The 70,877-nt window shown below is 40.1% G+C and overlaps 8 protein-coding genes across 9 annotated transcripts; 7 read left to right on the top strand and 1 right to left on the bottom strand.

Moving 5' to 3' along the window:
• Positions 1–1,309: 1,309 nt before the first annotated feature.
• LOC141585889 (7-deoxyloganetin glucosyltransferase-like) lies at positions 1,310–3,355 on the top strand. The gene is made up of 2 exons (XM_074406959.1): positions 1,310–1,820; positions 2,367–3,355. The coding sequence occupies exons 1-2, from the start codon at positions 1,310–1,312 to the stop codon at positions 3,302–3,304; spliced, it is 1,449 nt and encodes a 482-aa protein (XP_074263060.1). The 3' UTR covers positions 3,305–3,355.
• Positions 3,356–30,031: 26,676 nt separating this feature from the next.
• Positions 30,032–32,153, top strand: LOC141658448 (7-deoxyloganetin glucosyltransferase-like). The gene is made up of 2 exons (XM_074465395.1): positions 30,032–30,542; positions 31,154–32,153. The coding sequence occupies exons 1-2, from the start codon at positions 30,032–30,034 to the stop codon at positions 32,089–32,091; spliced, it is 1,449 nt and encodes a 482-aa protein (XP_074321496.1). The 3' UTR covers positions 32,092–32,153.
• Positions 32,154–34,514: 2,361 nt separating this feature from the next.
• Positions 34,515–37,171, top strand: LOC141585888 (7-deoxyloganetin glucosyltransferase-like). The gene is made up of 2 exons (XM_074406958.1): positions 34,515–35,153; positions 36,211–37,171. Exons 1-2 carry the CDS (start codon positions 34,634–34,636, stop codon positions 37,146–37,148), a joined length of 1,458 nt encoding a protein of 485 aa, XP_074263059.1. The 5' UTR covers positions 34,515–34,633; the 3' UTR covers positions 37,149–37,171.
• A 6,998-nt stretch (positions 37,172–44,169) lies between these two features.
• On the top strand, positions 44,170–52,397 carry LOC141585885 (7-deoxyloganetin glucosyltransferase-like). Its single transcript, XM_074406955.1, has 2 exons — positions 44,170–44,795; positions 51,257–52,397. The coding sequence occupies exons 1-2, from the start codon at positions 44,276–44,278 to the stop codon at positions 52,192–52,194; spliced, it is 1,458 nt and encodes a 485-aa protein (XP_074263056.1). The 5' UTR covers positions 44,170–44,275; the 3' UTR covers positions 52,195–52,397.
• A 2,677-nt stretch (positions 52,398–55,074) lies between these two features.
• LOC141585884 (7-deoxyloganetin glucosyltransferase-like) lies at positions 55,075–57,505 on the top strand. The gene is made up of 2 exons (XM_074406954.1): positions 55,075–55,620; positions 56,567–57,505. The coding sequence occupies exons 1-2, from the start codon at positions 55,101–55,103 to the stop codon at positions 57,502–57,504; spliced, it is 1,458 nt and encodes a 485-aa protein (XP_074263055.1). The 5' UTR covers positions 55,075–55,100; the 3' UTR covers position 57,505.
• A 1,440-nt stretch (positions 57,506–58,945) lies between these two features.
• Positions 58,946–61,625, top strand: LOC141658447 (7-deoxyloganetin glucosyltransferase-like). Its single transcript, XM_074465394.1, has 2 exons — positions 58,946–59,572; positions 60,400–61,625. Exons 1-2 carry the CDS (start codon positions 59,044–59,046, stop codon positions 61,356–61,358), a joined length of 1,488 nt encoding a protein of 495 aa, XP_074321495.1. The 5' UTR covers positions 58,946–59,043; the 3' UTR covers positions 61,359–61,625.
• A 1,739-nt stretch (positions 61,626–63,364) lies between these two features.
• Positions 63,365–69,116, top strand: LOC141585882 (7-deoxyloganetin glucosyltransferase-like). 2 transcript variants are annotated; one of them, XM_074406952.1, is made up of 2 exons: positions 63,365–63,979; positions 67,839–69,116. In XM_074406952.1, exons 1-2 carry the CDS (start codon positions 63,466–63,468, stop codon positions 68,795–68,797), a joined length of 1,473 nt encoding a protein of 490 aa, XP_074263053.1. In that variant the 5' UTR covers positions 63,365–63,465; the 3' UTR covers positions 68,798–69,116. The 2 variants fall into 2 exon arrangements, with proteins under 2 accessions (XP_074263053.1, XP_074263052.1); XM_074406951.1 differs by lacking the exon at positions 63,365–63,979 and adding an exon at positions 65,216–65,929.
• Positions 69,117–69,345: 229 nt separating this feature from the next.
• LOC141658445 (protein TRANSPARENT TESTA 1) lies at positions 69,346–70,536 on the bottom strand. Its single transcript, XM_074465393.1, has 2 exons — positions 70,244–70,536; positions 69,346–69,732 (listed from the first exon to the last, which is right to left on the bottom strand). The coding sequence occupies exons 1-2, from the start codon at positions 70,529–70,531 to the stop codon at positions 69,352–69,354; spliced, it is 669 nt and encodes a 222-aa protein (XP_074321494.1). The 5' UTR covers positions 70,532–70,536; the 3' UTR covers positions 69,346–69,351.
• Between the last annotated feature and the right edge of the window lie 341 nt (positions 70,537–70,877).

The following is a 70,877-nucleotide window of genomic DNA, read 5'->3' as shown; positions in this document are numbered from 1 at the left end:
TCAATAATACTTCAAATTATCTTCATGCTTTCCTCCTTCTCGAATTCTAAGAGCATCTTCAATGGTTACTAAGAAGAACCTGCTTGCAATTTTAAAGACATTTCAAGCGGATTGCTCACCATTGAAATAGAAAAAATATTACCCGCTTAAAAGCTACCCATGCTCAACCAAGCTACATTCTTAATTTCAAGTAGCTCTCTTTTTATTGGTCAAGTATTCTTAAGTGGGTCGATTTAAGCTACAATTGTATGTAGCTGACAATTGGGGCGGCATGTAACTTACAAGCAATATTATTGCTGAAAGTTACGTGGCAAAACAAACTATAATAAGTTGTAGCTTACCATTAAAGATGCTCTAATATGCTACTATCTCCGTTAGTCCGGTGTATGACTGTATACCATTGAATCACTATTGTTTATGCATGAAAGACCTACTCAAACTTTTTATATTTTGAAAAGATACTCCATTAGTTTCTAATTATTTGTTTATTTTTGATTAAAATACTCCTCATAAAACATATAATTAGTAAACAAATGAGCGAGCCAAAATCGTTTAGATGTCGGGTCAATTCTAATGTACTCTCTCCTAGTCGCTCATTTCTTCCATCTTTCCTTTTTCATGGTAGTCGAATTTTCTTCCCTCTTTCCTTTTTTGGAAAGGTTTGTAAATTGTGTGGTTCAAATTCATTTACATGTAGGGTAGAGTGTTTTGTGTGGTCTAAAATCAATTCCTTATTTCTTGTGCAAAATGAAAGGTGAAGAAATGAGGGACTAGGAGGGAGTAATTGTATTAAGGTCTTTTATTACGGGTTCTTAAAGACATACTTCATCCGTTTAGTATGATAGTTTACGTTTGCTTTATGCACGTATGTCAATGCTTGTTTTCTTTTGTTCATATCTTTAGTTACATATTATTAAAAATTATAAAAATTTGATATTCATAATGTACTCGGTAAGACAATTTAAACAAGATCTCACTAAACTATATTTTATGTTATACATTAGAAGTTGTATTAAAGATTCTTCTCACTTATAAATATTGCCCAAAAAGCAAACGTAAACAATTCAATGGAACGGAGGGAGTAATATTTTCACGTCTAACAAGATTTGATTATGAAAAACGTCCTGTTGGAAAGCTGTGAGGTCACTGCCTACTATAGTGCTAGTGTGCTACGCCACTGCTTAGACAATCGTATTCTAAAAAGGTTAACGGGTCAAATACCAAGACTTTGCCATGCTATAAAAGCTGGTCATTTGAGAAATGCAAAACCAAATACACCAACTAATTAATTAACATCACATTTCTTAAAATGGAAACATTGTCTAACGATCAAAAACCCCATGCAATATGCATACCATGTCCAGGACAAGGTCACATAATTCCCATGCTAAAACTTGCCAAAATCCTACACTCTAGGGGGTTTCACATAACCTTCGTCAATAGCGAGTACAATCGCAACCGTTTCTTACGTTCCAACGGCCCGAACGCTCTCGACGGTCTCCCGTCCTTTCGGTTTGAGGCAATTCCCGACGGATTGCCTCTAACCGAGTCTGACTCGACACAGGACGTCCCGTCTTTGTGTGATTCGATGGAGCGTCTAATGCTCGGACCGTTTAAGGAATTGGTGGCTAGGCTTAATGAGGATTCAAGTGTGCCACGTGTCAGCTGTATAGTCGCTGACGTGGTTATGTTTTTTACGCTTGACGTGGCTGAGGAGTTTGGTGTTCCCGAGGTTATGTTTTGGACTGCTAGTGTTTGTGGTTTGCTTGGTTACGCTCAATATGACAAGCTTGTTGAGTTGAATATTGTTCCCTTTAAAGGTTAGCTTTTAGCTTCATATGAAACTTACTTCCTCCGTTTAATATGATAGTTTACGTTTGCTTTATCCACGTATGACAATGCTTGTTTTCTTTTGTTCATATCTTTAGTTACATATCATTGAAAATTATAAAAATTTGATATTCATAATGCACTCGGTAAGACAATTTAAACAAGATCTCACATGACTATCTTTTATGTTATACATTAGAAGTTATATTGAAGATTATTCTCACTTATGAATAGTGCCCAAAAAGCAAACGTAAACAATTTAATGGAACGGATGAAGTATTAGCGAAAAAGTATTCGCTTTAGTTCTGAAGCTAGGTCTGAATTCGCTTACTCCTTAATTCCTCATCAACTAATATTATTTCTATTTTCTAGTATTAGAAAATTAACAAAAGGAAAGAAAATAAAATTAGAAATAAATACTTCATCCTATTCAATTCAACGTACCCATTTACTTTTAAAAGTCACACATTTACTCCATCTTACAAGAATACAAGATTCAAATTAGCAATATATGATGAATAATTGTGTCAATGCAGATGAAAATTTCCACACAAACGGTGATCTGGACAAGGTCCTAGACTGGATTCCAAGCATGGAAAACATTCGACTTCGCGACCTGCCGAGTTTTATAAGAACAACAAATCCTGATGATTACTTACTTAACTACGTTCGAAGACTAATCCACCACTCAAAACGCGCATCCGCCATTGTTTTCAACTCATGCGACGCCTTAGAACATGACGCTCTTGACGCTCTCTCGCCCGATTTCCCCCAATTATACACCTTAGGCCCATTGGAGTTCCTCCTAGGACCAATTGAAGCTAACAACGAAGAAACAAAATCATTAACTTCGAGTCTATGGAAGGAGGACCCACATTGCCTAGACTGGCTCGATTCTTACGACCCTAATTCCGTTGTTTACGTGAATTTTGGGAGTATTACAGTCATGACGAATGATCAGTTAGTGGAATTTGCATGGGGGCTCGCAAACAGCCACCAACCATTCTTGTGGATCACACGACCGGATATAATTTCAGGGGATTCGGCCGTGCTTCCACCTGAGTTTTTGGAGGAGGTGAAAGGGAGAGGGCTAATAGCTAGTTGGTGTAACCAAGAGAGAGTCTTGGGTCACCCTGCCATAGGAGGGTTCTTAACGCATTGTGGTTGGAACTCGTTAACAGAGAGTATAAATCAAGGTGTGCCTGTGATATGTTGGCCTTTTTTCGCGGAACAACAGACTAATTGTTGGTACTGTTGTACCAAATGGGGCATCGGGATGGAAATCGACGCGAATGTGAAGAGGGAGATAGTTGAGAAGCAGGTTAGAGAGCTGATGACGGGCGAGAAAGGAAAGGAGATGAAGAAAAAGGTCATGGAATTGAAAATTTTGGCACAAGAGGCATGTGCATCTCCATATGGTTCTTCCTATGCTAATATTGACAATCTTATCAAAGTACTTCAATCATCCAAATGAACAACTATGATCATGTTTAATTACTTGTGCTTACAACACGTATGGTTCCCATGTCGTGAACACCGGAAGGACGTTTATTTTTTCTTTCCTTTTAAAGAAATAAAATCTCTGTTTTTTTAAATGCAAAATAGCTTTAATATATTTCATCGATACTTGTAAGAAAAATATATGGAACAAAGGAAGTATGAGTTTGCAAAAATAAAAGATGATGCGATCTTAAAACGTACTCTGTATGTATTACAAATATATAAAATATTGTTTTCTTAAGAAATTAGACGAAATTTAATTGTGCATCAATAAGAATTGTATTTTTTGATTAGTACTCCCTCCTATTCACAATAAACTTCCCTTTTATTTTGACACAAAAATTAAGGAAACACACTACCCCACCATATAAATAAACTTGGATCACACAAATACACTACCTCACCATACAAAAAAGAAATAAGTAAGTTATTTTGAATAGACGGAAAATGAAATAGGGAAGTTTATATAGTGAATAGGAGAGACTATTTTATAGTGTAAACTAGGGAATAAAATAGATGATGAGAAATAACTAATGGAATCACTGTACGAGGTTCTTTTATGGTATGGCAACTTGACGGCCGCACTACTACAAATCCAGGCAACTACAACGGCCCTTTAACAACGATTATTCACGAAAATCACAATAGACGTTGTAGAATGTATGGCGCGAATTTTACTAAAATCAATTACAACGGGTATGGTTATAAAAACCGTTGTTATTAGTTTTAACAACGGGTCACACATGCACAACCGTTGTTAATAATTTGGCGCAAAATTGGCGCAAAGTTAGTGAAAAGTAATCACAACGGTTATTTTTGAAACCCGTTGTTAAAACTTATTTAACAACGGGTGTTTTTTACAACCGTTGTTAAAACATATTTCACAACGGTTGTTGTTTAATAACCGTTGTCAATACCTTCCATACTATAAACCACACAAAATGTAAGTCTGCTAGACCACAAAAACACAACCCTTAATACACAAACACAAACACAGGAGACAAACAAACACAAAACACACACTCTCTTTCTCTCTTTCTCACTTTCTCATCGTCGCTTTATCTTCTCGCCGTCACTTTGTTGATTTCATCGTCTATTACGTTCGTATTTATCGGGTAAATCTCTCGCCAATCCTTTGTTAGTTTCATCGTCATTATTTTCTTTTTCTATTTATTTCAACACCAAGTACCTTGCTGCGATCCTCTTTATCTTCTGCGAGAGACTGCGATCCTCCGGTAACTCACTTGTCAGTTTGTACTTCATTATCGGAGTCATCCACGTCGTCTCGGCCTCTATGTTACCTACCATGCAGAGTGTGTCAGTGATGCTTTTAGTATTCCTGATATCCACTAGTACGGTTCGGCTGACATTCTTGATGGTTGAACTGGCAAGTTTTGAGAGAGCGTCGGCTCGGTTGTTCTCATATCTGGGAACGCATTGGATTTGGAAAGATTTCAATTTTGCTGTGTCAGCTTTTACCCTTTCCAGGTATCTTACCATCCCGTCGTCCCGAGCTTCACACTCTCCTCTGATTTGGTTAGTAACCAACGGTGAGTCCTGTCTTCAACACAATGTGTTCTCGCTCCCCGACTCTAGCTAGCTCAACTCCAGTTATCACCGCCTCGTATTCGGATTCGTTGTTTGAGGCCGAGAAGGTAAATTTCAAGGCGTACTCAAACTCGTCCCCGTTTGGGCTGATGATAAGGATGCCGGCGCCTGCGCTGTTCGTCGTGGAGGACCCGTCGGTGAATACTTCCCATACTCCGGGGTTTGGCTCTTCTTGATATGTGCACTCGGCCAGGAAGTCTGCAAGTGCCTGTCCCTTTATCGAGGGCCTCGGCTTGTATTGAATGCCGAAGCCGGATAGCTCTACCGCCCATTTGATGAGCCTGCCGGATTGCTCAAATTTTTCCAATGCTTTCTCCAATGGTTGGTCGGTTAAGACCGTCACGGGATGTGCGTCGAAGTAAGGTTTTAGTTTTCTTGCGGCAACGACGACAGCAAAGGCTACTTTCTCAATCAGCGGGTAATTTCTTTCGGCGGACAACAATGTATGGCTGACAAAGTAGATTGGGTGTTGCTGTTTGTCTTCTTCTCTGACGATCACGACACTGACCGTGGCCGAGGTAACTGCTATGTATAGATATAGCGTCTCCCCCAGCACCGGCCTGGACAGGGTTGGGAGAGTCTGAAGATGAGCTTTCAATTGCATGAAAGCTGTGCTCTGTTCCTCCCCCCAACTGAAGTCTTTATTCCCCTTTAACACTGTAAAGAATGGAGTGCTCTTGTCGGCTGACCGAGAGATGAAACGGGCAAGAGCTGCCATCCTCCCGGTCAGCGTCATTACTTCTTTTCGGTTCCTCGGCTCTGGCAGGTCCAGTATTACTTGGACTTTCTCTGGATTGGCATCAATTCCCCTGGCACTGACAAGTACGCCGAGGAACTTGCCGGCCCGGACACCGAAATTGCACTTCTTTGGGTTTAGCTTCATCTTGTATTTCCTTAGTGAACAAAATGTCTCGTGTAAATCGGCTAGGTGCTCACTGTCAGACTTGCTTTTTACAATAGCATCGTCAACATAAGCCTCAACGTTTCGCCCTTTCTGATTTTGGAACACTTTTTTCACCAGTCTTGTGTAAGTTGCGCCAGCGTTCTTCAACCCGAACGGCATCATTTTATACATGAATGTGCCGTCTCTGGTGATGAATGCGCACTTAGGCATGTCTTCTTCGGCCATGAATACCTGATGATACCCTGAGAAGGTGTCCAGCAGGCTCAGCATAGTGTAGCCTGCCGTGGCGTCAATTAAACTATCTATTCGAGGCAAAGGATAACAATCTTTGGGGCATGCTTTATTAAGATTGGTAAAATCTACACACATTCTCCATGCCCCCGATGATTTCCTCACCATTACAACATTAGCTAACCACTCAGGATAAGTACAAGGCATGATAAAGCCCGCCGCTAGTAATTTATCTACCTCGGCTTTGATGGCCTCATCCTTCTCGGCTGAGGAGTTCCTCATTCTCTGCTTGACAGGGCGAGCGGTGGAGAGTACGTTCAGCTTATGAACAATTACCTCCCGGCTCACGCCCGACATCTCGGCTGCTGAGTAGGCGAAGACATCTTTATTCTTCCTCAGCAGGTCCAGGAGGTCGGCTCTGAATTTTGGTTCCAGGTTGACAGCGACAGTTACGGTGCGGCCTGGGTCAATCTCTACCTCTTCGGTCTCCGCTCCTTCGACCATGCCGACGGTGATATCCATGCGTTCGCCCTCCTGTTGCAAGGATGGGCTCTTCCCCTTCTCTGATTTCTTCGCCACTTTGAAGGATTGCATGTTGCACCCTCTGGCAGATACTTGGACATTGACTACTTCGTCCTTCTCGTTCTTTGAGACGAGCTTATGCGCTTCCCCCCGGTCCGAGACATACATCAATGTCAGGGCCCGGATGGACATCACAGCGTCGGCCTCACTCAAAGTGACCCGGCCTATGAGAATGTTGTAGGCGGACGAGCCGTTAATGACCACGAACTCAGACATAACATTCTTGGCCGCACTCCCCTCGCCGAACCTCACCGGCTGACCGACCCAGGGGGTACAGTAGGCCGGCCCCCCGTAAAAGCTGTACAACGGGTTGGTGCAGGGGCTCAAGTCTTCAACCTTCAGACCGAGGTTGAGAAAGCATTCTCTTTACATGATGTTCGTGTAGGCGCCTGTGTCAATCAGGCACCTCTTCACCAGGTGATTGGCTATGTCCAAGTGGACTACGAGTGGAGTCGTTTTGTGCGGGCGATGACTCCCTCGTAGTCCTTCTTCCCAATAGTTATATCGGGGATCTTTGCCGAAGCGGGGTTCTTTGTTTTGGGCACAAAGTTGATGGCCCGATATAGTTCGTTCAGTCCGTTTGTGCCCATGAGCGGACCCACCGTTCTCGTTGCCCCCGATGACAACATGGATTACTCCTATCCGTTCAAAGACGGATTTCTTATTTGACCCGCCGGCATTCGGTTTTTGGCCTCCGGCAACATATTTGCCGAGGCTCCCCTTCCGGATCGCTCTTGAATGACATTTTTCGAGATGCCGGCGATTGTCGGTTAAGTGACCGGTGTGGCCGTGGTACTCACGATCTTGGCTCGTGTCACCGTCCCCCTCGCCTTGGGAGGCCTTTCCCACTTCGACCCTCGTTCTTGCTCGGGCGAAGACCTCGCAGTGATACGACCCGGGGGTGTGATTATTGTATCGCTTTTGGTAGTACGGTCCGAACTCCCCCCGGCGCCCGCCGAGTTCTGTTTCCTGGCGGACTTGTCAGACCATGACCTATTATTGTCACGGCGTCCTTCATCCGGGTTGTCCTCCCGGTGGCTCTTCTTCTCCGAGTGCCCGGCCTCGCTGTGGCCTACCAAGGTTTTGTGATATTCCTCCACCTTTATGGCTTGGTCGGCCACTTCCCCTGCGGAGTCTAGGCTCGAGCCTCCGCACTTGATGAGCTCGTTTTTAAGTCCCCTCTTGGGAGGCCTTTCATCGGTCTGAAAGCCGCTTGGTTCATTGCTCGGATCACGAATCGATGAACCTTGGCGTCGAACCTCTTTCGTAGCCGGAGAGACTCGCCCCCCCGTCTGTCGATAGTCGGAGATCCGATGTCTCGACGGCCCTCCTCTTATTGCAAGAATATTGGGCCAAAAATATGTCCCTTAGGTCGGGCGTAACGATATCGACCCATTGGGCGACCCCTTGTACCAACTTTGTGCCATCCCATGCAGGGTCGTTGGGAAGACTCGGCACCAAACCTCATCAGGTTGCTCCCATACCGACATGTAAGACTCGAAAGCCTCGGCGTGGTCGGTTGGGTCGCTTTCTCCTTTGTATGATATGGGCGGCAACTTTAGCTTAGTCGGCACCGGGACATCTAGGACATAGGCACTGAGGGGCTGTCTGACCACGTGTCGAATGACACGCGGCGATCGGCTCCTCGCGTCCTTAGTCCGGCTCCTCTCCCCGTGGCGGGAAGGGCTTCTTCTCCGACTCTGGTGAGTCGGGCTTCTTCTCCGACTCTGGTGAGTCGGACTTCTTTCACTCCTCTGGGGCAGGCCTCGTTGGTGCCGCGGCGACGCTGTCCTCCCGCGAGTGCGGGAAGGGCTCAGGTCTACCACTGGCACTCTGGGTTCCCCCGGCGTCTTGACATGGTCAGCTTCCTCCAAGGCTCCGTTCAAGTTTCTCGGAGTTACATTTGGGCCCTGGTCTCCGGTGGGGGTGTCGCCGCTCTTGTCGTTGTGACAGTGTGAGTCGGCGTGCCACCCAGTAGGTCCAGGAGTAGCTTCAGTTTAGCTTCATCAACCACATGTCCCATGATGGTGACTTGGTCGGCGGGCAGCGGTGTATCTTGTTCCTTTGGCATCCCGTTAAATCGTATCGGTGATACGGCGGTGGGGATCGCCGATTTGAGTTGTGGAAAGTGTCATCTTGGTAGAATTCATTTTCCACAAGCACCCTCTCTGGTTGTTTCGACATCTTCTTAGCTTGTTGGGTGGGTTTTGTTTTTGTGTTTTTTTTTTTGTTTGGGAATGAATGTGACTAGCTTCTAGTATCTTCCCCACAGACGGCGCCAATTGTTCCGGGTGTAATTCCGAAGCAGATGTTTGTTACCACTCGTGGCTTGTAGAATGACGTCTTTGATTGAATCCTCCTTTGGCCTCTCCTGAAACGATGAACAAACTGAGGGCTCGGCTTTGGCCGAGCGTACTCACTCCGACGCTCAAGTCAGTGAACTTAAAGAGATAAGTTATGCGTTACTTGGCGAAGTATATATTGTAGAGAGATAAGGAAGATATTACCAGATTATGAGGTATTTAGGTTATCTTTTGGATCCTTTCCTCAATGAGGGTTGAGGAGTATTTATAGACTTTCACCTTTTGTCACGTAGTGGCCAAGTGGCTAGCAGGTGGAAAGACTGATCTACCCTCGGCCGAGGGACCCATGGCAGGCCGGCGGGCCCTGTTGACTCGCCGCCGAGGGGTCTTGGATATGAGTACGCGGATATGTGCCCCGGCTGGCTAGTTGTCCCAGCCGAGACCCAAGTGACAGGCCGACAGGCTGCGTCGGCTAGGCTGTCCAAGTCGTTGACTTGTTGTGGATATCTTTGACCTTGCTCAATATGTTGACTCGGTCAGCGGGTGCAGAATATGCCCCATCACCTTGTATTCTTGTAATACGGAGTAAATGTTTGACTTTTATAAGTAAATGGATACGTTGAATTGAATAGGATGAAGTATTGATTTTCTCATTTTATTTTCTTTTCTCATTATTTTTATAGGATGAAATTAAACTTGGATTATCACGATTCACGTCGTCATCATTAAAAGAAATCTAGACCATTCAAACAAATAATTGTATGTCTTTTTAAGAAATGGAGAGAATTATAATCGGACTTAGTTCATATGGAATGAACGACTTCAATACAAACCTAGCTCCGGAACTAAAGCGAATACTTTTTCGCTAATAAGTTTAATCTGAAGCTAAAAGCGTACCTTTAAAGGGAACAATATTCATGTCAACAAGCTTCTCATATTGAGCGTAACCCAACAAACCACAGACACTAGCAGTCCAAAACATAACCTCGGGAACACCAAACTCCTCAGCCGCGTCAAGCGTAAAAGGCATGCCTAAATCGGACACTATACAGCTGACATGTGGCACTCTTGGGTCCTCATTAAGCCTAGCCACCAATTCCTTAAACGGTCCGAGCATTAGACGCTCGATCGAATCACACAGAGACAGGACATCCTATGTCGAGTCGGCCTCGGTTAGAGGCAATCCGTCAGGAATTGCCTCAGACCGAAACGACGGGAGACCGTCGAGAGCGTTTGGGCCGTTGGAACGTAAGAAACGGTTGCGGTTGTACTCGGTATGGACGAAGGTTATGTGAAAACCCTTAGAATATAGGATTTTTGCAAGTTTTAGCATGGGAGTTATGTGACCTTGTCCTGGACATGGTATGCATATTGCATGGGGTTTTTTCATTATACTCTCTCCGTTCGAGTCATTTGTTACGTTGTCCTTTGGTTTTGGCACAAAAACCAAGGAAAGGAGGGGGGTCAATTACTAAATGACAAGTGGAATAAATTGAGTGTCAATGATCAAATTATAGAGAATAGGGTTTTAATGATGATTAGTATTGATAATTAGCATGTTTACAGGAGAGATATATATACACTATTATGAGCAACTATCTCCTAAAGATAAGCTAACAGAAGCTATTAACAAGGGGTGGTTTTAACTATACATTTGTCTAAACTAAGATACATCAAATAACTAATTAATTAACATGTGCTAATTGACTGGGTTGTTGCGTAGCTAACTTCGAATTACCGAGTACGTCGACTTTACCATTTATATTATTAACATTCCCGCTCAAGATGGACAGTCGTAGACGAAGACCAATCTTGGAAGACAACTCGAGAAATCAAGGCTTATGAAGTGGCTTCGTTAAGGTGTCAGCTAGTTGGTCCGTACCGTTGATGTGTTGTACCCGAATTGTACCTTGACGGACATGTTCTTTGACGAAATGAAAGGCAATGGCTAGATGCTTCATCCTGGGGTGAAACACCGAGTTGGTAGAGTAACTTGTGGCACTCAAATTGTCACAATAAATAGACGGAGCAGTGAGTGTCGTGACAACGAGCTTAGAGAGGAAGCAAATTGAGCCATAATAACTCAGTAGTCGTAGCAGCAATAGCTCGGAAGTCTGCCTCCGTGGATGAGCAAGAAAGGGCGCGCTGCTTTTTAGACGACCAAGAAATAGGATTGCAACCTAAGTAAACCAGATAACCCGTGGTCGACACATAATCAGAGGTGTCACCACCCCAATCAGCGTCACAATACGCGTGAAGACGGAGAGGGGATGAGTGATCGAGATGGATGCCGAGGTGGAGAGTGCCATGGAGATAACGCAATAAACATTTTAGTGCGAGCCAGTGAGTAGAGGTTGGGTGTGTTAAAAATTGGGCGAGTTTATTGACTGGGAATACAATATCCGGACGGGTTAAGGAAAGATATTGGAGGCTTCCAATGATAGCACGATAATCAGTTTCATTGTCAATGGGTTGGTCGGGTTCGGCTGTAAGAGTAGGGTGAGAGAGCATGGGAGTGGAAGCGGGTTTGCAGTCTTGAAGGTTGTATTTGTGGAGGATATCAGACAAGTATTTGGTTTGGTTTAAGTGTAAACCATATTTAGTGCAGGTTGGAAACGAAATCGAGGGGAGGGGTTTGTTGGGTTCGTCGGGGTTTGGGACGAGGTTGTTGGAGGTCGACATGGGTGAGGGTGTGTCAAGTACAACAGTGATAAGAAGAAGAAGAAAGGTTAGGATCGTAAGTGGGATTGATACCATATAGAGAATAGGGTTTTAATGATGATTAGTATTGATAATTAGCATGTTTACAGGAGAGATATATATACACTATTATGAGCACCTATCTCCTAAAGATAAGCTAACAGAAGCTATTAACAAGGGGGGTTAGAAGTTACAACTATACATTTGACTAAACTAAGATACATCAAATAACTAATTATTTTTTTATTTTTTTTTGGTACATAATCTGTTCCGGGTGTAATTCTAGAGCAAGTATAGTTACCACCCGTGGCTTGTTGAATGATGTCTTGAGTTGGATTCTCCTTTGGTCTTAATCGTTCCTCTCGGCCTCTCCTGCAACAATGAACGAACTGAGGGCTTGGCTTTATGCCAAGCGTACTCACTCCGACGCCCAAGTCAGTAAACTTAGATGTATAAGTTGTATGCTAATTGGCTAGGAATATATTGTAGAGAGATAAGGAAGATTATACCAGATGAATAGTGTATTTAGGTCAAGTTATGTATTTCTGGATTGGATTCTTTCCTCAATGAAGGTTGAGGAGTATTTATAGACTTCACCTTTTGTCACGTAGTGGCCAAGTGGCCAAGTGGCTAGCAGGTGGAAAGACTGATCTACCCCTCGGCCGAGGGACCTATGGCTGGCCGGCGGGCTCTGATGACCCACCGCCGAGGGGTCTTGGATATGAGTACGCGGATATGTGTCCCGGCTGGCGGGTTGTCATGCCGGGACCCAGGATGACAGGCCGATGGGCTGCATCGGCTAGGTCGTCCAAGTCGTTGACTTGCTGTGGATATCTTTGACCTTGTCTAATGTGTTGACTTGGTCAGCGGTGCAGAATATGCCCCATCAATTTGCCCCCAGCGTAGTCTATGCCGTGGTATGGGCTTCGATGTACGTCTGAGCGTATATTCTGCGCAAGTGATTTGTGAAAAATTTCCTGCATCGGCTTCTAGGCCGGCGGCTTCTTCGCTTTCTGCTGGTCTTTCTTAGGCCGTACCATATCCCCCTCCACATGGATGTGTATTGGGCATCCGATGTGGATAAGAAAGGACGCTTGGCCGAGACCGGTTGAGGCTGCTTATTTTTGATTGCCCCGGCCGGCGGTGTATGCGCTTGTCGATCATGTGGCGGCGGAGAAGCGGATGCATGGGAATTTGTTGAGGAAGGTGAATAGGCGGAGAGATTTGAATAGGCGTGTTGAAGACATTTGGTCACTGTTGCATTGATTGACACAACTGTTGCAACGATTGACATCCCGTGGTTGCATGTCCGACACGTGTCTGCATGCTGATTGGTTGACACTTCATGGGCTGTTCTCTGGATTGGTCTGCTTCATGGGCTTTTCCCTATAAATAGGGCAGTTGCTCCGTGAAATTGGTCACTAATTTCATTCTCCAAAATTTTTCTTCTCTAAACTTTCAAGGGCTTCGTCTTCTAACATTCGAGTTGTTATTCCGTGAGTGTTTTTCTTCAAGGTAAACAAACAAACTTCTTCTTTTTATTTTGTTAAATAATTGTTGCTATTATGTCTCTCACTCTCGGCGCCGGGACTAGTACTTCTGCGCCGGAGGATTCCCCGTTGCGTCTTGATGGGGAGGAGATACTAGACGCCATTCCGATAAGGTTTGGGGGCCCTAGGTCTCCTTCTCCCGTAGTCGATCCACCAATTCTGGAGGGACGGGAGGACGAGGGTGAGGATGCTGATGAGGATGAGGGGACCCCTTCCGGTGGTGGGAGGCTGTCTGTCCCGGATCATGGCGAGCCCTGTACGACTGGTCTTGAACGTGGTTGGTTCCATAAGTTCGGCGGTTGTTCCGTGAGACATTTTTCGGAGGCCATTTCTCGTTCGGTGAGGGGTATAAGATCGTTATTCCTAAAGAGGGTCGAGCGGTCTGTTGCCCTCCACCGGTCACACCGCGTGTACATCGGGCATCTGGAGTATGGGCTGCGGTTTCCTCTGAATAGATACGTCGTTGCCATCATCAAAGCTATGAACGTCGCGGTGGCCCAACTACATCCGCTGGCCATGAGGACGATAGTTGGCTTTGTGTGGCTTTGTCTCTTTAGGGGAGATCCCGACGATCAACTTATTCCGCCGACTTCACTTCAGGTCTTGACCAATCAATTCTTTGGTAAGGTGGTGGGTGGTACAGCGTCTGACGGACGGAGCCGAGCTATGTCTCCGTGAACAAGCTTACTTCCTGCAAAGACGCGGCAACGGCGGTGGGTTTATGTCCAAGTGCGGGAGGATTACCCATTGCCCCGGTCTTTCCAGAGCCACGTTTACTTGCGGTGTGAGAACCGGAAGAGTATGAGGAGTGTACCTCCGGGGTAAGGTGAAAATGGACGCTTGAAGGTTCCTCTTGCGAGGATGAGGAGCGGGCGTCTGCACTGTTCGATCTTTGAGAAGGGATGGCTGCCCCAGACTCGGATTATTCTTCAAGATGAGCCGCTCTGTCACGTCGGCCTCATCCGGCCCTCGGCCGAGGTGTGAGTGGGGTCGGTGTGAGGCCTATTTTTGCCTGTTATGCTCCTGTTTTTTAGAGCTATGTTCTATTCCTGTCGTGTAATTCTTGTTCGGTTTTCTTTTTGCAGACCGGTTTGGCCAGGATCTGTCCGAGAGCACCTTGAAGCGGTTAGGCCTTGATAAGGACGGGAAGGTAGTTGTGCGGCATCCTACTGGCTGGTTGCGCGATCGCGGACCGTCTCCCAACGAGCTCATGGATAAGCGATTAAAAGGGTGGATCCGGTGGCGGCCCGGCGAGGGTTCTCGGAGCGTGCCAAAGAGAACGAAGAAGGGCTGCGACCGGGCGACGGCGGCGTCGTGCTGCTCCCTCTTCGACCCCAAAGTGGTTCAGAGGGAAACTGTGGAGGTCGTTGATATTACCGGGGGGTCGGTGACCATTGCTAAGGAGCCGCCGCTTGCTTCTACCGTTGTTGGGGAAAAGAGGAAAGAGCCACCGTCTCCTTCCGTTGTTGCCGGGAGAAAACCGATCCATCCGGCCCTCGAACAAAAGGGCCCAAACTGCGGATCTAACTTGTGGTTCGGATTTAGGTGGCTCATTGGACATCCCCAGGCAACCGGCTTTACGATGTGTCAATGCAAGGTGACATGGATGCTTTGTGCAAATTTTTTGCAGATCCTTCCTCGGCGACCGTCGTTCTTATTGAACGGCAATCAGGGAAGCAGCCCGAGAGGGCTATCGAGATGGCGGGTGACGGAAATGTCATTGTTGACTCCTCCGCTCAGAAGATCTCTGCCTCCGAGCTTGTGGCGGAGGGTGTGAAGATGTATAAGAGGCTGGCGAAGTGGACCCAACAAGCCGGCTCCTATATCGCGGAACAGGAGAAAACCATGGGCCAAGCTGCGCCGCTGATGGCGAAGCTTAGACTTGACCTCTCTGCCGCAAAGGGGGAGGCCGCGAAGTTTAAACTGGATTTCTTCTCTGCCAAGAAGCGCGTGGAGGAGGTTGAGAAGCTGCTGGGGCCGAGAGGGCCAAAGTTGAGGAAGGCGATGGCGCTCGCCAAGATGATGGAGGAGCGGGATAGGTACAAGGACGCTCATAACGCCGCGGTTGCCGAGGGGGAAAAATGGAAGAATCAGTTCCACAACCAGGCGGAGGCGCTTAGGGACGCGCAGGCTGCCATTGCTCAAAAGGAGAAGGATATTGCCATGCTCCAAGATGAACTTCTCCCAAAAATGTGCGCCCAATTCCGGGACCAGGCCGAGGAGGCGACCAGGGAGGCGATAAAAAGGGTCGTCCCCGATGGTTCCTTTCCGTGGGATAAATTTGAGAAGCTCTTGGACGAGATGGCTGAGGCTGCGGAGGCAGCGGCTGCAGATAAGACGGAGGTGGCGAAGGTGGCTCAGGTAGCCGAGGCGCTTGAAAATGTCGAGCCCTCGTCTGAGCCAGCCAACGAGGAGGCTGCTGCTGCTGATGGAGGGAATCAACAGGCATAGGGAGACGGGCGGTCGTCACCAGACTCCCCCGGCGTCTCGGATAGCTTTAGCTGTTCGGGGGCCAATTATTGAGCCTTCTCTCCCTGCCATCTTTTGGCGCTTCAAATCCTAAGTCTGTACCCTTTTGTTTCCTTATTTCCTTGTTTCTTGTAAAACTTTGGTAGGTAGAGTTTTAGGCTATCCTTATGGGGACGGCCGTCGCTTGTACTCTTCTTGCAGTTATTTTTTAATAGAGTTTCATCTTTTGGGTCCTTGGCTCTGGCCGGGGCTTTGATCATATTATCCTTCACTTGTCTTCTTGCGTTGTTTTAGTTGAGTGCCTTCGTTTTTACCGTTGGCATGGCCGAGGCAGTTAGAATGCATGGCTCAATTGTGTTAACGTCTTTAGCATTTCCTCTAGCGTACCGGTCATTGTATCCCCGTCGCTCTTGGCTAGGGCCGAGGTAATCGGGGTTGCGGCTCGATAGCATTCGTAACTGTAGGCATATTGACCGCCAGACTTGCGTCTCAACTGCACTGAGTATACATTTCTTCTAGCATATCGGTCGTTGTGTCCCCGTCGCTCTCGGCTTTGGCCGAAGTAATCGGGGTTACGGCTCGATAGTGCTTATCGGTCATTGTGTCCCCGTCGCTCTCGGCTAGGGCCGAGGTAATCGGGGTTATGGCTCGATAGCATTCTTCTAGTGTACCGGTTATTGTGTCCCCGTCGCTCTCGGCTGAGGCCGAGGTAATCGGGGTTAATGGCTCGTAGCATTAAATCGTAGGCATATTGACCGCCAGGACTTGCGTCTCAACCGCACCGAGTATCGTTTCTTCTAGCATATCGGTCGTTGTGTCCCCGTCGCTCTCGGCTTTGGCCGAGGTAATCGGGGTTACGGCTCGATAGCGCTTATCGGTCATTGTGTCCCCGTCGCTCTCGGCTAGGGCCGAGGTAATCGGGGTTATGGCTCGATAGCATTCGTAACTGTAGGCATATTGACCGCCAGACTTGCGTCTCAACTGCACTGAGTATACGTTTCTTCTAGCATATCGGTCGTTGTGTCCCCGTCGCTCTCGGCTTTGGCCGAGGTAATCGGGGTTACGGCTCGATAGCGCTTATCGGTCATTGTGTCCCCGTCGCTCTCGGCTAGGGCCGAGGTAATCGGGGTTATGGCTCGATAGCATTCTTCTAGTGTACCGGTCATTGTGTCCCCGTCGTTCTCGGCTGAGGCCGAGGTAATCGGGGTTAATGGCTCGGTAGCGATTCCTCTCTTTGAGTGACAAACACTTCGATGGAAAAGTTGGGTGATTCACTCGTTTGTTATGATCGTGCGTTGGGGTGTCCACAATGGGTTTGGACACCTCCGCCGCTATACAAAGTATCTCCTCAAGTTGTCGGTGTTCCAATGGCTCATCAAAGGCACGCCTCCCATGTCTATCAGCCGGTATGTGCCCGGCCTCATCTCTTCAACCACCTTGTAGGGACCCTCCCAGTTGGCCGTCAGTTTACCATGTATATTTCCTTTGTTGGTGGCAGCCGACTTCCTTAGGACTAGGTCTCCTACTTTTAAATCCCTCTTGTGGACTCTTCTGTTGTAGGCTCTTTTCATCCGGCTTTGATATACTTTGCCCGAGGTTGAGGCGTCTTTGTATCTCGGCTTTCCTCGACCAGTCTAAGGAAGCCTTCGAGCCATCCTCGTTTTCAATCAAGCAAAGGTTGCCGTTAACGAACGTCGGCACCGTTGCTTCAATCGGTAGGACCGCTTCGGAACCGTAGACTAGGTGGAAAGGGGTGTATCCCGTTGCTTCTTTCTCCGTGGTTCGAAGAGACCATAGGGGCGCCGGGTAGTTCATCGGCCCACCTTCCCTTAAGGTCTTCGACTGTCTTCTTCAAACCGTTGAGGATTGTTTTGTTGGCTGCCTCCGCCTGTCCGTTGCTCTGTGGGTGGCAGACGGAGGAGTATGCAAACTTGATACCAAGCTCTTCTAACCAATTCATTATCAGGTCGCTCCAGAACTCTCGGCCGTGGTCAAATACTATAACTTGGGGTAATCCGAAACGAGTTATAACATTTTCCCAGATTACCTTTCGACGGCCGTGTGGTCTTGGCCGATCTTTACGGCCTCAACCCATTTGGTGAAGTAATCAACAGCGACGATCAAGAACTTCCTTCCTCTGGAGGCTGTTGGGAATGGTCCTAGCATGTCCATCCCCCACTGTGCGAAGGGAAGAGGGCTAAGCACCGGTTGTAGGTCCCTGGAGGGAGCGTGTATTACCGGGGCATGCATCTGACAGTTCGCGCACTTCTTGGTCTTTGTTCTGGAATCTTGAAGCATGGTGGGCCAGAAGTAGCCGACTCGTAGAGCTTTGTGGGCTAGCGTTCTTGCCCCCATGTGGTGTCCACAGATGCCTTCGTGAATCTCTGTCGATGCTCGACTCTGCGTCGGCTGGACCGACACACTTCAAGAGTGGTCTTATTACGGACCTTCATGCGGCTCTCCTTCGAACACCAAGTATCTGGCGGCGATCCTTTTTATTTTGGCAGAGGGATTGCGGCCCTCCGGTAATTCACCTGTAAGCTTGTATTTCATTATCGGAGTCATCCATGTTGTCTCGGTCTCTATGTTGCCCACCATGCCGATGGTTTCAGTGATGCTCTTCGCATTCCTGATATCTACCAGCACGGTTCGGCTGACGTTCTTGATAGTTGAGCTGGCAAGTTTGGAGAGGGCGTCGGCCCGGTTGTTCTCGGATCTGGGAACGCATTGGATTTGGAAAGACTTCAATTTCGCTATGTCGGCCTTTACCCTCTCTAGGTACCTTACCATTCCTTCGTCCCGAGCCTCAAACTCCCCTCTGATTTGGTTAGTAACCAACAGTGAGTCTGTTTTCAACACGATGTGCTCTGCTCCGGCAGCCCTAGCTAGCTCGACTCCGGTTATCACCGCCTCGTATTCGGATTCGTTGTTCGAGGCCGAGAAGGTGAATTTCAAGGCGTACTCAAACTCGTCCCCGTTTGGGCTGATGATAAGGATGCTTGGCCCCTGAGTCGCTCGTCGTGGAGGAGCCGTCGGTGTAAACCTCCCATATGCCTGGGTTTGGCTCTTCTTGATATGTGCATTCGGCCAAGAAATCTGCAAGTGCTTGCCCCTTTATCGAAGGCCTTGGTTTGTATCTTGAATGCCGAAACCGAGAGAGTTCCACCGCCCACTTGATGAGCTGCTGGATTGTTCGAATCTTTCCAAAGCTTTCTCAAGTGGGCGATCGGTTAGGGCCGTCACGGGGTGTGCGTCGAAGTAGGGTTTTAACTTCCTTGTGGCAACGACGACTTCGCGAAGGTCGCTTTCTCAATTAGTGGGTAATTTCTCTCGGCGGGCAACAGCGTATGGTGACAAAGTAGATTGGGTGTTCTTTGTTTGTCCTCTTCCCCGATGATCACGGCGCGACCGTGGCCGAGGTAATCGCTATGTATAGGTATAGCGTCTCCCCCAAAGATCGGCACGGACGAGTTGGGAGAGTCCGAAGATGGGCTTTCGATTGCTTGAAGGCCGTGCTCTGTTCCTCCCCATTGAAGTCTTTATTTCCTTTCAATACCTTGAAGAATGGGGTGCTCTTGTCGGTGACCGAGAGATGAAACGGCGAGAGCCGCCATTCTCCCGGCCAAAGCATCATAACCTCTTTTCGATTCCTTGGTTCTCGTAGGTCTAGGATTGCTTGGATCTTGTCGGATTTGCGTCGATGCCTCGCACCGACAAGTACACCGAGGAATTTACCTGCCGGACACCGGTTGCATTTCATTGGGTTGAGCTTCATCTTATATTTCCTTAGTGAACAAAATGTTTCGTGTAAATCGGCGAGGTGCTCATTGTCGGACTTGCTTTTCACAATAGCATCGTCGACGTAGGCCTCGATGTTCCGCCCTTTTTGATTTTGGAACACTTTGTCCACCACCTTGTATCGTTGCGCGGCGTTTTTTCAAACCAAACGGCATCATTTTGTACATATATGTGCCGTTAGCGGTGATGAATGCGCATTTGGGCATGTCTTCCTCAGCCATGAAGACCTGGTGATACCCCGAGAAGGCGTCTAGCAGGCTCAGCATGGTGTATCCTGCCGTGGCGTCGATCAAGCTATCTATTCGAGGCAAAGGGTAACAATCTTTGGGGCATGCTTTATTAAGTTGGGTAAAGTCTACACACATTCTCCATGCCCCCGATGATTTCTTTACCATCACAACATTGGCTAACCACTCGGGGTAGGTGCAGGGCATAATAAAGCCCGCCGTAAGTAGTTTATCTACCTCGGCCTTGATGGCCTCATCTTTCTCGACGGAGGAGTTCCTCATCCTTTGCTTGACAGGGCGAGCGGTGGGGAGTACGTTCAGCTTGTGAATGATTACTTCCCGGCTTACGCCTGGCATCTCGGCCGCTGAGTAGGCGAAGACGTCCTTATTTTTCCTTAGCAGATCCAGGAGTTCGGCTCTGAATTTTGGTTCCAGGTTGACACCGATGGTCACGGTGCGACCTGGGTCAATCTCCACCTCCTCTGTCTCTGCTCCTTCAACCATGCTGATGGTTTGGTCGTTCTCGGGCCTGGGAGTATACTGTATCTGGAAGGATTTTAGTTTTGAAGCGCCGGCTCTCACCCTCTCTAGATACCCTGTCGTCCTATAGTCCCAAGCCTTGTACTCTCCTTTGATCTGGTTGGTCAATAGGAGCGAATCTGTTTTTACCACGACGTGTTCTGCCCCGGCGGTTCTGGCTAGCCTGACTCCGGTTATCACTGCCTCGTACTTGGATTCATTGTTTGAGGTCGAGGAGGTAAGTTTTAAGGCGTGCTCAAACACGTCTCCATTTGGGCTAGAAATAACGATGCTGGCTTTCGAGCTACCCGTTGTGGAAGGGCCGTTGGTGTGTATCTCCCATACGCCGGGTTCCCTCTCGTTCTTTGAGGCGAGCTTATGCGCTTCCCCGGTCCGAGACGTATATCAATGTCAAGGCCGGATGGAAATCTGGCGTCGGTCTCACTCAAAGTGACCCGGCCTATGAGCACGTTGTGGGCGGATGCGCCGTCGATGACTATAAATTCGGACATAACATTCCCCGTCTGCAGTTCCCTCGCCGAACCTTACCGCGATCGACCGACCCCTGGGGTACCAGGCCGACCCCGAAAAGCTACGGCGGGTTGGTGCGGGGGCTCAAATCTTCGACTCTCGGGACCGAGGCTGAGAAAGCATTCTCTGTACATAATGTTTGTGTAGGCGCCTGTGTCAATCAGGCACCTCTTCACCAAGTGGTTGGCTATGTCTAAGTGGACCGTAAGTGGGTCGCTGTGAAGAGCGACGACTCCCTCGTAGTCCTTCTTCCCAATGGTCATATCGGGGATGTTGGAAGCGGGGGTGGCTATGTTGGGCACAAAGTTGATGGTCTGGCACGATTCATTCAGGTGCCGCTTGTGCCCATGAGCGGACCCACCATTCCCGTTGCCCTCGATGATAGCATGGATTACTCCTATCCGTTCGAAGACGGATTTGCTGTTTGACCCGCCGGCATTCGGTTTCTGGCCTTTGGCAACATATTTGCCGAGGCTCCCTTCTCGGATCGGCTCTTCAATGGCGTCCTTCAGATGTCGGCAGTCGTTGGTTAAGTGTCCGGTGTGGCCGTGGTACTCACAGTACTGGCTCGTGTCACCGTCACTCCTCGGCCTAGGAGGCCTTTCCCACTTCTGACCTTCGCTCTTGCTCAGAGCGAATACCTCGGCGGCCGGCACGACTAGGGGGGTGTGATCGTTGTATCGTTTTTTGTAGTACGCTCCCGAACTCCCCCCGGCGCCCGTCGAGTCCTGTCTCCTGGCAGATTTGTCAGACCGTGGCCTATTGTTGTCACGGCGTCTTTCATCGGAGCTGTCCTCCCGACGGCTCTTCTTTTCTGAGTGCTCGGCCTCGTTGGGGCCTAACCACGTCTTGTGATAGTCTTCTACTTTGATGGCCTGTTCGGCCATTTTCCTGGCGGCGTCCAAGCCCAGGCCTCCGCACTTGATGAGCTCATCTTTCAAATCTCCCCTTGGGAGGCCCTTCATCAGCGCGAAGGCCGCCAGTTCGGGATTAATTTCTCGAATCTGTTGGACCTTTCCGTCGAACCTCTTCATGTAGCCGTTCGAGACTCGCCCCCTCCTGTTTGATAGTTAGGAGGTCCGATGTCTCCACGGCCTTTCTCTTGTTGCAAGAGTACTGGGCTAAAAAGGCGTCCCTTAGGTCGGCGTAGTAGTACACCGAGCCGTCGGGAAGCCCCTTGTACCAACTTTGAGCCATCCCATGCAACGTTGTTGGGAAAACTCGGCACCACACTTCATCGGGCTGCTCCCATACCGACATGTGAGACTCGAAAGCCTCAGCGTGGTCGGCTGGATCACCTTCCCCTTTGTATGATATGGGCGGCAACTTGAGCTTAGTTGGCACTGGACTTCTAGGACGTGGTCTTTGAGGGGCTGTCTGATCACATGCCGGATGACACGTGGCGATCGGCTCCTCGCATTCCTAACCCGGCTCCTCTCCTCGTAGCGGGAGGGGCTCCTTCTTCGACTTGGACTTCTTCTCCAACTCTGCTGAGTCGGACTCCTCTGGCTCCTTTGGGGTATGCCTCGTTCGTGTTGCGGGGCGCTGTCCTCCCACGAGTACGGAAGGACTTAGGTCTACCACGCCCACTTTGGGCTCCCCCGGCGACTTTGCTGGGTCAGCTTCTCCTAGTGCTCCGTTCAAATTTCTCGGAGTCACATTTTGGGCCCTGGTCCTCTGGACAGTATCCGCCGCTCTTGTCGGCGTGACAGTGTGAGCAGACGTATTACTAATCAGGTCCAGAATCATTTTCAGCTTTGCTATGTCAACCACATGCCCCATGATGGTGACCTGGTTGGCTGGCAGCGGCGTGTCTGGTATTATCGGCATCCCGAACTCCGGTTGGATTACCCCGCCGGTGGAGGGCTGCACGACTCCAGAATTGTTGAAGGTATCATCTTGGTGGAACGCGGTTTCGTCGGTCACGACTGCGTCTTGTTGTTTCGACATCTTCTCAGCTTTTTGGGTGGGTTTTTGTTTGTTTTTTTTTTTTTTTTTTTGTTTTGGAATGAATGTGACTAGCTTCTAGTGTCTCTTCCCACAGACGGCGCCAATTGTTCCGGGTGTAATTCCAGAGCAAGTATAGTTACCACCCGTGGCTTGTTGAATGATGTCTTGAGTTGGATTCTCCTTTGGTCTTAATCGTTCCTCTCGGCCTCTCCTGCAACAATGAACGAACTGAGGGCTTGGCTTTGTGCCAAGCGTACTCACTCCGACGCCCAAGTCAGTAAACTTAGATGTATAAGTTGTATGCTAATTGGCTAGGAATATATTGTAGAGAGATAAGGAAGATTATACCGGATGAATAGTGTATTTAGGTCAAGTTATGTATTTACGATTGGATTCTTTCCTCAATGAAGGTTGAGGAGTATTTATAGACTTCACCTTTTGTCACGTGTAGCCAAGTGGCCAAGTGGCTAGCGGTGGAAAAATCCAGATCTACCCCTCGGCCGAGGGACCTATGGCTGGCCGGCGGGCTCCGATGACCCACCGCCGAGGGGTCTTGGATATGAGTACGCGGATATGTGTCCCGGTTTGGCGGGTTGTCATGCGGGACCCAGGATGACAGTAGATGGGCGCATCGGCTAGGTCGTCCAAGTCGTTGACTTGCTGTGGATATCTTTGACCTTGTCTAATGTGTTGACTTGGTCAGCGGTGCAGAATATGCCCCATCATAATCAAATAACTAATTAATTAACATGTGCTAGTTGACTGGGTTGTTGCGTAGCTGACTTCGAATTACCGAGTACGTCGACTTTACCATTTATATTATTAACACAAATTACTCATCAAATTCATTCTTAAAATAGAAAGAACAACAAATGACTGAGACACCCAAAATGAAAAAGGACAACAAATGACCTTTTTTTTTTAGAAATGTGATGTTAATTAATTAGTTGGTGTATGTGGTTTTATAGCATGGCAAAGTATTGGTATTTGACCCGTTCCCTTTTTCGAATACGATTGTCTAAGCAGTGGCGTAGCTCTAACATAGAAGGTACAACTTTCCGATAATTGACTTTTTTCATCATAAAATTTTGTCAGATTTGAAAATTTTATGTATTTAAAACCCGGTAATAAAAGAAATGAATACATTTACATTAGAATTGACTCTACATCTATACGATTTTGGCTCCGCCACTGTGTCTAAGGCTGTTTTAGAGTGTAATATGATTTTTTTTATATATCTATATGATAGGTGACCTGTTTTAACGTTCTGACGAAATATATATTCTTCTTCACAAATTCCCAATTAAAATCGTACTTTCCGTTTTATGCTTAAGACGGGTAAAGTATTATACTATTTGCGTATATAAAACAATTTTTTTGTTTTTTCATAGACATTCTTATATACACAAGTGCTAAGTACTTGATCCGTTTTACAATTAAAACGGATTCTGACGTTTTAGAGGAGACTTACTAATCCGCCTCGAGAGAGTAACTAATTCACCCTTTAGCAAGTGGGAGGATTTTTCACCTTCAAAGCAAATGAAAATTAAGTGGATTTTTCAACGGGGTTGGGTTGGTGAATTGTCCGACATACCAATTTGTATTTGAGTTATTTCAATCGCCTTTTATCGTAATTGTGACGACAACGAACTATCAATAATACTACGAATATCTTTATGCTTTTCCCCCTCTTGAATTCTAAGAGCATCACTAAGAGCAAGTTCAATGATTTAGCATAGGGATTTGCTTGCAATTTTATAAAATTGCAAGCTAATGGCTAAACCATTGGAAATAGCCATGTAGACTGACTTGGTTTAAGCAACTAGCCTCATGAATCTAGTAGCTTAATGTGGCCCACAACTTAAAATCGACCAATAGGAAAATTAGTTACATGTTTTAATTAATTAAATAAAATTTATGAAAGTTAGCTAAACCATTGGAATAATATGGTAGCTTAAAATTGTTGTGGCTTAAAATGTGATGTGGATTTATCAAGCTAGTAGCAAATAACCTACCATTGGACTTACTCTAATGTTTTCAAAAAAGGACATGCTTGTAATTTTGTAAAAATTTCAAGCAGGTTGCTCACCATTGGAGACGGAAATTTATGACCCGCTTGAAAGTTACACCTGCTCTATCAAGCTACATATTTGATTTTTGGTGCCTAGTTTTTATTGGTCGATTAATGTAAAGTGGGTCTATTCAAACTACAAGGTATAGTAGCTTACCATTGGGAGAACATGTAGCTTGAAAGCAATATCGCTGAAAATAAATATGTGGCATGTTAATTGTTAAGCAACAATATAACGTAGCTTACCATTAAAGATGCTCTAAGAGCAACTCCAATGGCAAGCTACAAGACCTTGTAGCTTGCTTTGTCGCATACTTTTTTCAAGCTACACGGCTTTTAAGCTACATAATGGTCCAATGGTAAATTACAATATATTGTAGCTTGCAAGGTCCCACATAACAATAAATATTATAACATAAATTATTTATTATTTATTAATTATTTATTAATTATTTATTTTATTCATTTTAATAGTCAAGCTACGTAGCTTAACAAAGCTACACCGGCTTACAAGCAGGTACGTAATTTTGCACTCCAATGGTGAGCATACTGCTTGCTAATTAATAATAATTGCAAGCAGGTCCTCAAAAGCAACCATTGGAGTTGCTCTAAGAGCATCTTCAATGGTTACTAAGAAGGACCTGCTTGCAATTTTAAAGAAATTTCAAGCGGATTGCTCACCATTGGAGTAGGAAAATATTACCCGTTTGAAAGCTACACATGCTCAACCAAACTGATACGAAGATGGATAGCTCAAATAAGGATGACGAGTTTGTGTTCAAGTCTAGCTAAGAACAACGCAGCCCATGGAAACGATATTCAAGCTCGGAAATGGATTATCGTCATCTTATTTATTTACTTATTTATTTCCTAAGTTTCTTATTATTTATTTCCTAAATTCAGTTTACACAAATAAGGATAATAGGTCAGTCCTATTAGTTTTAGGAAAGTGTGTTTTATTTTCTATTAATTTAGGCGTGCGTTTTTAGGTCTTCAGTCGGTTTCCTTAAGCCTATATAAGGCTTGTAATTTGCTCTTATTTCCACGTTGAAGATTGAACTAAAATTAAAGCTTTTGCCTTGCAATTGTTATCTCGGATCGACGCATTTCGTTCCAAAACGGTTTCTGTCTGACGCGTTTTCAGGCTTAAACTAGATCTACTAGCACGCGCTTTGCTACATCGGTCACCATTGTTCAAAGCATAGGTCTATTTTGAGCAAATATATATCCCCCTTTTGTTCGTTCTTATTCACGTTATTGTTATTGTTTTATTGTCTTTGTGCTCTCGTTATTTCGTATATGCACTGATCTTTCTAGAATGTCTGCAACAATTGTGGCTTTTTGCAGATCTAAGCTCTGGAAGTTGCCTATCTCTAACAAACTAAAGGTGTTCTTATGGAAATTTATGGCTAATGCCCTTCCAGTGGGTTCTGAATTCCTTAGACGAAAAATGAATTGGCGCTCCTCCTGTACTCTTTGTGATAGCTCGTCTCCTTGTGTGGAATCTATTTCTCACCTGTTTAGAGATTGTAGCTTTGCAAAGGCTCTATGGTTTGGCTGCCCTTTAGGTCTTAAAATCACGGGAGGAGTGGACATTGATGCTAGGGTTTGGGTCATTAACTGGGTTACTTATTTCCTAAGTGGCCCAGATCCTAACTCCCTCATTTTCCCCCTAATCGCTACCCTGAGAATTTGGTGTTGCAGGAATGATATGGTCTTCAAGAATCGTCGTCATTGGCCTATGAGTGTTCTTCTCTCTATTCTTGGTGACATTCAGTGTATGAAGGAGGTTGTGTGCAGTAAGGATGCTAGCCTCCTTAGAGCGTCCTTGGCTGGACTCCTCCCCTGATTTTGGGTTAGCTAAGAGGATTAGAAACTCCTTCCCCTTTTGGATTGTTGGTGGACCTGGGTGCAGAAATGTTTGTACCGTCAAGTGTGATGCTGCTTGGAAGGATGATAGAAGTGCTGGCATGGGGTGGTGTTTTTTGGATGGTAATGGAACCTTAAGGAATACTGCTCACGCTCGTTCGTTTGCCTCTTCTGCCCTGCATGCCGAATGACATGCAACTATCATGGCGCTTAAATGGGCCTTGTACGAGGGGTACCTTCATGTTAGACTTGTTACGGATTGTCTTAACTTGGTTTTGCAGGCTGCGGGAGCGGAGAAGCCAATTGCATCTATCAACTGTATTATCCACGATATTAAGTCTATTGCGTCTCATTTTCATTGTTGCTCTCTTAGTTTCTGTCCTAGGGGAATGAATAGGATAGCTCATAATCTTGCTCAGGGAGCTCTTATGTAAGCTATACTATTTGTTGCTGTCAAAAAAAAAAAAAAAATTATTGCTTCCGCTACTTTCGAAAATTCGGGTAAATTTTCGTATCACAAACTACATGCTTGATTGAATGATTTCAAGTAGCTCTCTTTTTATTGATCGATTATTGTTAAGTGGGTCGATTCAAGCTACAATTGTATGAAACAAGGATCCTCTCCATTTCCTCTCACAAACCCATTTAATAATATTATCTCATCTATACTCTATTAACCCTTTATTTTTTTGCATAAATCGTGAACCGTTCAATGTTGATAGGATAGAATCTGGGCCGTTGATAGGTAATGGTCTTTCCATTTCTTTTTAGAAAATGGAGAGAATTTTGGCTCAATTATATGTAGCTGACCATTGAGAGGTATGTAGCTTACAAGCAATATTGCTTAAAGTTATATGGCAAAACAAACTACAATAACACTAGCTTAACATTAAAGATGCTCTAATATGCTACTATCTTCGGTAGTCCGGTGTATAACTGTATACCATTGAATCACTATTGTTTATGCTTGAAAGATGTACTCAAAAACTTTTTATATTTTGAAAAGATACTCATTCTGTCCCTAATTATTTGTTTAATTTTTATTAAAATACTCCTCATAAAACATACTCCCTCCTATTCACTATATAATCTTCCCTATTTCCTAAAACGGATTATTCAGATTTTTCTTCTCCTTTCTATTTTTCGCTACTTTTACTCTTATTTTATTCATCCTTCTCTCATATCACCAAACCTCACCCAACTCTTTTACTCCTATTTTATTATCGCCTTAATATCCGTGCCCACAAACAAAAGGAAAACTATAGTAAATAGTAGGGAGTATAATTAGTAAACAAATGTGCGAGCCAAAATCGTTTAGATGTGGGGTCAATTCTAATGTAATTGTATTCGGGTCTTTTATTAACTAGTATTGGTGCCCGGCTTCGCCCGGGCTACCTCTACTTACCATTATTTTTTTTTTCATTAAATAAAATTACTTAAAGTTGCATAACACGTAAACTTATCATTAATATATTTTCCTATGACATATCCTAAAATTACGATGAAATTTTTTTAGATCAGTTCACTACTCCTGCTATTTATATTTTACTCGTATTAATGAAACAATAGTAATAACATTTCACTACTTGCCCGTAATCATTGTTACTTTCACTACTCTCGTCGTAATTATTGTTACTGTCACTACTGTCGCATTAATATTGATAATATCACTACTCCCGCCGTAATTATTGTTACTTTCACTATTGCCGCATTAATATTGATTATTTCACTACTCTCGTTGTTGTTTCTACCACTTTTACTAATCTCGCTGATAATATATTTATATAAATATATTACATATATGCATTAAAGCAAATCGAACCAATTATGCAATAATTAATATCTCTATATATCTAATAAACTACGGAGTATAAAGTTTAATAAAATTGCATGGATTTTAAATTTAATATATAATTTTAAATTTAATATATAATTTTATGATGATAATAATTAATAGAATAAGTGTACATGGTTATACTAATTAATTATTTTATTTTAAGGAAATTGATTTCTTCGCCCGGGCTACCTCTACTTACCATTAATTTTTTTTTCATTGAATAAAATTACTTAAAGTTGCATAACCCATAAATTTATCATTAATCTATTTTCTATGACATATTTTAAAGTTACGATAAAATAAATTTTGAGACAAATTCACTACTCCCGCTATTAATATTTTACTCTTATTAATGAAACAATAGTATTAACATTTCACTACTTGCCCGTAATCATCGTTACTTTCACTACCGCCGCATTAATATTGTTACTGTCACTACTGCCGCATTAATATTGATAATTTCACTACTCCCGCCGTAATTATTGTTACTTTCACTATTGCCGCATTAATATTGATTATTTCACTACTCTCGTTGTTGTTTCTACCACTTTCACTAATATCGCTGATAATATTGTTACTTTTACTATTCAAATGAGTGATTATTATCATATAACTATATCCAATGTTACTACAATTCTTTTTTTTATTGACGAAATTACGTATACTACTTAGGCATGCAATTTTAAGAGGATTATATATTTATATAAATATATTACATATATGCATTAAATCAAATCGAAACAATTATGCAATATTATATATTATGGAATCTAACTTGAATTATTTATAACCTACTTATATTATATTTTTGTATGTTAAATAATTAACATCTCTATACATCTAATAAACTATAATAAAGTTTAATAAAATTGCATAGATTTTAAATTTAATATATAATTTTATGATGAATAATTAATACCATACGTGTGCATGTTTATACTAATTAATTATTTTATTTTAAGAAAATTGACCATCTTCTAGTCTTCTATAAATATTTAGAAAAATTACCAAGCATCTTCTTTGTTTTATTAGTCTCCTTGAAATTGACCATCTTAATTAATTATTTTATTTTAAGGAAATTGACCATCTTAATTAATTATTTTATTTTAAGGAAATTGACCATCTTAATTAATTATTTTGTTTTAAGGAAATTGACCATCTTTTAGTCTCTTACAAATGTTTAGGAAAATTATCAAGCTTTTATATAATTTAATTTTAACCCAAAATATATAATATTTGCATTGAGATCCCTTAATCGGGTCCATCACACGGTTCTAGTGATTAAAAACTATATAGTATAATTAATTTGTATAACTTTCTTTAATTACATTGAAGTCCCTTGGTTTCTGGAATTAATATATAGTATTGATATTTTCAAGTCTGACAAAATTTTATGATGAAAATACGTTAGTCGGAAAGCTGTAGAGTCCTTCTATGTGGCTACGCCACTGCTTAGACAATCATATTCTAAAAAGGGAACGGGTCAAAATACCAACACATTGCCATGCTATAAAAGCTGGTCATTTGCGAAATGCAAAACCACAAAATCATAATGGAAACATTGTCAAACGATCAAAAACCTCATGCAATATGCATACCATCTCCACTACAAGGTCACATAATTCCCATGCTTAAACTTGCCAAAATCCTACACTCTAGAGGATTTCACATAACCTTCGTCCATACCGAGTACAACCGCAACCGTTTCTTACGTTCCAACGGCCCAAACTCTCTCGACGGTCTCCCGTCCTTCCGGTTTGAGGCAATTCCTGACGGATTGCCTCTAACCGAGGCCGACTCGACACAGGATGTCCTGTCTCTGTGCAATTCGATCGAGCATCTAATGCTCGGACCGTTTAAGGAATTGGTGGCTAGGCTTAATGAGGATCCAAGTGTGCCACGTGTCAGCTGCATAGTGTCCGACGCAGGCACGCCTTTTACGCTTGACGCGGCTGAGGAGTTTGGTGTTCCCGAGGTTATGTTTTGTACTGCTAGTGTTTGTGGTTGGTTGGGTTACGCTCAATATGACAAGCTTGTTGAGATGAATATTGTTCCCTTTAAAGGTACGCTTTTAGCTTCAGATTAAACTTATTAGCGAAAAAATATTGGCTTTTAGCTTTCGCCTCATGAACTAATATTATTTCTATTTTCTAGTATTAGAATATTAACAAAAGGAAAATAAATAAGTCGTTGAGTACCTCAGGCGGTTTGAACCAAAGTCGTTTAGCCACTTAGGCACTGAGCGACTTTTACCAAACTTAATTTTTGTTTTATATTTTTCTAAGTGATAGTCCAAGTTTAACTTCATCCTATAAAATAATGAGAAAATAAAATAAAATTAGAAAATCAATACTTCATCAGTAGTTCATCTTATTCAATTCAACGTACTCATTTACTTTTAAAAGTCAAACTTTTAAAACGTTGATAGTAAATACATTAAAATAAGATAAATATAAAATTTGAAGATAAAATAAATATATTTAGTTTTGTTATAAAAAATATCTTTCATAAAATTATCTTTTGAAGGACCAGACTTCCAATCAATACGAGGTGTTATTCGTTTATTCTGTCTCACTCATCATTTGTTTAACTTTAATAAATATACTGCACACAAATATTACAAGAATACAAGATTCAAATTAGCAATATGTGATGAATAATTGTGTCAATGCAGATGAAAACTTCCACACAAACGGTGATCTGGACCAGGTCCTAGACTGGATTCCAAGCATGGAGAACATTCGACTTCGCGACATGCCGAGTTTTATAAGAACAACAAATCCTGATGATTACTTACTTAACTACTGTCGAAGACTAATCAACCACACAAAACGCGCATCCGCCATTATTTTCAACTCATACGACGCCTTAGAACATGACGCCCTTGACGCTCTCTCGCCCGATTTCCCCCAATTATACACCTTAGGCCCATTGGAGTTCCTCCTAGGACCGATTGAAGTTAATAACGAAGAAACAAAATCATTAACTTCGAGTCTATGGAAAGAAGACCCACATTGTCAAGAATGGCTCGATTCTTACGACCCTAATTCTGTTGTTTACGTGAATTTTGGGAGTATTACAGTCATGACGAATGATCAGTTGGTGGAATTTGCATGGGGGCTCGCAAACAGCCACCAACCATTCTTGTGGATCACACGGCCAGATATAATTTCAGGGAATTCGGCCGTGCTTCCTCCCGAGTTTTTGGAGGAGGTGAAAGGGAGGGGGCTAATAGCTAGTTGGTGTAACCAAGAGAGTGTCTTGGGTCACCCTGCCATAGGAGGGTTCTTAACGCATTGTGGTTGGAACTCGTTAACAGAGAGTATAAATCATGGTGTGCCTGTGATATGTTGGCCTTTTTTCGCGGAACAACAGACTAATTGTTGGTACTGTTGTACCAAATGGGGAATCGGGATGGAAATCGACACGAATGTGAAGAGGGAGACGGTTGAGAAGCAGGTTAGAGAGTCGATGACGGGGGAAAAAGGAAAGGAAATGAAGAGAAAGGTAATGGAATTGAAAAATTTGGCTCAAGAGGCATGTGCATCTCCCTATGGTTCTTCCTATGCTAATATTGACAATGTTATCAAAGTACTTCAATCACCCAAGTGAACAACTATGATCAAGTTTAATTACTTGTGCTTATATCACGTATACGGTTCATGTGTCGTGGAACACCGGATCGAAGACGTTTATTTTATTTTTTATGGTTAAAGAAATAAAATCTCTGTTTTTTTAAATGCGAAATAGCTAGCTCTTATTTCCCCTCCTCCTCCACTGCCACCTAGGGCTGAGCAAAACCGTTTACCCGATACGGTTTTGAAAATCGTATCGGGTATACGGTTTTTAAATTCACAATTTTGTCGATATGGATCCGACCCGGTTTAACCGTACACCCGGTTTCCGTATACCCGGTTTTCCGTATACCCAGTTTTCGTATACCCGGATACGGATTTCAGTTGTTTGTTGTTTAATTTATTGCATACGCGATAAAACTGGTACACCCTAGCTTAAATTTAATAATAGGTTACATATTAAAAAAATCAAAATTTTAATATTCATTATACAAATGCATTAGGGAAAAAGAGAGTGGACAAGTTAAAGTGATTTTGGTTAAATTATTTAGTTTTTGTAAGATATTTTTGGTTTTTTTTATTTCTTTTCAAAAACCGTATCAGAAACCGTATACCCGGTTTTGTTTTTGCCCGACCCGGATACGATACGGTTTTTTGAAAACCGTATCGTATATACGGAAATCCGTATCGTATATACAGAAATTCGTTTAATTGAAACCGTATACCGTATCGTATCCGTATATTAAAACCGTTTCGTATATTTTTGCTCACCCCTACTGCCACCAACATTCCCACACCTCACATGATCACACTTCCAAGATTTCAAAATGATGACTACAACAAATTTTAGTATCTTTAGGAACTTAGAGCTACATTTATACCATCATTTAGGCCATGCATAGTTTGTCCTTTGTTCCGCATAATTCATTGTACCGCAGTTGGAATTCTATTACAATAACCATATGCCATATTGCCAATCTCATAAATAGATTATCTAATTAGAAATTTAATTGAGGAATTTAATTAAGAAAAAAACCCAATTATTCAGAAAATCAAAACCCTAATTGGAAAACTCAATTAATTCATCAAAAATATGCATACATTTAATTCAGTCAACAATACGTATTTGTTATTTGTGTGATATGAGAATAGAGCTTCATAAAAAAAAAAGATAAATTTGGGAAGAACTATTTTTTGAGATCATGAAAAAAAGAGAGAGCTTGTGTTTTTTTAGAGGAAGTGTATCTTATGAAAAAGTTATGAAAAAAAAAAGTCCATAATTGAATAAAGTTTTGCAAAGAAATTAGACCAATGGAAAAGATATCTGAATTTATACAATACATCACGGAAAGTCCATAAAATCTTAACTAATTCTTTTCTCAAATTGGATGATTGCCCAACTTTTGTCGAACCTTTTCTAGCACCTTCGAAAAGAAAGCGTAATTCCTCATTCAAATTACTACTCCGTTTGATTTAGGCCCTGCTTGATAAACCGCAGATTAATTTCAGCATAAACAGATTGCAAAAGCAGATCATAAATGACAGATTTAGGCCCTATTTGATAAACAACGGATTATTTCGACAAATTGAATGAGATATAAAATGGTCACATTTTAAAAGACACCATATAGGATCGTACACCAAAACAACTAGAGATAATATATTCAGATTCGTCAGTTTCATCAACGTTCCGAGCTTTTTAAAGTTTATAGATTATATTTTAAATACTTGACGTCAAAACTCAAATTTAACCATACTTATTTGTATTATTTTGAGTTATATTGTATTATTTTTAATAGTAATAATCAAACAATGAGACGGAGGGATCGGAATACTTAAATATATGTTATTTAGTATCTATACTTTTTATTTACTATGGCCTATATATTTAGCAGATTAAAGTCCAACATTAGTTTTGGACGAACTGAAAAAAAAAATAAAAAAAAAATAAATAATTAGGACAGAGGAGTACTTACATAGACGTAATAACTAAAGCTAAAACGTCTTTACACATCATACATTTAGCCAATTATTTTAGAATCCGTACTGTTAGAGTATAAAACCGATCTGTCAAGAAACCATCTCAACCAAAAGCTTAAGCTGATGGTTGGAGTCTCAAGATCGGTTTTATACTCTAACACGCCCCTTCACACGAATGTCCTTTGAGCTTGAAGTGTGAATGCAACTGCAGGTCTCCCCATATCTGGGGCTAATATTCCACTTTAAACTCTGATACCATGTCAATAAACCATCTCAACCAAAAACTTAAGCTAATGGTTGGAGTACCAAGATAAATTTTATACTCTAACACGTAGAACGCACAACCACCAAGCAAATAAATTTAGAATAAGAACACTTACCGTGCTAAAACTCATGATTGAGATCTTTGCCACCCTAGTAACCCTAACACGATCAACACTTCCCATACTATAAAAGTTGGTCACATGCCAAATGCAAAATAACATACATACAGCAACAAATTAACATCCCAAATTCAATCTCCTAATCAACTAATAAAGAAATTAAAATATCGGTCTGAAATTTACGTTTTTTTTAAAAACACGTAAAGAAATACTACAATGGCCTCACAACAAAAATCATCAAACGATGAAAAACCCCATGCAATATGCATATCATTTCCAGCACAAGGTCACGTAACTCCCATGCTAAAACTTGCAAAAATCCTACACTCTAAGGGTTTTCACATAACCTTCGTCAATACCGAATACAATCGCAACCGTTTCCTACGTTCCTTCGGTCCTAATGCTCTAGACGGTCTCCCGTCATTTCGATTTGAGGCAATCCCTGACGGATTGCCCCCAACCGAGGGTGACAAGACACAGGACATCCCGTCTTTGTGCGAATCGACCGAGCGTTTTGGGCTCGAGCCGTTTAAGGAATTGGTGACTAGGCTTAATGAGGACCCAAGTGTGCCACGTGTCAGTTGTATAGTGGTTGACGTGGTAATGTTTTTTGCGCTTGATGCCGCGGAGGAGTTTGGTGTGCCGGAGGTGTTGTTGTGGACTGCTAGTGCGTGTGGTTTGTTGGGGTATGCTCAATTTGAGAAGCTTGTTGATAGAAAAATTGTTCCCTTCAAAGGTATACTTCTATCTTACTCTCTCGTTTAGAGATGTCAACTAAATTAGTTGGTAATGTTATTAGAGATTGATTCTCATGATCTGGATTCAAAACCTGTTATAACATTAAAATCGCATTTGTAGTTCCTCTTATTATACCGAAAAAAATATTACTCTCTCATTTTTGTTCTGTTCATTACATGTACCGAATTGGGTTCTGTTTGGCAAACTATTTCAGATAGCTTATTTGACTAAAATTTCAGTTACCTTATTTGTTTTTGCAAGTGTTTATTAAGTAATTTATTTAACCAAATAAGACACCTGAAATGAAATGTTAACTCAGGTAGTATTTGAGAAATCAGGTAGCTGAAATGAGTTATATATCTTCCATTTTTTACCCCTTTAATTTATACTCCTTCCTATTCAATATAAACTTCCTTATTTCCTTTTCCGTCTATTCACAAAAACTTCCATATTTCCTTTTTTGGTAAGTATTTGTGTTGTCTAAATTTAATTGTAAAGTGGAGTAGTGTATTTGTGTAGTCCAAATTTATTTTATATGGTGGGTAGTGTTTTTCGTTAATTTTTGTGTCAAATTGAAAGGAGAAGTTTATTGTGAATAGGAGGGAGTAATATTAAATAATTATCATTTCTTTTTACGTCACTTTATCAAGATTATCTACCTTTTTAGCTAGTTTGCCAAACGCATTTTTATATAATCAGTTATCTTATCAGTTGCTAATTCTCAGCTACCTTATCAGTTATCTTTTCAGATTTCTATTATCTTTTCCATTTTCTGCTAACCTTTAAATTAATTTTATCAAAGAGAGCCTTAGTAACACTTAGCCCATGACTTCTTTTTTGTATTTGAGACCATAGAGATTTTTAACGAAATTTTCGGACCATATTAAATCTTTTTTGTATTTGAGACCATATTAAATCTTTCATTTAATATTGAGTGCTGCATATTGTATTCATGTCCTTTACATCTTGAAACACGGAAATCTTATCTTTTGTAACATTATATTACAAGAAGGTTGAAATTAATAATATTTAATGAAATAATTCTGTCAATGCAGATGAAAACTTCCATACAAATGGTGATTTGGACCAGGTCCTAGACTGGATTTCAGACATGGAAAACATTCGACTTCGCGACATGCCGAGTTTTGTCAGAACAACAAACCCTGATGATCTCATGCTTAACTACGTTCATAGACTAATTAACCACGCAAAACGCGCATCCGCCATTATTTTCAACTCATATGAAGCCTTAGAACATGGCGCCCTTAACGCTCTCTCGCCCGATTTTCCCCCATTATACACCTTAGGCCCATTGGAGTTTCTCCTAGACCCAATTGAAGCTAACAATAAGGAAACAATATCATTAACTTCAACTCTGTGGAAGGAAGACCCACATTGCCTAGAATGGCTCGATTCTTACGACCATAATTCTGTTGTTTACGTGAATTTTGGAAGTATTACAGTCATGACGAATGATCAGTTGGTGGAATTTGCATGGGGGATCGCAAATAGCCACCAGCCATTCTTGTGGATTACACGACCGGATATAATTTCAGGGGATTCTGCCGTGCTTCCACCAGAGTTTTTGGAGGAGGTGAAAGGGAGGGGGCTAATAGTGAGTTGGTGTAACCAAGAGAAAGTCTTGGGTCACCGTGCTATAGGAGGGTTTTTGACACACTGTGGCTGGAACTCAATTATAGAAAGTATAAGTCAAGGTGTGCCTATGATATGTTGGCCTTTTTTCGCGGAACAACAAACTAATAGTTGGTTTTGTTGTACCAAATGGGGCATCGGAATGGAAATTGACTCGAACGTGGAAAGGAATGTGGTTGAGAAGCAAGTTCGCGAATTAATGAAGGGCGAAAAAGGAAAAGAGATGAAGAAAAGGGTTATGGAATGGAAAGTTTTAGGTGAAGAGGCCTCTACTTCACCTTATGGTACTTCTTATGCTAATATTGACAATGTTATCGAAGTTCTTCTATCACCAAAATAAACATCAACAATTAAGTTTTCTAAGTACAAGCGTACTACTATAAGAAATGGTCGATACTTACGGTCGATATCGTCAATTTATCTTCCACGTACGTGTTTTTGTTCGCGTGGTCTTAGAAAAATACACGTATATAGTTATATATATGTGTAATACTCAGTATTTGCATGAATAATTTTTTTTTATTGTGTCTATATATATATATATATCTTGGAATAAAGATGAACTTACTATATGTTCCATTCATTTATATTAACTTGTTTTATTTTTAACGAAAGATATACGGAGGAAATGATTGAGAGTTTATCAACTTATGGTTGTTAGTTCACTGCCTATAAAAAAAGGTTTAAATCGTCAATTCATCATACGTAAAAAAAAAAAAAAAAAGGTAGGCCATATTCGTTCAAGCCAAGACAATGTAAAATAATACTTCCTACATCTTGCAATTAAAATTCCTACATGGTCGTCACTTTGATATACCATAATTGTACCTCGTACATTGATTCCATTATCTTCTCATCATCCATTAAAATCATGCGAATAAGCTACTCTTTTCGTTCTATTCATTTGTTTACTTTTTATGTCCTTTAAGAGGGATATTTTAATTAAAGATAAATAAATAACTGGGACGGAGGACCGAGGGAGTATTAAGTTTACCAATTATTTAAGATCTGATTTGTTGTAGTTTAATATTTTGAAATCTTGCAAATTGAATGAAGCTCTACGATTGTTCCTGAAGCATGGGAAGTGAAAGCGAACCGTTATTAAAATGTTGTTTTAAGATAGCGAATCGCCACTCGTCCCACTTCAATGGGGCTTTTAAGAGCCAACCACTCCTGCTGGTGGGCCTATCTTTATAGAACCGTGATTGGCCCAATAGTAGTTACGTATATCCGTATTTTTACAAATTATTATCACTTATTTACGTTTTTACAAATAACTCGAAACTTCAATGTATATTCCCCAATCACCGCTGTATTTTTACCCCGAGCATCATTTTTCTTATTTTCCATCTTGTTAAGTGACGCTTTATGCTAAACCAAGATAACCCTCATTGGGTCACTCTAAGAATCCCCAAATCCCTAAATCAATTAAACCCCAAAACCCGCGAACCCCTCATACCCGTGGGCCAAAACAATCATGCTAACCCAACGCGCGTCTAGCCCAAACACACATTTGACCACCTCTATCATAGATAACTAGATATCGAGTCCGACTCAACTTGTGCTCCATTCGAGTCCAAGCTGACTTCGTCACTAATGTTATTCAAAACCGTATCGGATTCCCTTTCAATTCCATGTGGACAACTCAATGCTAGATATCTACCTAGTATAAAAGCTAGGTTCTTTCAAGGCTTCTCATTGGTTGAAATTTTTTAGAAATTTGGCTAATATAGGACCCACCATGTTCTATACACCATTTAATTACCCTCTCTCCTCTCATCTCCTCCACCCAATTCAAATCTGAGAAATTACTCCGAAGAAAACGATTTTGAGTTTATTTTGCACGTTATTTTTATAATAAAATCAATGTATTAATACTCCGTATAATCTAAGCTAATCTAATTTGAATTAATATAATCTAATTCTTTTAAATGATCTCAAGAAAGTGATAACAAATATTTAACATCTAAAAATTACTTATATTTTTTTGAAAAAATTGTTTTAAAATAATCAAAAAAATCCGAAAACTAAATTTAACAATTTATTTCAAAAAATTCTCTTTAAAAATCCTGTAATTCAGTATAGGAAAAATATGCCATTAAACCATAAAAAACTTATATAAAAAATAAGATTTAAGAATTTAATTGATAAATATTCTTCAGAAAACATCCAAGTCATTTAAATTTAATAGATTTGATTTCCGTTCTTAGAAATACTCTATTGTTTTGTCAAAAAAAATAAAATAAAGAAACTTCAAAAAAGGGGAAGATTGCATTCAAAATATGAGATTTTTTAAAATTAACGAAAATAAGTTTTAAATAAATGAAAATAATAATTTAAACATAATATAGGCAACGAAATAAAGTAAAAAGAATAAAATTTAAAAACACATACTTACTTATATTGAGTAATTTTATTTAATAAAACAATACTCATTAGATCTATGATATTCACTAATAATTTTATAATTTATAAAAAATTAAAAAATAAACTTTTAGAAAAATAACCATCAGACCTATGAGAAATTGAATAGAAAAAAATCATAGAAACATGAACAAAAAATGAAACCAACATAGCTGATAGTGAGAGAGATTGACAATTAGGTAAACATTATCGAGTAAGGAGATGATATATCGTTTAAAGAATGAGGGTTATAGAGAGAAATTATAGGGAATATGAATCCATGAGATTTACGAGAGATAAAGTTGAGACTGAAGTGAGAGAATGAGTTTGAGGGAGTGATATAATGACGGTGACTGGTGACCGTGTGTTTGATGAGAGAGAGAGAGAGAGAGAGAGAGAGAGAGAGAGAGAGGAGAAAGAGGCGTGTGAAGTATGTTAAGTTAGCATTACTGATTTACTACTATTAGGTGAAAGTGGGGGCTTTGGCGATATGTACTGGGATTTTAAGCCTATTTTAATCATATTTAGATTTTGAGCCATCAGTTTGTGATTCAGCCTATTTAGATTGACATGAATTATAGAGTAAGACGGATCACCCTGAGAGACGGTTTATTTCTACAAATAAACTATTTATCTAATACCAGTGGCGGACCCAAGAGTTTATGAATGGGAGTGCACACTTGAAAAAACGAAAAACTTCGGACAACATAAAAAAATGATTCAACTGCATCATTGTCATTACATAGTAAACATCTTGCCAAATTTTTTTTACCAATAATAAGGATTTGAAATCATCCTAAAAGTTAAAAATCGTCTTTTAAACTATTGAGATTTTGAAATTAATGAAAATGGTGTATTTTTTATCTCTAGCTTGTGAGTACTACCTATTGAGGGTTTTTATACGTGTTTTTTTTATGGATTAAAAATAAAACTTTTAAGTTATGGTATTTTTCTACTTTTATTAATCTAAAAAATGAAACGTAATATTATATGTTATATAATACATAATTCACAATGAAAATTCAGAAACAATCAAAACAAAAGTTAAAAAAAATTCATAATACAAATCAATAAAAGAGAATTTGAAACTAACAATCTAAGTTAATTTAAAAAAAAAATGGGTAGAGGGAATTTAGAAGTTAGTTTGAAAATTGAGGATTTACACCAAATTAAAAAAGAAATCGAATTTCCTCGGAAAAAAAAACAAAGGAAAGTTGTAGTCAGCGATTTACACCAAATAAAAAACATGGGAACAAAGGGAGGGAGAATGGAGGCTGAGAGGGATTGAACACGCAACCTCACGCCTAAGTGACATTTGCACAACCAACTAAGAGACTTGACATTAATGATACATAATAGGCGGAAATAATATAGGTACTTGAATTTCACTGTTTTTATAAAAAAAAAAATCCTGCAATTAAGGGTGCGCACCCCTGGGTCCGCCACTGTCTAATACAGAGTACTAATAAGTAAGTTGTTTTTATATACAACGAAATCGTCTCACCGTGTAAAACCATCTCATGTAATAACGACTGTATTAATGTTATTGTCTTTACTATATTCAATATTGTCGATTGATATTTTACTTATAATTTTGTATATTTGAAATTCAATATTTCTACATTTTCTTCATTCATAATTTAATAATAACAATTGTTTAATAAGTAACCCCGTGCAATTTTTGCACGGGATTAAAACTAGTTTGCTATATAATTTTGTTAACACCATTTGAGGAAAAAAAAAATTAGGGCTTAACTGCCCAAGCTAGCTAGAAACAACTCAGTGCGATATCACGTCCTGTCAATTGCACTTATTTTTATGGTGCCCATATTTCAGCGGGTACTTTGAACTAATCCACGGGAAATGTTGGTCACATGCCCAAAGCAACCTTTTTACTCTCTGCAAAATACTTTTGTGGGGCCCGCAATATAGGGATATAAATTGAGAATTTACGTGGCTTAGTACATAAGTGTCGTGAATTTATGGGCCTCCTATTTTTATGGTACGTTATATAATGTGAGTATTAATTAACAAATCCCCACATAAAAGGACGCATTTAATTAAGTAATCACGTTAGTTCGATTCACATCACTGCCATCCTAGATGTGGTGTACTGTTGTTGAGCAGAGATTTAAACAAACTTTTCCGGCACATGCAACTCCATTATTGCATATTTTAATGTGTAGAATAGAGAGGTCCATTATGATATATTTTCGTACCATTATGGGTAGGGGCTCACTTGTCAAATTCTGACCCGACCCGCAAATCTGACCGTCAAGACTCGAAAATTTCGTCCCGGCAACCCGTTTGTCCCGAACCCGAAATGATGTTATTTTAGGGTTGAGACCCGACCCTAACGGATCGACCCATTGGGTCAAAGATAAATCAAGAATTTTATTAAAATATTAATATTTATATATTATATTTGAAAAAATAGTTAAATTTTTTTTTTATTACTTCAAATTACAAACACAATTAAAAAGTCAATTTTATATAACTTTTATTATATTTAATAATAAAAAAATTATTAAAAAAAAATATTTTAATAATTATGTCAATATAATTAATGTAAACATTGAATATGATTAAAATATAAATTTTAAATGTGTTTTACATTTTTAAAAATTATTTTTTTGATTAAAAAAATCGTTAAAAAAAGAGGTTAGAAATTATTTCTTGACCCGTATTCTGACTCTAACCCAACCTGTGACCCGTATGACTTGACCCGTTTTCGATCCGACCCGTATTCTGACCCGACCCGTTTGACAGGTCTAATAGTAGGGATACAACCAATTATAAAATAGTTCGTATCTACATTATGATAGAAAACGATCCTTTTATATTATCATAAAATAACCGTTTTTTTTTGTCTTGAAGGGCGAATTCGTTATTAACGGGACCTAAACCCAGGTTATTATTTACAAATTATTATCCAATCTGAACTGAAAATATATGTGTTTTTAGTTTTCTGGGAGCGTATAATGAAGTCGTTCTAAGGGGATGATTGTAGTCTGTAGACGAGATGAGTCTGAAGAGAGACACTCACACGTGGGTTTTTTATTCCAAGAAATACAGCAAACGTTACGTCATATTTGAAGGTATTCATGATAAGTCTCTCAAAATTAACTATTTAACCTTGTTTGAACATGAATATGAAATGAAAATACGGTGTAACACAACAAGAACACCCCTATTCAAAATGACTTGCTTATCATACTACTTCTCTCTAAAAAAAACTCTTTCTAAAAAACCCTAGCCTCCATCAATTATACGGGGCTCCCATCGATCATCAATCGATGGTAAGCCCCAAAATTGCTTTATTTTTCAATCAATAGTTTGCAATCTATTTTCCTTTATGTTTTTGTTTAATTTCCGCTTTCGTTTTTGTTTCGTCTCTCTTTCTGAGGGCTCCGTCCCCGTCTATCGGTGGTGTCCTTCTCTCAGTTTGAGAGCTTTCGTTTTCTTGTTCGTTTGCGGTTTTCTAATAAGTCGTGAAAGATCGGCGTTGTTATAGATCGTTATATGGTTTTACATATTTTGTCCGATTCATGGCTACAATCAATCACATCAGAAGAAATGGATACTCGTCAAGGAAGATTCGGAGACCCTCTTATGGATGAAAGCCTTTTGCGGCGAATCAATGATAGAGACTACATTGCGAAATTGTTTCATTCTTTGAACAAGAATTTATTTTCTATGGTTGTAATCGATTTGTATCCGATTGAGCTTGGCATATGTTGTAGATGTCGTATGACTTTTTATTAATGATAATGATCTTTTCTCAAAAAAAAAAAAAAAAGGTCCCTAAACATAATTACTGGTCGATTTTATAAACTTACCTACTATAAATATATATATCGGTCAATAAAACTGGTCGAAAATGGAATTTACCGATCAATCTGTGGAAGTTGGTAATTCACCGGCCGAATAAGTTGGTCTGAAAAGCTCATAATCAGTCGGTCATTCGGTACACAAAGTCCAAGGTAGTCAATATCGGAAAATTTATCGGACGGTAGTCGGTATGTCATCATACGGTTAATAAAGACCTATATCGTCGACATCAAAAACACCCTGTCAAACGGTACACATCTACTAATAACCCATCTACTACATACGGATATCGGTAGCCTTCAAAAAAAAATGAAATGGAAACAACAAATTTAATAATACAATTAATATTGATAAAGAACCTTTTCGTCGACATCAAATCAGTGTGCCCATTTCTTAAATTATTTTTGTCAGTGTCCATCTAAATCATGTGCATAGCAATTATACGAGTTGAGATCACATTCCCATTTATGTATCCTTACCTCCTGTTTCATTAGCTTAATCTTACAACACGTTCTCATTTACATAAAAAAAATAAATAACAATATCTATTAAACTAATGATCTACCACAAAGAGAATATAATGAAATATAAGATGGGATACAAAATGAAACAAAGAATCCGCTCACTGTTTATACACCGAAAATGACGATACGTTCCTTTGTTATACGGAGTATTCCACAATTTATGGGGCCCATTCTTTTGACATATTGCAAACCTTCTTTTATTTCAACCGACTTTTTACTTTTGACCTCTAATTTTAAACACATAAATTATAAAATAAGAACATTTTATGTAGAATATACGGAGTTTATCGTATAAATACTCATTTATTAGTATTACTCCTATTATATTAAATGTGTATTTTAAATATTGAACGATCTTGTCACAATGTAAAACCTGATCTTACATAACACTCTAAAATAAAATAAAATTAGTAACCATAAACACTTAAATCAATTGATAAAAAAATATTCAGACTTCACCAAAAATCTTGGATTCGAGTTCTCAAAAAATACAATAATGTTAAAATTAATGAATGAAGAGCTTTACCGTCCTACGTGTCCTAACACGACCAACACTCTGCCATACTATAAAACCTGGTCACTTGCCAAATGCAAAACCACACAAACCAACTACTTAACTAACATCCCATAATAAGAACCCCAAATCATTACAGAAATTAAAATTTTCGTCCAAAATTAACGTTTTTTTCTTCAAAATACATAAAAAATAATGGGATCATTACAAACATCATCAAACGATGAAAAACCCCATGCAGTATGCATTCCATACCCAGCACAAGGTCACATAACGCCCATGCTAAAACTTGCAAAAATCCTACATTCTAAGGGTTTTCACATAACCTTTGTCAATACCGAATACAATCGCAACCGTTTCCTACGTTCCTTCGGTCCAAATGCTCTAGACGGTCTCCCGTCATTTCGGTTTGAGGCAATCCCTGATGGATTGCCCCCAACCGAGGGTGACACGACACAGGACGTCCCGTCTCTGTGTGAATCGACCGAGCGTCTTGGGCTCGGACCGTTTAAGGAATTGTTGACTAGGCTTAATGAAGACCCAAATGTGCCACGTGTCAGCTGCATAGTGTCTGACGTGGTCATGTTTTTTACGGTTGACGCGGCTGAGGAGTTTGGTGTTCCCGAGGTTATGTTTTGGACTGCTAGTGTTTGTGGTTTGTTGGGGTATGCTCAATATGATAAGCTTGCTGAGATGAATATTGTTCCCTTTAAAGGTTAGCTTTAGCCTTACTTTAAATAACTTATTATTGAAAATGTGTTTACGCGAGTTTTGTGTTGATGTCGTTGGCCCCATCGGCGATCAATGGGGATCCTCTGTCCCACTTTTATGTCTTATTCTGTATCTCATTTCATACACATCTTGACATATCACTTGTTGCAAATAAAAAATACGCAATAAATGTGGTAATGTGTTGATGTGTCGAAATGTGTATGGAGTGGACACGGTATGAGACACAAAATTGGGACAGAGGATCCTCACCGGTCAACGACTAATACCTACCCTTTTTAATATTTGAAAGATTTAACAAAAGAAATATACATAAGTCGTAGATCACTACTACAAAACTGGATTTTAGCGACGCTTTATAATGGCTTTTGGCGGCACTATTTAGCACCGGGAGGGGCTTTACCGACGCTCTAAAAAGCGCCGGCTTAGCTCGTGCCGCTAACACTTTTTGCGACGCTTATTATTAGCGTCGGTATAAACTAAATAAAAGCACCGCAAAATTTGACGCGCTTTTCATAGAGAATGGCAGCGCATTTTAAGCATTGCTACATTATGGCAACGATGGTTCAGGTGCCAGGATAATTTTCTTTGGGTATCTTCTAATAACCATTACAGTATCCTAATATACGCTAACCACGCCTAAGAAAAATTGCAATAGACAACTTTGTATTGAAGTAATGTAAATTCAACTTTGTATTGAAATATTAATAATATAAGCATCCTATACCATACATTTTCCAATCCACGGTCGAAATATGAGAAAATAACTATACAAGAAATATAGCCTATGTACTAATCCATGACTCTACTTGATCTGGAAATTTCATTCCACATCCTCATTGCAAATTTTCTTGTCTTGTTTCAACCACTAATCTGCAATAAAGATTAAAAGCAAAATTAATACAACCAAAGTTCAGTAATTAAGTTTTCTTCTAAAAACAAGCATTCTTGGACATATGGCCATGATCAAAGTTCAAGATACAATTACATACACTAAGATTTGATATTAAATGATCAAGACGCAGAAAATCACATACTGGAATAGGATCAGTGCCAGAGTACACAACCAAACGAAGAGGACAATCCGTCTTGAAACGGAAACAAGCAACAAAGACGAAAAAATCAAACTAGTACCAAACCAGAAATTCAAGTGCTCCCAAAATAAACTCCAGTAGCTCATTCTTAATTATAGTATAGTAAGAATAACAAACTCACATTATTTTAGACTACACAAGATTCTGACAAATACAGAAATACTCCATTACATTTACTCACCTCTTACGGTTCAAGAGTGAGAACTGGGTGCACTTTCTCAAGAAATATGTCATTCCAATGTTAGATACAGTTGGAGCTTCCTGAAATCAATGATAAGAGTAGCATTGGAGTAAACAAATGCATAAAAATAAGCACACTTATAGCAAACACAAGACTGATAATCAAAACGTACTTAGATATAAACCTTATTCCTGTCATTGTTACAAGACTTACAATTACAATCTCCTTACAAGAGCTACTCCGTAAGTTTCAGTCAACCCCTAAACTCTTAGCTTTTGCAATTTCACCTAACACATGTAAAAAAAATCCATGATTATTGAAGTACATACAAAACTTAAAAGAAGGAAAATAAGGAACTTTAAAAGGTAACGGATAATACTCATAATTAATCCCAATATTTAGCTTGTTTATGTAAAGATTTACCTTAGAACATACCTGTACATTATCTGACCATATAAACAAAAATGTATGTTCTGCTCATAAACTCATCATTTGGTTATGTAATTATATACGCAGTAGTTGAAAAAGAATAAGGATATCAAGGTTAATTTGTATTCAATAATCTATGTAGCAGCCAAAACAGTTAACTCGTATTAATCAAAATGAGCTATCTGAACAATGAAAAATATTGATTCATAAGTATTAGCTATCTAAACATATTTGATGAGTGTGTCCAGGCAGAGTCTCACACCATTAATCCAGAAAAAAAAAAATCTCCACTGGCATATACAATATGAGACCAAAAATTGTGAACACATCACAAGCTCAATACCTGCTAAAAGAGACTCAAACAGCAATTATCAAAATTAGGCATATCGTCGCTTATTGGCACAATCAAACCATCAAAGTGAATCAACAAACCCATAAATCTTCATAATTTTTATTAAAGCGTAATTAACAACCCTAATAAAAAAAGATCCCTAATTTATCAGGAAATTCATAAGCAAACCTAAGCACTCTATTTGATTTGCTAAAAACGAATGAAAAGATATGTATAATGGCTAAAACTCTTGTGTTTTCTTAATCCAGTAAGCATAATCCAAGTTGTAACAAAAAGAAAGAATCAAATTTGTCAAAAAATTATGAAACCCCCAATTAACTATGATGGGAAAAAAATTATAGAATACATACCTAATTCCAATATTTGACAAGTGTTTATTTCCGTAAATCTCACAATGACAGCGGTAGAATTCCTCAATGGCGATGAAAATTGTAGTTTTAATTTCCTTGGAACGGTTTTTGTTTTAGCGAGAGGAAGTGATGGCGCTTGAATGAAATTCAAGTCCCGCGTTTGTGAGTTTTCAATTTTGGGAATTGGGAATATAGGACTTGGGGCGCTTCTAGAATAGCGCCTTAGTTTTGGGCTTTACTGACCCAATTAAGCGGTTTTCTTACCAAGCGTTGCAATAGAAGCGCCGCTATAAGGTTTTATTGTAGTAGTGAGAGTGCCTGAGCGAATTATAAACCACAGTCGCTTAGTGTCACGGTCCGCTACTTTTGCCGGACCGCGGCGCGCACCTTTGCCCCTTCTCTAGGCAAGATGTAAGCGACAAGGCTCTTCGTACTAGTGAGGGATCGCCCACTAGCACGATACTCGGGTCTCGGGGGTGTGTGTCGGGAATCCTAGTCACGATTATCAAGTCCGGCACACGAAAGCAATAAAAGTAAGCAATACGATTATTGAAAGCAAGCAACAAGCAACAACAAGCTTTTGGATGAGAAGCGGTTTTTCATTGACTAGCACCTCTCAAAGAGGGAAATTTGATTATTTGGTCCTGGTAGCAGGATACATTGAATTTACAAGTTTAGTTCAGAATAGCGATATACCTATTTATGGAAACCTATTCTAAAACTACTAAGAAAATACTTGCTACAAATGTACAAGGAAAATGAAATTACATAAGCATAAAATAAATCTAAGGGCTCAAGTGTGCGGATCGTCACACTCTCCCCCACCTAATCTGTTGCCGCCCTCGGCAACACAAAAAATCTTGAACGGTGCTTCGCCGAGACATCCTCGGTGAGCTCATTTGTCCATGCGGTGTTGGGGATTGGCTTGTACAACTCGGCTTGAATGTGCGCTTCGTCCCAAACAATGATCGCCTCTTCGTCCCTTCAAGGATAGGCTGGAGTTCCTTGACATAGAAGCTGCCGAACATCATGTTCTCCAAGTCCACCACGTGCTCCTTGTCTCTCGGGAACGCCCACTTTGCCGCTGCTTGAAAAGTGCTCTCTCGGGCTTTCTCCAATCGCCCCAACGGACCTTCGTCTTGTCTCTCGTCACTTCAAAGACCGCATTCAAGGGAATGTGAGATCTCCCGGACGCCGAATCGGCATTTCGGCGCGGCCCCCGATGGTACGAGGCCTTCTCTCTCGGGTCGATCGACCCAAACCAGGACGCCGATTCAACACATCGACGCGGCCCCCATGGTATGAGGCCTTATCTCTTGGGTCGATGACCCGAAACCAGGACGTCGATTCAAAGACATCGACGCGGCCCCTGATGGTACGAGGCCTACTTCTTTGGGCATCTCGGCCCTCATTGTCTACTCCTCGGTGAGGGGGTAGACTCTTCTTTCGTCCCCCCGGCCACTTAGCATCGTAGTTAGCCTGGGTCTTGTTCGCCCTCGGCTCCACCGAACCTTTAGGCATTCTCCAAGGTCGCATCCCTTGTTTCGCATCGGTATCACCCTCATAGCCGAAATTCGACATCGCCCCTTGTCTTCGTCGCCATCTACCGTATTCACTACGATAGACCCCATTAGTAGCATCGATCCGTCACTTGGTTTCAATACTACCAATGCTTTCTGAAAGAACTGCATCCCGAGTACTAACTTGAAGTCATCCAACGGAACGGTGGTGAAGTCGAGCTCCCCTGCCCACTCACCCACTTGGACCCCGACCTTCTTAGCCACTCCTTGGACGCGTCTCATTTTCCCATTGACCGCTTCAGCAATTTGTTAGCATCCCGCAGAACTAGCCCCAACCGATCAGCTTCCTCTTTCGTAACAAAGTTGGGGGAGGCGCCCGAGTCGATCAAGGCTCGTGCTTGCTTCCCATTCACCATCAAGTCCACGTACATGAGCCCGTTGGATTTCTTGGCGGAGGAATCTTCGTATTTCCCCATCGCGCTGATCCGTTGAAGTGAGCCCATCCGTGGTTGGTCTTCCCCATCACTCGAGTCTTCGTTACACTCTTGGTGATAGTCGGCCAACGCCCCATCAAGACGTTCTTGAGCCCCTTTCGGCATCTTCACGAACATGGCATTGAACTCCGCTTTGTTCGGACAATCGGTCATCTTGTGAGGACCCTTGCACACAAAACACGCGAACGGTCTCTTCGTTGTGGAAGCAGTAGAGTTTCCCGCCTTCGAAGACGAGCTTGAGGGCGAGTTTGTAGTGCTCGCCGATTGGGCTTGACTTCCTTGCGAGCGGAACCGACGTTCCCAACGGAAATGGCGCTTGTTTTGTGGCCTTTGTCCATTGTACCCACTCGTGACGCACCAGTATTCCCCGTTGGTGCCACCACTCTTGGTGCCTCTCGCTCTCCGTGAAAGTCGAGTAGGCGCTCCGCAGCCGATATGGCCGAAGACAGAGTTTTGGGATTCTGCCTCATGACCTCTTGTTGTGCCCACCTCTTCAACCCGTCAATGAACTCGAATGTCCTATCCGTCTCGGACATTTCGCTAATCTCGAGCATGCACGCTGAGAATTCCCTCACATATTCCCGGATTGATTTGGTGTGCTTGATTTCCTTCAACTTCTTCCGAGCAACAAACTCCGTGTTCTCGGGGTAGAAGTGATCCTTCAAGATCCTCTTGAAGTCGGCCCACGATGTCACCGTAATCGTGCCCGCATCGATTTCCTTGTACCTAGCCCTCCACCACATCTTGGCATCGTCGACTAGATACATGCTTGCCGTGACAACTTCCGCGTCTTCGTCGAGCCCACTTACTCGGAAGTATTGCTCCATATCGAAGATAAAGTTATCCACCGCTTTCGAATCCCTCGCCCCATCGTAGGCACGAGGTGGGGGTGCCTTCACCTTATGGCTCCCCATAGATTTCCCGTCATTGCCCACCGCTTTCACGAGCGTGGCACAAGTGTTCTCTAACATCTCGACCTTTCGGTGCAGATGATTGATCTCTTCCTCCCGGTCGTCGGGGATCGCACCACCGATCGCTTGATGCGAATGTCCATCCCGTCTACCTTCGTCTCAAGGTCACAAACCGTCTTTTGCAACTCCTCGAGGCTCGCGGCCATCCGCATCACGATGTCCTCGAGTTTGGGAAGCTTGACGTCGATTGCGTCCTCTAAGGCATCCACTCGGTCCTCGATTGTTTCGCCCATTTTCTCGATCTCGATAAACAAATGCGGCTTACGAGACGCCCGTCCGAAGACCGGCTCGATACCAAATGTCACGGTCCGCTACTTTTTGCCGACCGCGGCGCACCTTTGCCCCTTCTCTAGGCAAGATGTAAGCGACAAGGCTCTTCGTACTAGTGAGGGATCGCCCACTAGCACGATACTCGGGTCTCGGGGGTGTGTGTCGGGAATCCTAGTCACGATTATCAAGTCCTAAGACACGAAAGCAATAAAAGTAAGCAATACGATTATTGAAAGCAAGCAACAAGCAACAACAAGCTTTTGGATGAGAAGCGGTTTTTCATTGACTAGCACCTCTCAAAGAGGGAAATTTGATTATTTGGTCCTGGTAGCAGGATACATTGAATTTACAAGTTTAGTTCAGAATAGCGATATACCTATTTATGGAAACCTATTCTAAAACTACTAAGAAAATACTTGCTACAAATGTACAAGGAAAATGAAATTACATAAGCATAAAATAAATCTAAGGGCTCAAGTGTGCGGATCGTCACACTTAGCCACTCAGGCATTGAGCGACTTTACCACTAGACTCAATTTTTAGGGACCAATAATCTTCCGTTTAATACTGAGTGTTACTCATTTCGTCTTAATTATTTGTTTAAACTTGACTAAAATATATACTCCTCACAGATATTATAAAGATAAACAAATAAATGACATAAAGGATATATTGTAATGTCTCTTGCTTAGTTGCTTATGAAATATTGATCAATCTTAAGTAACGTTGTTACAAGAATACAAGTTTCAAATTAACAATATATGATGAATAATTGTGTTAATGTAGATGAAAACTTCCACACAAATGGTGATCTGGACCAGGTCCTAGACTGGATTCCAAGCATGGAAAACATTCGATTTCGCGACATGCCGAGTTTTATCAGAACAACAAACCCTGATGATTTCATGTTTAACTACGTTCGAAGACTAATCCACCACTCAAAACGCGCATCCGCCATTGTTTTCAACTCATACGATGCCATAGAACACGGCGCTCTTGAAGCTCTCTCATACGATTTCCCCCCATTGTACAACTTAGGCCCAATTGAGTTCCTACTAGGCCCAATTCAAGCTAACAACGACGAAACAAAATCATTAACTTCAAGTCTTTGGAAAGAAGACCCACATTGTCTAGAATGGCTCGATTCATACGACCCTAATTCTGTGGTTTACGTGAATTTCGGGAGTGTTACAGTCATGACAAATGATCAATTGGTGGAATTTGCATGGGGACTTGCAAATAGCCACCAACCATTCTTGTGGATCACAAGGCCGGATCTAATCTTTGGGGATTCGGCCGTGCTTCCACCCGAATTCTTAGAGGTGGTCAAAGGGAGAGGACTGATAGCGAGTTGGTGTAACCAAGAAAAAGTTTTAGGTCACCTTGCTGTAGGAGGGTTTTTGACACATTGTGGTTGGAACTCGTTAACAGAGAGTATAAGCCAGGGTGTGCCTGTGATATGTTGGCCCTTTTTTGCGGAACAACAGACTAATTGTTGGTATTGTTGCAACAAATGGGGAATCGGGATGGAAATTGACACGAATGTGAAGAGGGACGCGGTTGAGAAGCAAGTTAGAGAATTGATGACGGGCGAAAAAGGGAAGGAGATGAAGAAAAAAGTAATGGAATTGAAAATTTTGGCACAAGAGGCATGTGCATCTCCCTATGGTTCTTCCTATGCTAATATTGACAATGTTATCAAAGTACTTCAATCACCCAAGTGAACAACCATAATCAAGTTTAATTACTTGCTCTTTCTACATCTACATGTATCATGACAAGAAAATGATTTTTTTTATGTAATTTGTATTATTTTATGGTCAAGGAAATAAAATTTGTGTTTTTTTACTGTGAAATAGTAATATTTTCATGTGTACTTTGAAAAAAAAAAAAAAATTAGATCCGTCATTGAATATATTTAGTTTTTTCGAGTTGTTAATCTGTTTGTTTAACTTTGATTACAATATTTCTCACAATGAACATAAGAGGTAAGCAAGAAATATGCCATGATATTGACCGTGCGTTCTGTTTTATTCCTAATTAAAAGAACACAAAAACTACGGAGAGACGGTTTCTCAATAGCGTTATTGATATTGATAGACCTCTCACATGATTGTGTGAGGGACTTACTGAATTTTTGTTTCCTTATTATGTCTCCCACTAAATTAGTAGGAGACGGTTTTCATGAGATCTACTGAAGAAAGAAAGATGTTAATAGCTCAATTTTTATCTTCATTTTTATTCGAGTGTATCTTAGAAAATTATAAGTGGACGGAACAAAATTGTAGTGTGTTTTGTCCAAGGCAGGCTAGGACAATCTAAAACAAACTTATACATACATACATTACTCCAAATAATTTGCATTGTTTGGATGTATTTGTTCGATGGGCTAAATTTGCGAAAAATTAAAGAAAATCTTCGATAATGAACTCCAAAAGTTTTTTGGAATATGTAATAATTATTGTCCAGAATAGAGCATTCTACATTTGGGAAACACAAAATCTCATTTGTGACGGCACATATCCGTCACTCTTGAGTGACGGATACCATTTTACCTCACAAAGTACCCACTTTTTCTCTCTCTGCAACACTATTCATGTTACCATTTTACCTCACGGTCCTCTTTCTCCACTAACCCATTTTGTTACCATTTTAACTCACAAAATATCCGCCACAAATGGTAACCCGTCACAAGGGAGACCAATTGTTTGGGAAAATGTACAAGGATTTTATAAACCCGACAATAACAGGGGTGGTTGTTGGTTATGGTTGAGCAAAGTTGAGAGGTACATGTACTAATTAAAAGAAAGTAAGGGCGAAACTTGAAAAATAATAGAAAGATGAAGGCCATTGAGAAAAAAAAAAAGAAAACAAGAAAAATACGTGTATGTAAGTAGTCGATACTTAAATCGTACAAGTTTCATAAAGAAAATGAGATTGTGTTTCCCGTTTGCTTGGTAGTATTGAGTTTCAATACCATCCGATGACACTCTATAATTCGCGGTAATAAAATGCTCCTCACATGGCCACAAATTCGAATCACAACGATCAACGGGATAAGGGCCACAGAACCAACAAACATTTTTTTTTCTTTGACAAAGAGCCAGCAAACAATCTTGTCTTGATCTCTAGCATTATTTCTCTACCAAAGGAAATCAGAAAGAATCGCATTTTTTAAGCAAGTCTTTATTGGCACACATTTTGAGGTGCATTGACATCTTCGACATTAATTGGTGCAATACACAATCGACCTTGCCCATGTGTTATTGCTCTTTAATGTACACTTGACTCTTTTATAAACTTGTTATAATTTTTCAATTACATACCTTTCCTTATAAAGAAAAGTTTCTGTCTTAGTCAATGAGTCATGTGCATACCCAATCTTTTTGACAATAATCTTGCAAACCCAATTTTTACGACTTTAGTCTCGTAAGTCGCAACACAATTATGTTCTTTACGGTTTAAGTTTCGCTCTCAATTAGCTCATTACAGTTCAATTCAGTTTAGTAGCTCATGTCAGTTTACCTCAACTGATTTCATCTTAAATAGCTCAATTCAGTTTAGCTCAACTCAATAACATAAACGGAAATAATTGTATGTATTATTCTTCATAATAATTTTTGGAGTAGAAAAGAAAGATAAAAAATTTTTGGCAACTAGCTAATTTCTCATATGCAACTTCTTATTTCAGTTAGTTTACGGAGTATCTACTAAATAATCTACGGTTAGAATGTATGTAATATATTTAGAAAAAAATTATACATTATTTACTAAATATGTTACATATTATCTACCTAATTATGAGCGATTTTTTGCCTAATTAGTTGCCACAAATAGGGAAATAAATTATACATTATTTACTAAGGGGTTGTTTGGTTGCCTTCCAAATTCATAGGAATTGGAAAATTATGGAAAATAGCTAAATGAAGGTTTGTTTTGTTGCCCAATTCATGGGAAGTAGAACTTCCTATGACACTCCAATTCCTACATCATGTAGGAAGTCACCTACCTAGCCCCCCCTAGGTAAGTGGGAATTCCCACATGAATTCAAGTTCCTCCATCCAACCAAACAAGATTTCTACAATTCACGTAATTTTCAACTTCACATGAATTTAATCTTCCCGAGAATTCTATCTTCCCATGGTGAACCAAACGATTCCTAAATATATTACATACCCGTATATTCTAACACCTACGTGTCAAACAGAGCTTACAACCAACACTTTAATTTTGACTTCGAATGTTCTAAAAATAAAACATATAATAAGACCGTTTTACAATATAAGAGAGTCTTTATTGACTAAATACTTATAATATTAACTAATAAATAAATATTTTTAACGTAAATGAGCCATGTTATCTATATAAACATTACATAGCAAATAGTTATTTTCATATATTAAAGAACCGCCTTATACTTTAAAATGGTCTTAAAAAGGTCGTATTCTAAAAAGGAAACTAGTACACACAACACACTTTGCCATATTATAAAATCTTGTGACTAGCCAAATGCAAAACAACATACACCAACTAATTAACATCACAAATTCAATCCCCTAATCAATAAAAAAAATTAATATTTTAGTCCGAAATTCGCGTTTTTCTTTAAAATACATTTAAAAAAACTACAATGGGATCACTACAAACATCATCAAACGACGAAAAACCCCATGCAATATGCGTACCATATCCAGCACAAGGTCACATAACACCCATGCTAAAACTTGCAAAAATCCTACATTCTAAGGGTTTTCACATAACCTTCGTCAATACCGAGTACAATCGCAACCGCTTCTTACGTTCCTTCGGTCCAAATGCTCTTGACGGTCTCCCGTCATTTCGGTTTGAGGTAATCCCTGACGGATTGCCCCAAACCGAGGGTGACACGACACAGGACGTTCCGTCTGTGTGCGAATCAACCGAGCGTCTTGGGCTCAGACCATTTAAGGAATTAGTGGCTAGGCTTAATGCGGACCCAAGTGTGCCACGTGTCAGCTGTATAGTGGCTGACGTGGTCTTGTTTTTTATGCTTAACGCGGGTGAGGAGCTTGGTGTGCCGGAGGTGTTGTTGTGGACTGCTAGTGTGTGTGGTTTGTTGGGGTATGCTCAATATGAGACGCTTGTTGATAAGAACATTGTTCCCTTCAAAGGTATGTAGACGTCTAACCTACTCCCTCGTTTCGGTTCAATTCACTATATTTTTAAATTTTTAATTTGTAGGACATGTGTGACAATTAATACTTAGGTAGTAAGTGAATTATACATTTGATGTACTACAAGCAATTGTATAGTATTTTAGCATTATAATAAAGTTTTTGAGTTTATTCACTTAAACATTAAGCTGAAAAACATTACATATAGGCGATGTTTGATAAACGGCATATTGGCCAATTTTTAGCATATTCAAGGGTTTTAACATATTTGACCAATCAATATGCTAATTTTAGTGTTTGGTAAACATCATATTTGGGGTCAATATGCTGTTGTACAATGTAATAAGCTGTTTACCCCAGCATATTGGTTAGCATATTGTAAAATAGAAATTTTTTCTCCATTTTACAAAGAAAACTAACATTCTACTAATCGTAATCTGTCAATTACCAAACACTTAAATTAATTCTGCTAATTATAATAGGCTAGTCAAACCTTCTGATAAAATCTGCTATTTATAATCTACTTTTCCAATCTGCTTATACTGAAATTAATCCGCTGTTTACCAAACAAATAAGCTCAGTTAAATTTGAGTTTTGACGTCAAAAAATTAAAATGCAACTTATAAACTTTAAAAAGAAAAAAAAAATTCATTTAAGCTTAATAATAAATAAGGTCTGAGGTGGTACATCCTATTTCTCGAACTTAGGTGATTGCTAATTACAATCTTTCATTTTATTTACGACCAGGGAATCTGTAATTGCTATCTTTTCGGAGTATTAGTATTTTGGGTGTGTAGTGAGAGTAGGTAAACCATGCATATGAGGTGGACTGCGAGATAATGTTAGGCTAAAAATAACTCGTATAAAGATCGCACCTATAGAGGTACAAACCTTAGGCTAGTGAGATTTTTAACCAAGTTTATCCTAACATGTGTGGATGCAGATGATAATTTCCATACAAACGGTGATCTAGACATGGTCCTAGATTGGATTCCAAGCATGGAAAACATTCGGATTCGCGACATGCCGAGTTTTATCAGAACAACAAACCCTGATGATTTCATGCTTAACTACGTTCAAAGACTAATCAACCGCACAAAGCGTGCATCCGCCATTGTTTTCAACTCATACGACGCCTTAGAACATGGCGCCCTTGACGCTCTCTCCCCCGATTTCCCCCCATTGTACACCTTAGGCCCAATTGAGTTTCTCCTAGGCCCAGTTGAAGCTAACAATATGGAAATTAAATCATTAAGTTCGAGTCTATGGAAAGAAGACCCACATTGTCTAGAATGGCTTGATTCTTACAACCCTAATTCTGTGGTTTACGTTAATTTTGGAAGTGTTACAGTCATGACAAATGATCAATTGGTAGAATTTGCATGGGGGCTCGCAAATAGCCACCAACCATTCTTGTGGATCACTCGGCCGGATCTAATCTTAGGAGATTCGGCCGTGCTTCCACCCGATTTCTTAGAGGTTATTAAAGGGAGAGGGCTAATAGTTAGTTGGTGTAACCAAGAGAAAATTTTAGGTCACCATGCTATAGGAGGGTTTTTGACGCATTGTGGTTGGAACTCGATAACAGAGAGTATAAGTCAAGGTGTGCCTATGATATGTTGGCCTTTTTTCGCGGAACAACAAACTAATTGTTGGTATTGTTGTAACAAATGGGAAATCGGGATGGAAATCGACTCAAATGTAAAGAGGGAAGCTGTTGAGAAGCAAGTTACCGAGTTGATGACGGGCGAAAAAGGAAAGGAGATGAAGAGAAGGGTAATGGAATTGAAAATTTTGGCTCAAGAGGCATGTGCCTCCCCCTATGGTTCTTCCTATGCTAATATTGACAATGTTATCAAAGTACTTCAATCACCCAAGTGAACAACCATAAATTTATAATTATGTTTAATTACACCGGAAAACGATTGATTTCATGTATTTTGTTTTATTTTCTGGCCAAAGAAATAAAATACATACGGAGTACTTTTAAGAAATGTGAATTAGCTTTAACATTTTCATAGGTACTCCGAAAAAAATGAAACTTGCTCGGAATAAAACCATGAAAAATACATAAACACGCGAATTGTACATTAAAAATGAGATTAAGTCATCTGATAGCATTGAGTTTCAGTACCACCTGCTGACACTCCAATAATTATCGTAGTATAATGCTCCACAGTCCAAACAAATTTGAATCACAATGGACATCTGGACAGGGCCACAGCCCACAAGGCCAATAAAAATCTTCTCTTGATCAGAACTCAGAAGTGAATCTTTAGAGCATCCGCAAAGGTGAGGCTCCCCATATCTTCTCTTTCCTTTTCTTATTCGTCCACCTCATTTTCCACTAACTTTTTCATTTACCCTCCCCATTTCATAATTACATTTACCGAAGATGTCTTAGTCTAGTGGTTAAGACAGAGGTATTGTGGACAATAAGTCCCAGGTTCGAATCCCCCCTCCCCTCTATTGTAATGCGACTAAGTGCGCGCTTCGATTGACCAAAAAAAAAAAATTACATTTATGCAACAATTGGGTTCTCCAATTCACACATAAAATTTTGGGGACCTTCCCAAAAGTTACACAAATTACTTTACTTTTTTTTTTTTGGGAGCTCCCCTAAAAACAGCGGAACCCCATTTTATGGGGAGGTTGGTGCAACAATGGGGTTGCTCATTTGAGAAAAGAGAAGGCAAATGGGGAGGTGATTTCTCTCCTTTGCGGATGCTCTATGCATTATTTTTCTAACAAAAAAAATCTTCACCATTTCAAAACTACAACATTTAGAAATCAGAAAGAATCACATTTCTTAAACGAAGTCTTTGTTTGCACACATTTCGAGGTCGCAACGACATCTTGGACATCGATTGGTGCATACACAATCGACCCTACCATTAACCATCACATGATGCACGCCTTTATTTAGATTGTTTAATGGAGTACTTGCTTAGTGAAACTATATTATACAAATTTCGTTTCGGAGGCATGTGAAGATCAGTTAATGTATTATATAACTGGTTGTATATACAACTTATTTAATGTAGTTGAGCTTTGTTATAAAGTTATCGAGCTCTACTAACAAAATTATCGAGTTATGATATAAAGCTACTGAGCTTAACAGAATAATTATTAAGCTCAATAACTTCATAAAATAGCTCAATAACTTGTAAAATAGTTCAACAACTTTGTGTAAAAGCTCAACAACTTTGAGGCGGTTGTACAATATTACTATACAACTGGTATTGTGAAACGGAAATATAAAAATGACTTATATTGTGAAACGGAAAGAATACTTAACTACTACGTCGGTGGCATTAAAGTCCTATAAATTCGGAAAAACTATGTAGATCAAAGTACTATGCATCACCACTTTCACAAAATTACTCACTTTAAACTACTTAGTGAAATTAAGTGAAAAAAATGGGATCCTTAGTCGGAGAAGGGCGATCGAATTTCCATATAGTTTGCATACCGTACCCGGCACAAGGCCATATCAAGCCTATGTTCCAACTAGCCAAGCTCCTACATGCTCAAGGCTTCCACATCACCTTTGTCCTCACCAAGTATAATCATCGTCGTTTGTTACGATCTAGGGGGCCCAACGCTGGTGATGGCCTCGAACGTTTCAAGTTCGAGACCATCCGAGATGGGCTCCCACCATCTGATGCAGATGTCACACAAGACATCCCTACTTTATGTCAAGCTGTCATGACTAATTTTCTTGACCCTTTTAAGAGTCTTCTTAGGAAACTTAATAATGATTCTTCTACAGGTTCACCTGGTCCAGTCACGTGTATTATTTCCGATAGTGTTATGCCTTTCACCTTAGACGCTGCCCGTGAGATTGGAAATGTTCCTCTGATTTGGCTTTGGACTGCTAGTGTTTGCGGGTTTTTGGGTTATTCTCAATATCGTCCTCTATTCGACAAGGGTATTGTACCCTTTCAAGGTACGTCTATCACTCCTGCTGTTTATTGTTATGAAATCGAGTTAGGCTCAACCTCGCTGAAACAGATTGTTATCTATTTGACTATTTACTACCGTATATCCTCTATAATACCGTTGTTCTGTTTTATACAACTTTGTGTCTTTACTCTTTATCCATGAAACTGACCTTATATTGAAGAAACTGACTTTTTGTCTAACAAAATCAATGCAATAGAAACTTTGAACCGACCACAATGTCCGATAGGGCTGGGCACCGGTCCGGAATGAACCGGAACTGGAATCCAAAAAAATTATGGACAGGAGACCGGACCGGAATTAAAAATTCTGGTCCAAGACCAGACCGGTTGGACCGGAATTATTTTTACATATCCTCTTTTTCAAATTCCGGTCCAAAAAACCGGACCGGTTAGACCGGATTAAATAAGCCTACACTTGTTTTTTTATATAATATTTTTAAAAAAAATAAAAAATACAATAATTCCGGTCTTTTCGGTCCGGACCGGAAACCGGAATCTTTAAAAATGTTGGACCGGGGACCGGAAGATTCCGGTCCGGACCAGTCCATTTTTCCGGTCCGGACCGGATTATGCCCACCCCTGATGTCCGAATAGTTTACGTTTGCTTTATTAGACTAGGCTTAAATTATGTTTGGATTCGGGTTATACATAAACTGGATCATATAATTTACGTTTGCTTTAATTTAAAATAAGTTATATTCTGGCTTTGTCCAAAACCAATGTTTATATTTTAACAGTATTATTATTCAATCAAAGTTAAACAAATGATTGAGACGGAGGGACTATCTGACTTTCCTATACATTGGAACAGATTCAGCATTCTTAACTAATGGAAGCTTAGAAGAGACAGTTGATTGGATACCCGAAAGCCTAAAAGATATACAGCTGAAATACATTCCCAGCTTCATTCGAACCACGGACAAAGACGACATCATGTTCAATTTCCTGTTACACTGTGTCGAAACGACTGCAAAATCCTCTGCACCCGTGATTTTCAACTCGTTCGACTCATTTGAAAAAGACGTACTCTTAGACGTCTCTAACTTAGTCTCCGGCCCAATCTACACTGTCGGTCCATTAGACTTTATGGCTGATACAACCCTAGAAGACCCTGCAACAAAATCTTTAGGGTCAAACCTCTGGAAAGAAGACTCAAAATGTTTACGTTGGCTCGACTCAAAAAAACCCAATTCCGTAATTTTAGTCAGTTTTGGTAGCATTGCGACGATAACTAACGAGAATCTTTTGGAATTCGCGTGGGGGCTCGCGAATAGTAATCAGTTTTTCTTATGGGTACTTAGGCCTGATCTTGTTAACGGCGAAAAATCAGTGATTCCGAATGAATTTCTAATGGAAATAAAAGAAAGAGGATTGATAACAAGCTGGTGTGATCAGGAGACGGTTTTAAAACATCCGTCATTAGGTGGGTATTTGACGCATTGTGGTTGGAACTCGACATTGGACACAATATGTGGTGGGGTACCGGTGTTATGTTGGCCGTTTTTCGCGGAACAACAGACGAATTGTTGGTTTAGTTGTGGTAAATGGGGAATTGGGTTGGAGATTGATGGTAATGTAAGTCGAACCGAGGTTGAGAAGCAAGTTAGGAAGCTTATGGTGAGTGATCAAGGGAAAGGAATCTTGAGTAATGCTAAAAAATGGAAGAAATTGGCTGAAAAATCTGTGGAAAATGAATGTGGATCATCTTATATGAATTTTAATAAGTTGGTTAATGATGTTTTGCTTCCAATGAAACAATTTGGTAAGTGAAAAAAAAGGTTATGAATTTTTTCGGGTTTTTCTTATACCATTACCGGTTTATTCCAGCTGAGTTAGTTTAAATCCTGGTACCGCCACTGCATGTAAGTGATTAATCATTGACTAGTTTAGTAATATTGGTTAAATCTTGTTGAATAAATGGATTAGATGTAAGGTTGGATTGGATTGGTTTTATAGTCGGAATACAAAATGTTTTGATTGTAGTAAGAATGTAACACAAATTTGTTTCCAATAAAAAAGAATGTAAGGCACACTCAATTCCTTTTCTGTTATGGTATGCGCTTTGCATTAAGGGTGGTCAAAGAAATTGGCGGGCTGGCCCACCCGTAACTAGCCCGCTAATCGAGCCACTTTATAACCCGGCCTGGTTGGCCCATATACAGGTTGTCCGACCCGATGCCACCGAAGTTGCTTTCAAAACGAGCCTGCAGTCTGCAGAGAAACATAGATCATGCTAGCCCGGGCCACGCGGTGGACGGCTAACGCCAGATAAGCATATATCTCCTTAATTTTTGTGAAATTTATCGTAATTACTGGGGAGCAGGGTATTTAAGATTAGCTGATTTGGGAGTTTTGGGACGTGAGCCAAACCTGAACCGTAGCTGTTGCCTAAATCATTTTAGTTTGACTTAACATTTTTTATATAATTTTATTATAATTTTAATTAATCTGTTGACTATTGTAATAAAACCTTTATTGGTTAATTAACATTAAGATGGTTACTCTCCTATTTACTTGGGAGACCTAGCTATAAGTCACCAAATGAGAATGGCTTTTCTCGAACCAGTGTTCATTATACCCAAATCATATGTCAAAGCAAAATCTACACGAAAATTTGTGAATTGAGAAGTAAATTGCAGCCGACAGACTACTGGTTTTGCAATGCTAGAAATACATCATAATACTTCCCTTAAAACAGGAAAGCTGACAAAAAAATCAACCAGGAAAGTCCCAAAATTCATCAATGTATAAACTAAGCCGACTGCACGGAAATAGACAAGTTATGGACTGTGGGGTTTCAAGATCGACCTCACGTCTTTTAATGTTAACGTATAAGATGAGAGTGTGTATAAGTTTTTACTCCTTTTGTTTTAATCAAGATGGTATCAGTTATGTTTATTTTAAATCCTTCTAGAAAAAAGTGATGGTTGAGATCCAATCAATAGTCTCATACCGTAACAGTTGTATAGTCGATTTTCCCTGGCTGATGAGATAGGCTAAGGCCAGATATGTATGTAGTTATGTACTGTTCCAGCTTGCTCTATGTAATGACATCTCCTTATTTTCCATGCCGTTCATCGTAAACAAGCTAAGGACCGAAGTAATAACTTCGAATTTAATTGAACCAGAACGGATAAAGTGCAAATCAATGAAGCATATCTTCATGAATCATGGCACTACTGTATTCGACAACAATTTAAAATTGCACCTCCTACACCAAGTCTTTAATTTGGCCACCTTACAAAATTTCGTGTGTCAGAGCGGCATCTATTAGAGGTGATCATTTAAGGGTTTGACAATTAGACTTGAACTGAACACGGGTCGAGTCTCTTTCAAAAAAAGGCCGACTGAGCCTGTCGGCCTAATATGTGTTGTAATATTGTCCATGCTCGCCAATTTTAAGCTAGGAGACTTATTGTTCATGGACTTTTCGGCGTTTTAGGTTAATTATAATAATTGACACTTTGATAGTAAAATTAAAGTTAAACTCACTACTCCATATAACTTTGTAAAATCGACTACACATGTACGAACGCCAGTACCTAAAAGATTAGTCCTTACATTTATTTAAGGTAAAAAAAACTTGATTACACAGTTAGAAATAACCAACGTATCTTATCTTTTCGAATCAGAGAAGATGAGTCCTTACTTGAATGGCTCCAAAAATCGAGATATTATACTTTGATTGGTGCAAAACATAATAGACCCTACCATAACCATACACAATAATAACATCATTCAGCCACACCTATTTTTAGTTGGTAGATATAATAAGCACATGAGTATATAGAAGTTGAATGTTTTTTTACACTTTCACTAAATTTATCCATCTTTGAACAACCAATTCAAGTGAGTAAGATTAAGAGCTTGAGAAACCATGGGATCCTCAGCTAATAAGCTCAATTTAGTATGCATACCGTACCCGGCCCAAGGCCATATCAAGCCGATGTTCCAACTAGCCAAGCTACTACACTCCAAAGGCTTTCACATAACCTTTGTCAACACCGAGTACAACCATCGTCGTTTGTTAAGGGCGCGAGGATCAAACTCAGCTGATGGCCTCGAACATTTCAAGTTTGAGGCCATCTCTGATGGGCTCCCGCCCTCAGATGCAGATGTCACACAAGATATCCCTACATTATGTGACGCTATTATGTCTAATAAGTTACTTGAACCATTTAAGAATCTTCTTCGTAAGCTGAATGATCCTTCCTCAGGTTCACCTCCTGTTACGTGTGTTATTTCCGATAGTGTCATGCCTTTTACTATTGACGCTACCCGTGAGGTCGATAATACTCCTTTGGTTTGGCTTTGGACGGCTAGTGTTTGCGGGTTTATGGGATATTCTCAGTATCGTCCGCTAATCAACAAGGGGATTGTACCCTTTCAAGGTACATATTTTACTTTATCAAACACTTTCCGATATTTGCTACTAATAATTGCTGATTTACGTGTGTAACTTTTACTGATTTTGCTATGTAAGACCTCGCTAATTTGCTACTAACGACAAATTTTCTAGCTACGCCACCTGCATTCGAAGTTCTGTCCCTAACTGTAATAATGGTCTCACGCCAGATATGTATGTACCGTTCCAGCTTGTTCTAAGTGTATCATATCAATAAGTCTTGCTGAAGACGGGTAACATTTCGTCACAAGCTGAACTGCTGAAGACCCAGTAAATGAGATCCATTTAAGATGAAAATAAATGAAATGTAACTAGAACAATTTTCGAAGCTATAACTGAGACTTATTAAAATGGTCACATTTGTCGTTAAAATGGCGACACTTGGCCAGTTATCAGCTTGTGACGAAAAATACAATGTCCGTCTTCAATGAGAATTTGCGTTATCATATAGTAGTGTACTTAATGTCATCTCCTTATTTTATGTGACATTTATAGTAAACAAGAACCGAAGTAACTATAGATTTATATAATTGAGCTAGAAGGGACAAAGGAGAAATCAATGAAGCATATCTCCATGACTTTATGGCAAGTCTTAAACATTTGACAATTCAAAATCGCACCTCTTTCACCAAGTCTTAAATTTGTTACGCATTACAAACTTGCGTTGACATAGACTAGATGTGATTAGGGTAGTACACGGGCCGGGTTCGGGGCGGGTCGGGCTCAGCTAGCTAGGCCTGAACCAGTCCGTGGGAGAGAGGCGGGCTTGGCTGGGCCGGGTCAAGTCGGACTAGAGGATGTATGACCCTGGCCAGGCCAAGGGCGAACCGGGCTGGCGGGCCTCGCATATATTTTTTTTAAAAAAAATTGTCCTAAAATAAACGGGTAAGGGCTTGGTATATGGAACCCTGGGCCAGCCCATGTAGTGGGCGGGCCTTACCGAGCAAGGTGCGGGCCGGGCCAAAAGGAGCCCTGTGACGGGGCGGGTCGGGTTGACTGTACCCGTTCTTTTGGCCAGCTGTAGAGGTGATCATCTCGATCAGGATTTGGATTTGAGGACTTGAACTGAACACGGGGGTGACGAGTCCCTTTCAAAAAGGGTTGATTGAGCCTTTAGAAAAAAATTAGGTTAAACCTTTAGAAAACGACCAAGATATCTTATCTTTTCGAATCACAGAAGACGAAGACGAGTCCTTACATGAATGGCTCCAAAATTCGAGATATTGTCCTTGATTGGTTCAAAACACTATAGACCCTACCATAAACAATCACACCATTCAACACCACCTATTTTTAGTTGGTGCATTAGTACATAATACATATGAGCAAAAGAGCATTAAGAAGTTGTATGTTTTTTTTTTAATTACACTTTCACTACTAAATTAATCTATCTTTGAAAAACCAAGTTATTAGTGAGAAACAATGGGATCCTCAGCTAATAAGCTCCATTTAGTATGCACACCGTACCCGGCCCAAGGTCATATCAAGCCGATGTTCCAACTAGCCAAGCTCCTACACTCCAAAGGCTTTCACATAACCTTTGTCAATACCGAGTACAACCATCGTCGTTTGTTAAGGGCGCGAGGGCCTAATTCAGTAAATGGCCTCGAACACTTCAAATTCGAGGCCATCCTTGATGGGCTCCCGCCCTCAGACGCAAATGTCACACAAGATATCCCTACATTATGTGACGCAATTATGTCTAATAATTTACTTGAACCATTTAAGAATCTTCTTCGTAAGCTGAATGATCCTTCCTCAAGTTCACCTCCTGTTACGTGTGTCATTTCCGATAGTCTCATGGCTTTTACTATGGATGCTGCCCGCGAGGTCGAGAATACTCCTCTAGTTTGGCTTTGGACGGCTAGTGTTTGCGGGTTTATGGGGTATTCTCAATATCGTTCGCTGATCAACAAGGGGATTGTACCCTTTCAAGGTACATAGTACATATATACTCTACCTTATCGAACACTTTATGTTGTCTACTTTGCTACTAATTGCTCTATTGTTGGAAGTTGGGGTTAGTGTTATGCAATATTGATTATAGTTTCATTAAAAAGAAAAAAAAAACGTAAATAAGACCGTTATATGCATGCAACCACTTTATCCCATATTAAAGATCATTATATGCATACAACTATAAGAAGGGTTTATCTGGTAAGGTGGTTTTACACTACACTCTGTTTAACCAAATAGCCTTATAACAGTTTTAAGTTATAAGAGTAATTCGTAACTATAATAACCCGACTCACCACTGTCGTAACACAACCCTAATAAAATGAGATGTGTATTTTTGGACCATTATTTGTCCTCATTTAAGCACAAAGCCTTGTTACTAAGTGGTGGGTGGAAGCCCTTATAAACATATCACAATCCTCATGTTTTCTCGATATGTGACAACTTAATCTCATAACCTCATGGGGTGTTACAGTTACCACCCTACATGAGTAGTTAAGTAAAATAAGAACTGGTTTTAGTCTAGTGACGGAGTCAGGAATTGACCCTAACGAGGGCGAAAAATCTTAGCAGAGGCGAACGGGTAATGGGTATAAGGGAAACTCAAAAACAGTTGGAAATTTTTAATTAAAAACTTTAAAATATCCGACCTGTGCTAGCCCTCCTAGATCCATCACTGGGTTTTACGATAATACTTGTGTAAAAGGGTTTTATCAAAGTATTTTTGATGTTAAAACAGATATTTTCGTCTCAAAATATACCAACCGCGTATTATTAGGGTAAGAAGAATTGTTTGTTGATCAAATTGTTCAGTGTCGTTTGTAATGGCGTATCAGATGTGGTGCATTATTGAGTATGGTCCCAAAGTGTGATAAAATAGTCACAATACTACAATAGTTAATTGTCTTTGTATGTAAGAATTGTAGTGAACCGTAGACATTGCCATTATTGAGTAGTGTCAAATTAAATAGTACTTGTCTATCGTATTCATGCATTAGATTTACGTCCAAAACTGGCGACTGACGACGACGTTACTCATTTACGCACGCACTTAATTGGTCTATAATATGGGAGACTATATATGGTTGTGGACTTGTATTGCGCCCTAGACTTTGCCATCGTGACCCGCGAGGATTTTTCGTATTAATTGTCGTATTTCGCTTGTATAAGTAGACTATTACACGGTTGTTAATACTCCGTGACAAAAACAACAAATTTGACAAATTCAAATCGATTACAATAACAACAATAATAATAACTAGGTCGAGAAATAGGATATTTATGTCCAAATTTAGGATTCTAGGCTTGGACGTAAAAATTTCACACCCGGCCTAGGTTGAGACAAGGATCTCCTTGATCGGGACATGGGAGAACCATGTCCAACCACATATTTCATTCGTTTTTTTTTTCTAATTAAAATATGTTTTTAATATAATTTTTATTTATTTAAATCATTGTTATTAGTATATGTATTTAATTTGTTGAATTCATTATTATTTCATTTAATTTTAATTTTAAATCTGTTGAGTTCGTTGCTTAAGTAATTATTTTTGTATAGCTTTGTAGTTTATTAACTTAATTTATTGTTGGTAATTCGCTGTTTCAGTTAGTTTAATTTAATTATTTTAATTAACGTTTCCCATATTAAACCAATCATATTTTCATTAGTTTATGGTTGCGGAATGATATGATTTTTAGTGTTTTTTAAGTTTAATTACATGGAAAAATAGGTGTGGGGTATTTTGGATAGTTTAGGTAAAAATGTCGACGATAACTAGTAATTTGTCCACAGTCCTAGCTCATGTATTCGCAAAATGCAACGAAATGTCACGGTCCAGATTTAATACCATGGTAATTAACTCGGACTAATTTTGGTATACTTGTTACAGATCCAACATTCCTAACCGATGGATCCTTAGAAAAAATCATTGATTGGGTACCAAACAGTCTAAAAGGCATTCAACTAAAATACATCCCAAACTTCATTCAAACAACAAACAAAGACGATGTCATGCTCAATTTCCTCATGCTTGCGGCTGAAACAACTGCTAAATCCTCTGCACCAGTAATCTTCAACTCTTTCGACGCTTTCGAGCAAGACGTCCTCTCTGACTCTGCTAAATTAATCGGCGGCCCATTCTATACTATAGGCCCATTAAACTCTTTGGTTGAGGTAATACCACAAGACCCTAGTGCCAATTCATTAGGGTCTAATCTTTGGAAGGAGGATGAAAAATGTCTACGTTGGCTCGACTCGAAAAGGTCTAAGTCAGTAGTGTATGTTAGTTTTGGGAGTATAACAACAATGACTAGTGAAAATCTTGTGGAATTTGCATGGGGACTTGCAAATAGTAATCATTTCTTTTTATGGGTGCTTAGAAATGATCTTGTTAACGGCGAAAAATCAGTGATTCCAAATGAGTTTTTGTTGGAGACGAGGGAAAGAGGGTTGATAACTAGTTGGTGTGATCAAGAGACGGTGTTGAAACATTCGTCTGTAGGTGGGTTTTTGACGCATTGTGGTTGGAACTCGACTCTGGATACGATTTGTGGTGGGGTGCCGGTTTTGTGTTGGCCTTTTTTCGCGGAACAACAGACTAATTGTTGGTTTAGTTGTGGTAAATGGGGAATTGGGTTGGAGATTGATGGGAATGTGGATCGAACCGAGGTTGAGAAGCAAGTTAGGGAGCTTATGGAGGGGGAAAAAGGGGAAGAAATGAGGAAGAATGCAATGGAGTGGAAGAGATTGGGTGAAGAAGCTATGGAAAAGGGATTTGGGTCATCTTATTTGAACTTTAATAAGTTGGTTAATGATGTTTTGCTTCCAATGGAATATTTGGGCATGTGATGAGGTTATCGGAATAAGGTTGTCTTATAGTGTGTGACGGTCCTTTTATTGGTTAAGACCTCGTTAAGAACTATCAGTAAATGAATGTTTTTATATATAAGCAGACGCCAGACGGTCTTACTCTATATCGTATCGTGTGGTTCATTACAAGAACTAGCACAACATGGCATATGGGCATGTAATCTAGATAATATGATTATTGGTGAAGATTATTGTATTTTCAATTGTTTGTATACAACAATGTTTGTGTTGCTTGGTCTTGTACCAAAATACATGAATTTTCATGTGTAATAAGAAGGACTAGGCCACTTTTGTATTATGTTTTATTTGTTAACAGACGTCGGTTAGTTTAGCTGGTAAAATTATAATTGGTGTTATTTGTAACTTTGAAAGAAAAACATAATTAAATAAGGAACAAAGTTGAAAAACCTTCATTTCATCGTGATTAGGACGAAATTAAATTAAGATCCCGATATTATCAACAAACTCATTATTACATAAAAGTAATTAAGAGAATATCGGATAATTACCGACTCATTAAAAACGTAATGCGGTTAGATAAACGGAGGAAACGGAGAATGACCTGACCCAAAAGCCCGAATATGATCCTTAAGAGACCTCTTATGTTTAAAATCCGACCCACAAACACAAATCCAACGTTTCCCACAATTTTTCTCGTGTGTTCTCCAGTCACCTTTAACCGCCAACGGTTTACCACATTTCCGACAACTAAACGGTTTAACACCGTGTTTCCGCTTGTAGTGAGTTTGAAGATTACGAAAGTCCTTCAATGGCTTGGCTTTTGGGTTGCTAATGTTGTTTTTGCAGCCTTCTTCACAACAATAACATGGTACACTTAGTATACCTTTTGGTTGTGCTCCTTTCAATGCATTTGGGCCTGTTCTGTACTCTGATCCATGCCCCCACATGTGCATCTAGCCCACATAAAAAACATTAATTTTAATGAATTTAACTCGTAACAATAATTCTTGTATAAAACTGTTTTACAAAATTATTATTATAATTTGTAAAAATCAAATGTCACTTTTAACTTTTTTTTATGACCAGGGCATCAGGATCTTTGTTATATGGTTTTATAATGTTTTATTATAAAACTGTTTTACAAAAGACTTTTTCTGTGTAAAAATATTTTCTGTTTCTATTAGTTTTAATAAATTTAACCCGTAACAATAATTCTTGTATAAAGCTGTTTTATGAGACTGTTGTTGTGATTTGTAAAACCAAATGTCACTTTTTCATGATCAGGGTATCAGGATCTTTATTACGGAGTATATGGTTTTACAATATTTTATTATAAAACCGTTTTACAAAAGACTTTTTCTGTGTAAAATTATTTTCCGTTTCTATTGCAAAAATTCTTCATAGGCTAGATTATAAATAAGATCAAGCTAAGGAAAGCAAAAGGAGTAAAGGACTAAATTTTACCTGAAGATTATTGTAACGATTGTAGGTTTTATTACAAAGGTGGCAAGAAAAATGAGTAAATCCGACTCGAATTTGAACCGCACTTGGTATCCAATACTCCTTACACCCTTCCTTCTTACTCAAATCATCATAATCCGGTAACCCAATTCGCAATGCCACCGTAACATCACCCTTATCTTCCAATTTCTCGTCTTTCAACACCGTCTTCATACCCTTTACGTCCTTAGACAATAGGTCAGATTCGGCCTTGCATGGAAAAAGATCGAGTGGCTCGACGACTTTATGCATTATACAATTAAAGTGCTTGTTAATTTGTTAAATGTATAGTATAGCTAGGTAAGTAGGTCATTCTATTTATATATACATAGAAAAATTCTGTTATCCAATCATGGGTAGTAACGGTACATTAATATAAATTAATTTAGATGAATTTAAGGTAAGATATTAGGTAGCTAGAGCATGAATCTTGTTGAGTAAAAGCCAATTTCTCATTTAAGACGGTTGTTATCCGTCTGAAATAAAGACTGATAAAATGTGAATAAATCCTGATATTGTACCAAAAAGTGATAACTTTAGTTATAACTTTTTATGATTAAATAGTCACTTTTTATTATAAAATGGTCGTAATATTTTT

This window comes from Silene latifolia, chromosome 6 (assembly GCF_048544455.1).
Source record: "Silene latifolia isolate original U9 population chromosome 6, ASM4854445v1, whole genome shotgun sequence".
Taxonomy (NCBI): domain Eukaryota; kingdom Viridiplantae; phylum Streptophyta; class Magnoliopsida; order Caryophyllales; family Caryophyllaceae; genus Silene; species Silene latifolia.
Note: the sequence above shows the minus strand (reverse complement) of the source record. Positions and strands in the feature narration are given on the sequence as shown.

Coding starts and splice junctions, on each gene's coding strand:
- LOC141658445 (XM_074465393.1), bottom strand. CDS start 70,531: ATGCATAAAGTCGTCGAGCCACTCGATCTTTTTCCATGCAAGGCCGAA. Junction 69,733..70,243: donor ATCGTTACAATAATCTTCAG/GTAAAATTTAGT, acceptor TATGTGGGCTAG/ATGCACATGTGGGGGCATGG.
- LOC141585889 (XM_074406959.1), top strand. CDS start 1,310: ATGGAAACATTGTCTAACGATCAAAAACCCCATGCAATATGCATACCA. Junction 1,821..2,366: donor GAATATTGTTCCCTTTAAAG/GTTAGCTTTTAG, acceptor GTGTCAATGCAG/ATGAAAATTTCCACACAAAC.
- LOC141658448 (XM_074465395.1), top strand. CDS start 30,032: ATGGAAACATTGTCAAACGATCAAAAACCTCATGCAATATGCATACCA. Junction 30,543..31,153: donor GAATATTGTTCCCTTTAAAG/GTACGCTTTTAG, acceptor GTGTCAATGCAG/ATGAAAACTTCCACACAAAC.
- LOC141585885 (XM_074406955.1), top strand. CDS start 44,276: ATGGGATCATTACAAACATCATCAAACGATGAAAAACCCCATGCAGTA. Junction 44,796..51,256: donor GAATATTGTTCCCTTTAAAG/GTTAGCTTTAGC, acceptor GTGTTAATGTAG/ATGAAAACTTCCACACAAAT.
- LOC141585884 (XM_074406954.1), top strand. CDS start 55,101: ATGGGATCACTACAAACATCATCAAACGACGAAAAACCCCATGCAATA. Junction 55,621..56,566: donor GAACATTGTTCCCTTCAAAG/GTATGTAGACGT, acceptor GTGTGGATGCAG/ATGATAATTTCCATACAAAC.
- LOC141658447 (XM_074465394.1), top strand. CDS start 59,044: ATGGGATCCTTAGTCGGAGAAGGGCGATCGAATTTCCATATAGTTTGC. Junction 59,573..60,399: donor GGGTATTGTACCCTTTCAAG/GTACGTCTATCA, acceptor ACATTGGAACAG/ATTCAGCATTCTTAACTAAT.
- LOC141585882 (XM_074406952.1), top strand. CDS start 63,466: ATGGGATCCTCAGCTAATAAGCTCAATTTAGTATGCATACCGTACCCG. Junction 63,980..67,838: donor GGGGATTGTACCCTTTCAAG/GTACATATTTTA, acceptor TACTTGTTACAG/ATCCAACATTCCTAACCGAT.
- LOC141585888 (XM_074406958.1), top strand. CDS start 34,634: ATGGCCTCACAACAAAAATCATCAAACGATGAAAAACCCCATGCAATA. Junction 35,154..36,210: donor AAAAATTGTTCCCTTCAAAG/GTATACTTCTAT, acceptor CTGTCAATGCAG/ATGAAAACTTCCATACAAAT.